At 35.6% G+C, this 72,089-nt stretch overlaps 2 protein-coding genes, 3 long non-coding RNA genes and 1 pseudogene across 8 annotated transcripts in view; 4 read left to right on the forward strand and 2 right to left on the reverse strand.

Annotated features, from left to right (window-relative positions):
* The first annotated feature begins 4,851 nt into the window (after positions 1-4,851).
* Ptp61F (Protein tyrosine phosphatase 61F) lies at positions 4,852-41,994 on the forward strand. Of its 4 annotated transcripts, XM_075308080.1 has the most exons (9): positions 4,852-5,164; positions 5,617-5,837; positions 24,815-24,988; positions 25,067-25,329; positions 25,386-25,611; positions 25,683-25,829; positions 25,887-26,476; positions 26,556-26,681; positions 41,639-41,994. In XM_075308080.1, the coding sequence occupies exons 2-9, from the start codon at positions 5,658-5,660 to the stop codon at positions 41,652-41,654; spliced, it is 1,722 nt and encodes a 573-aa protein (XP_075164195.1). In that variant the 5' UTR covers positions 4,852-5,164; positions 5,617-5,657; the 3' UTR covers positions 41,655-41,994. The 4 variants fall into 4 exon arrangements, with proteins under 4 accessions (XP_075164195.1, XP_075164192.1, XP_075164193.1 ...); XM_075308077.1 differs by lacking the exon at positions 41,639-41,994 and having other exon boundaries at positions 26,556-31,131; XM_075308078.1 differs by lacking the exon at positions 41,639-41,994 and having other exon boundaries at positions 4,856-4,977; positions 26,556-31,131.
* Positions 41,995-56,045: 14,051 nt separating this feature from the next.
* LOC142233939 (uncharacterized) lies at positions 56,046-56,462 on the forward strand. Its single transcript, XR_012721516.1, has 2 exons — positions 56,046-56,211; positions 56,268-56,462. It is a non-coding gene; the product is annotated as an uncharacterized LOC142233939 (long non-coding RNA).
* A 6,594-nt stretch (positions 56,463-63,056) lies between these two features.
* On the reverse strand, positions 63,057-63,524 carry LOC142236318 (uncharacterized). The gene is made up of 2 exons (XR_012721983.1): positions 63,283-63,524; positions 63,057-63,223 (listed from the first exon to the last, which is right to left on the reverse strand). It is a non-coding gene; the product is annotated as an uncharacterized LOC142236318 (long non-coding RNA).
* Positions 63,525-63,632: 108 nt separating this feature from the next.
* LOC142235648 (cathepsin F-like) lies at positions 63,633-64,638 on the forward strand (annotated as a pseudogene).
* A 4,124-nt stretch (positions 64,639-68,762) lies between these two features.
* On the reverse strand, positions 68,763-69,165 carry LOC142236615 (uncharacterized). Its single transcript, XR_012722116.1, has 2 exons — positions 69,054-69,165; positions 68,763-68,986 (listed from the first exon to the last, which is right to left on the reverse strand). It is a non-coding gene; the product is annotated as an uncharacterized LOC142236615 (long non-coding RNA).
* Positions 69,166-72,070: 2,905 nt separating this feature from the next.
* Positions 72,071-72,089, forward strand: part of TSG101 (tumor susceptibility gene 101) — a 3,299-nt gene continuing 3,280 nt past the window's right edge. The window contains exon 1 of the mRNA XM_075304344.1: positions 72,071-72,089. This exon is cut by the window's right edge and continues 180 nt beyond it. The gene's annotated coding sequence lies outside the window, so the exon portion shown is untranslated.

The following is a 72,089-nucleotide window of genomic DNA, read 5'->3' on the forward strand; positions in this document are numbered from 1 at the left end:
ATTCTGTTTCGTGGTCTATGTACATTTTCTTAATTTCGTTGGTATTTGGCAGTGCTTGTAGGATTTTTTCTACTTTCTCTAGTTTCTTGGGACATCCTGTTCAGAATTATAGTCTGTCGTACTGAAACAATCAGTCTCAAAGAATGATTGTACAACTTTTTTGAACTCTCAGGTCTCAGGGGATCCCTAATCAATTATTTCTTGCGGTCGCACTACAAACCGATATTTAACACCACAATAAATTTTACATATTCAAATTACGCTTTACCAGCCTAATTGAATCGTAACCGTTCACGTATAATACGAATTAATGGACTATAGCTGTTTATCGTTGGTGCACAATATTCAATTTTTTGGATAACAACATCCCAGTAAAAAAGGGTCGCCAAAAAAGTATTGAAAATGTTCTTTTTGGACCCGGAAGTGGTGCCAAATTGACGCAGAAGCAATGAATTTAACACGGGCTTGTTATAGGACGGATGTCCACCATTTCAACAGCCGCCGCACTGAATTTGCATCACTTCTTAAGGTGTGAGGCGAATTCCATGTTTTAAGGACGGTACTATGTTCATTCTTGCGAAAAAATTTTATGGAAACCATTATTTCGCACATAGAAAGCGGCGTTTTTTTAGGTAGCTTGGAGCGCTATTCTACAGGGAGCGATATTGGATTAAGTTCGTGGTGTTGCTTGTTTTTACAAAATAACATTTTATTTTTCCTTGGGCAATTGATCTGCTATTCCTTTGATCCTTTGTATAGTTTCGGAACAAAAATATGGTCCGTGTTTGATTTATAAACCCGCACAAATAGTTTTTAATAAATAAATTATTTCTTAATTCACATTGCAAATGGCGCCGTGCTATAAACGTCAGTTTTTCAACACGAAAAAACAAAGTATCACAAATGGAAAAAATTTCGCAAATTTTTCGCATTTTTTGGTTTTGTATGGAGTTTCAACGCGAAAACCGAACAGAGTACCGGCCTTTAGATGTGAATTAAGAAACTTAGTGATATTTTGACAAATAAATAATTTTTAAAATTTTTTATGATTTTTAATGCATTACAACGCTTGTCTGGAACTTTTGTGATCAAATATTTTCAAAAATTCGAAATTTTTCTATAAAAGATTTAGCATTTTTTTCGGCTAAATTTAAATAATTTGAACCATTTTATTAATTCTTAATCTGTTTTTAACCTATTTTAAACACACAAAAATTCCCATTAAAAATATGAAAAAAGCGAGTTATAAAGAAATTGACTCAAATTAACTTCCTGTGCGTTTAAAATAAAGAACATCTTTGGGATAGCATTTTTGGAAGTTCTTTTAAAGTTGTGCCTTGAGAAGAACTTTTTGCTGGGATATCACTTTATGGTGTTAACTTCCCATAAAATGTAAACTTTTGAAAAAATGGCACACGTTATAGGAAAAGTATCACATTTAGTGGCACCGGGCAGAAAAAGTGGCAAATTTGCCACTAAAGTGGCACAACAGTAACGCAGCATAACCCACTCAGCCGCAAACGCCATTGAATACGAAACATCAATTAGAATGTTTGTAATATGATATCAATATATAACATTCTAACTACTTATCGAGATTTTCTTTATTATGAACAAAAAATTAAAGAACGCTGGTTCAAATCTCGCCATTTTCTTTATAAAATTGATTTTGAAAATATTGTTTCTTAAATGTTTCATATCGTTTTTATTCCGAAATTCCGGGATTTCGGGACAGGGTGACAGTCCTAATATCTACTAATTATGGACTTAATTCATTTGTCATCCCACCATCAGCTTAATTGGTTATTTTGTAAAGTCCTATTGCTGAAAATATGTTTCCGGTTCCTAAATTGCTCGTAAAGTAATGAATTTTGATACATTTTGTAACACCAATATTCTGGAGAATACATTCGAGAAACTATTGGAATTTACTGTTAAGTGTAATGTCTGTTTTTTGTTGAGCACGCGAACAATTTCTCAACATAAACATTCCGTAATTGTTTGAAAAATAGTTGAATTTAAGCATTTTTCAAACGATTGTGTTTATTCCCAATAAACACAAGCATCCCAATAAACACAGGTTGAGTGTTTTTCAAATGCAACAACTTTTCAGTTTGGGGGTAAATGTAATTTTCAAAATAAATTCAACTTGAAACAGCTCATCTTCAATACACCTTCAAATTGGTTGCGAATTACATTCAATTTGCTAAAATGTTGACGAAATCATTGAAAAGGCGTTGAAGATAATATGAGAAAACTTTGACAAAACACTACCCTAAAAATGCAACGGAAAAACCCGTGTAGTTTTTAATACTTCTTTGTACAACGAAGTTCGTGGTCAATTGGAAGGAATAAAAAAAAATGGAAAATTTTATACAAATAACTGAATTTGCTCCAAATAGTTTATAATAATAGGTAAGTGAAAATAAAAAATGAAATAAAATTTTAAGGAAGTCACTAAATGTATTCTCTTTGCCGAAAACTAAAATTATGGATTCTACGTTCTTGAAAACATTAAAAAGCTGACCGAAGAAAAAATGTTGGACAATTAACTGGAACTGTTTCAAATAGTTTATAATAATCGGTAAGTCAATATGAAAAATTAAATCAACATTTTAGTGAAGTCACTAAATTTAAATATTTTTGCAGAAAACTAAAATCTTTGGATGCTACATTCTTGCAAACATTATGAAGCTGGCTGATGAAAAATGAATTATGAAGCTGGCTGATGAAAAATGAAATGTTTAAGATATTTAAAGTTTTGTTGTTTTGTTCTTATTTGTTGATATGTTTAATAGTCTTGTGTCGTTCCGGAACGAACTAGTTCCAATGAACGGTTCACTAAAAGGAACGACTGTCACTAGTTCCATCTCTTTCGTTCTCATCGTTCCTTTTGTCATTTAGATTTATTTTCAATTTACCCTCCATCGTTCTTCGGATCGTAGTTTGATTTTTTTACTTCTGGTATGTATTTAAACCATTGACTGATATGCTGCTATTTAATATAATCTCTAATTCCATCTCAGGCTCTTCACAAACGACAAAAAATCGTAATTTCTTGCAATGAATAATTTTGCACAGAGTATAGTATTATTCAATCCAAAAATCTATCCAACGAGTTTGGCTTCCTGAATTTAGTTATTTCCTTAAATTTTCCATTCCTTTAATTTTTTTATATTGCTATAAACTATTTGAAGTAATTTCACTCAATTTTCCATATTTTTGTATCTTTCAATTGACCACGAACTTCGTTACACAAAGTAAACAAACAATGTAATGTCTGTCTTTAGTAGATGACAGTGATGACAAATATACAAATCCGGAACGAAAATGAACGATTTGAAGGAACTAGTTCCTTTGTACAAAAGGAACGATGAGTCCGAATCACTACGGTGAACGATTTTGCCCAATACTAATGTTTAATAAGATATTTATTTTTCAATTAGTATTGTAGTGTAGTGTAGTGTATTATATATTTTATTTTGACGAAAATTAATAAATTATACAAAATTCATAGAATTTTGGCTTTGACTTTCAATTAGAAGTGGCGATATCATTTATACAAATTTTGGTTGAAAAGTATTTGCAACAATGTTTATTTTTAATTTGACTCGCATCGAAAATTGTTTGAGAAATTGTTGAGTAGCGATGCATTTCAATTTGCAAACTTCGTTGTATTTTAAATTTAAAGCAAAGTCCAAATTTTGTGAGTATGAGGATAACACTTGAGAAATTATTGCTATTTATTGAATATGTTTAAAAACTCAATTAAGACTAATTGGAAAAATATTCAAGTCCAAATTTTGTGAGTATGAGGATAACACTTGAGAAATTATTGCTATTGTACTCTTGAGGGTAACGTCTGTTTTTTTGTTGAGAACGCGATTTTCTCAACAATTTCTCAACTTGAATATTACCCTAATCCCTTGAAAAAATGTTTGAAAATTTGTTGAATTTAGCAGTTTTCAAACATTTGTGTTTATTGGGCAGTGCTCGTGTCGAACATATCCCATATATTGTGCACATTATAAGTTAAGTCCGAAGGCATAATCGATACTGCTGCATGTTTATGGGATCGATAACACATTTACCGATTATTTAGTCATCGCCGACAAGTCGTATCGATCCTACACACTGTAATATTCTTTACAAACATAGTCTGTAAAGCGCATCCCTGCCAACATTTGGGTGATAGTTTTATCGTCTTTCGCTAAGATGTCACTATTTCGGATCGCCAGGAAGTTTTCTGGTAGTAAAATCTCAAGCACAGCAACAATAAAAACAACTATCGCGTGGGGTGTTTCCGTTTCGAAACAAATTCGACTCTAACAGCGATCAAAAATCTAAATATAGACTCCATACATCGACATAGCTAATTTTTCAATAACAACTCTCTGAGAGTACATGTGTGTAAAAAGCCACTATCAACCAACGAGCGTGGGTGGCACAGAGGGAGAGCCTCTGACTTGAAAACGAAAGGTTCCGAGTTCAATGCTCGGTGCATCCGATCATCATTTTTATTTTTTAAAAAATAACTATCGCTTTTCTAACTACTTTTAGTCACTGGTTCGATTCCCCGAGAACACTATCGGGTAGTGGGACATTTGTTCCCGAACGGGGACCCTAATTCGATAAGAAGATGATATCGCCTGCGAAAGTTTTATCTTCCGCGGCGAAACTACTTCGATACACTTTCGATAGAAAATGTTTGCAGGGATTACCTATGAAAAATGCTCATCCTTGTGTTTGTTGGGTTGGGATTGTATTGAAGATATTGAGTACTCATTTAATTGTATCGAGTACTCAAAAAATTACTCAGTAACGAGTACTTGTAATCAAATACTCGTTACTTTCCCAACACTACTATTGTGTTATATTAAAACTTTTAGTATTTTTTTCTTTTTTCGCATTAAATTAACGCTACATTCAACAAGAATTACATTTAGAAACAAATGTTCCATCAAATGCAATAAAAAAGTACGTTGGAAGCTTCCAACCATAACTAAACGAAGAGTGTCGGGAATTTACAGAAAAAAATGCAAGCAGAAATTTAACTCACGGTGTTTATCGTTAACTCCTACGTCTTCGAGTGGTAATTTCCTCCAAATAGAGGAACATCATCTAGTGTGCACAACGAAAGAAATAGACATATAATAAAAAACATGTAAGCATTACTGTGAGATACTCGGCCAGACTATGTATCTTCAGCCATTAAGGTGTTCCCCGCTACCCGGTTATTTTATAATTGTCATATGTGAGACTTCCAAAATCAATGTACAGGAATTAACCTTCTATAGATCAATCACAAATAAGGTGTATATATGAAAATCTTAAAAATCGTTTGTCAAAAATATTTTACGAAACTTGATGCCAAATTGGATGCCCTGAACTCTTACATGGTATTTTACTTTGTGGATTGTTTTAAATAAAAGGAATCTACAAAATAGTGGACCCCAGATTTCATCTAGATCTTCCAATTTGTATATGGACATACCTACGTTCCCGGACAACAATTTTGTTTCCAGATTTATAGGCTATCTAATTAGGCATTAGAGAAAATTACGAGAAAACTAATCAAAGAGTTGTTACTCTTTTTTTCTACTTCCCCTCCCATAGAAATCGGTATAGGAATCAAGTGCATAGTCAAATTTGAGACAATGACTTCCACAACAAATTCTACAGCATCGTCATCAGGTGGCAGTGAATCAAGTAATGAGAATATGGATTCATCGTCATCTTCATCCTCGTCTTCATCATCTTCATCCACTCCAAATAATATTGAAATGGAGTACAATAAAATATCGGGCGATCATAATGGCTGGCAACGTCTGTACCAGGTAAGTAATTTAGAACGTCTGGCCTATGGACAATATGTCCATTCAAAGTTGGGAAATATTTATCTGTATGTATTTACTTGAATCTGGATAAAGTTTTCATGAGCAACCCACGAACAAACATGAACTGTTCATATATATATATAGAACAGTGACATTTCTAACTAAAATGGAAAAGTAAAGACTGGCCTCCATAAAAGCATTCGTTTTTGCGTGTGCTGTGTTTAGTGCTGGACATGGTCAGCTACTTTTGCCTGTTTTAATTATTTTACGCTTCTTTGGATGTTTTTCGCTGTAATGGGTGGTAGGTTTCAATGGGTGTGAGCATTTGTTAATGTCTGTTTGTTTGAATTTGTCCTTTCGTTTTAAAACTAAATTTCTACGAAATAATGATGACTTCTAAGGAACACAACAGACAAGTATAGCTTGTTATTTTATTAAATATATAAAAATATAAATGTAAAGACTAACCTTCAAAATAATCCGAATGATTCACAAGAACATTTTCTAGGGCAGTGATTTGTGAATTCTAGCTGCCTGTTTTTGAGCTCGCATCCACAATAAGTCCATTGAAGAACCGCAGATGGTGAACATCTATGTATCCAATGAATGCTACCCGATTCTGTTGTTAGGTCCTCCTTTTTATTGCCGAATCACACTATGAGTGAAAGCACTTTAAGAGTTTATCACACTACTGGTGAAAGCACCCCCCTTTTCTGAAAGTAGATAAGAAATCTTTTGGTTTTAGTCCAAAACTGCGTTTGAAGCATGTCCCTTTGCATTCAAAGCGGACAGGATAACCATTACAAACCAAAGGCGGGATTGCTAACCATTGCGCCATGGTGTCTCATAAGATTAATGCGGTGCAATTGGTTAGGTGGAAAGTAAAAGATGCCGAAGACTATTATGCGGTTAAACCTATAAATAAGTTGTTTAATGTTTATTTCAAAGTTTTTCAAATTTGAAATAAATAATTAAAATAAATATAATGAGTTATTGGTTGCCGGCTACTAAAGAAGCAAAAAAAGCAGACTTCGAAAAAACTGTTCAACAAATGAACCTTTTGTGTATTTCAGATGCCTTTAGTAGCACGTGTACACACAAAAAATATTTTTGTCTTCAATCACGAAAATAATTGATCCAATTAATTTTTAATTGAAATGGTTTCAATCATTGAAATCATAGTACCAATTAAAAATTAATTGAAAGTCAGTTAAAAAATTAATTGATACTATTAATTTTTCTGATTGATTTTTGTTTCAATTAAAACATTTGTTGAATCAATAAAAATTTTTATTGAATATGTTTCAAAACTCAATTAAGACTAATTGGAAAAATATTCGTGCAATTTTTTCTGTGTATATATAGTGCATTGTAATTGCGTATCAAAATAGTACACGATTTCTCATTATGGCGAAACAAGTTTTTGATTCATATTCATTGTTGTTTTAAAAGGATATTGTATCCAGCAGTGTTGATCCATCGAGATCTTTTAATCTGCAACCAGATAGAGGAACTAGGTAAATAAGATTGGTGTGTGTCTAGAGTGATGAGTGTGACAGCAAGCAAGAGAAGGCTGTGACGGAATCCAAGAAAAAATAATCCGACTTTTGTGCCCACCTTGCCCTCCAATGGTGTATTTTTCCCGATAATATTTTGAACACACGGTCAATGAATACAAGAGGGGAGCGACCATCTGCCGTTAAGGCGGCCCACACGATTACAATCCCACGGCGGCGGGTACTCTGCATCGGATTGACCCGATGGGTCCGACTCATCGGCCAGCGGCTGCCACATCAGTGTTCGTGTTGTTTTGTCCGTCTTTTTGTGTTGGAAGGGGTGCATCCCGGGGAACCTTCTCCGTTTGCTTTTGGTCCGAGCCGGGATAGAGGAGAACCCCGGACCATGGTACTGTTCGGTCTGCCGAAACCAAATTCACCATCGTTCTGTTTCGGTGAGGTGTATCCCGAGAGTGATAGAGCGAAAAGTAGAGCCACTCGTCGTATACGAGGTCTCCGATCCGATCACACACCACAATTTATCACAGCCGAATTACCAATGTCATCCCGACGGGATTTCAATGCTAATGCTGAAGCATCTGGGAATACTGGTAGTTGAGTACATGACCAGACTCCTCAATCTGTTCTTGGAATCACTAATTATACCCGATGTCTGGAAGATGGGTAGGCAAAGATTCGAGTTAAGGTGAATCGTACAGACTGATATCCCTTCTCTCGCCAGTAGCCAAGACACTTGAGGCACTACTCTCCCTAGCCTTGTGTGCCCTTAGAACTGCAACAGGATGTTTCCGCAGTACACCCCTGGATCACCTTTATCCGGAGACCAAGATCATCCCGGTGCGTAGACACAATTACATGTTGTCAAAGCAGTGCCTCTTGGGTTGCTATCGAAGTTGTCATCCAAATCACCATCTTGTGGATAGGCAACCTCATCCCAGGAATATAAGGGTTGATCTTCACCTTCTAGAGCGCGAGATCCAGGTGAGAAGCTACAAGGTTAATCCTGTTCTCGGAGTCCGACCACCGCCCATAGCACCGGAGGAAAGAGAACTCTCACGGCAGAGCACGGTGGTTTTAGCGCAGTTAAGATCAGGCAAGTGCAGCCGCCTCAATTCCTACTTATCAGTGATTGATAGCAGCGTAACTGACGTGTGTCCCATCTGTAACCAAGGGCCACATGACACTCGTCACCATTTCGCTTGTCCAGCTAAACCTACCCGACTCACTACCAGATCACTCTGGACCCACCCTACCCTTGTCGCAGAGTTCCTAGATTTGGACACCAGTTAAGTACCAAAGCATAGAACAAAATGGATGAAATTACATTAAAAACTGTTACAACAATAACAACAACAACCATCGGCGCCTGGACCATCTTTATAATGGAGACCAAGATCATACATGTGCGTTGTCACAATTACATGTTTACCAAGCAGCAAACAATTGCTTCTTATATATTCTTTCTCAAAATAAGATAATACTACGATAAATTTTGATATGAAGGGGACGTGACACGCGCCAGTATGGAATGTGTCAACGTACAGAATCCTCAATTTGTGATCACAGGCCAGTAAACCTTCTGCCGTTGCTTTTCTCGCCCTTTCTTCAATATTAAGCTTAAAGTTCAGCTTCCTGTCCAAAATAGCGCCAAGGTATGTTGCACACTCACCAAAGGGAATTTCAATACCCCCTAAGGAAATGGGCCTAACCGTGGGAGTTTTGCGATCTTTGCAGTACATGATTAGTTCTGTCTTTGCAGGATTTACCCCAAGACCATTGTCTTTCGCCCATTTCTCAGTCATCCGGAGGGCCCTCTGTATAATATCTCTGATTGTGATTGTGAATTTTCCCCTGACTGCCAAAGCCACATCATCTGCGTATGCTACCACTTTTATCCTTTCTTTTTCTAGAGTAACCAGAAGGCTATTTATAGCAACATTCCAAAGAAGAGGTGATAGAACTCCTCCTTGGGGAGTGCCTCTGTTCACATTCCTTTGTATGTTTGCTTGTCCTAGTGTGGCTGAAATACGTCTCTTCATTAGAAGTTCGTCTAACAGCCTAAGTATACATGGATCAATATTCAGAGTTGTCAGTCCATTTAATATCGAGCTCGGATGGACATTATTGAACGCCCCATCGATGTCTAGAAACGCCACGATTGTGTATTCTTTGACTGATAGTGAGCTTTCAATAACGCTGACTAGTTCATGTAATGCGGTCTCAGTAGACCTGTCCTTCGAGTATGGATGCTGTCGTTTCGAGAACAAACATGAATCGATGCTAGTTCTAAGATAAATATCTATCATCCTCCAGAATTGCAAGTGCTGTAACGACACCAAGCAAATATGGCCCCATTTATACTTAAACCGCAAACTAGATATGCTAGTGTTCTCGAGATGTCTGATATCTGTTATAACGGGTCGCTGCCTGATAGGCGGTTTTGCAAAAACTATAGGTGCGAAGTATAATGACTATTGTATGAGCTGTCATGATGCGGAGGAAAAGGAATCAATTAAACACCTCTTTTGTGAGTGTCCTGCATTTTGTGTAAAGCGCAAGCAACTTTTAGCATATAGCTTAAGATTACTGTCGGACCTGGAAAACGTTAACTTAAGCAGTCTGCTATTGTTTTTGGAACAATCTGGTTGCTTCAACAAAGAAAAATAATCAAGAAGGTTCAGCGGTTAAAACTAGGACTGAATAGTCTAAGTGAGCCTGAATCTTAATCGGGCTGCCACTTTAACCTAACCTAAACCTTCTGCCAGGTTCGGGCAACTCAAGTGTGTTAAAGGCATCACTTTCTCCTTGCAATTCTTTCAAGATTGTTGTTAAGCTTCAGCTATTGCTATAAACTCAACCTCAAGTTTTAAATTTCAATTTAATTTTGGTTAAACTTAAATAATTGCGTTACTGGAAATAACTTCTCCCTTGTTATTCCATTTCTTTACAAATAGTTTTTTTTTTGATTCAATCACGTTCCAAGTAAACTGAAATTGCTCCACCCATGATGGTTAGGTTATGTTAGGTTAAAGTGGCAGCCCGATTAAGATTCAGGCTCACTTAGACTATTCAGTCCATTGTGATACCACATTAACTAAAAGTACCTATTACATATGGGCCCTTCTAGTTATAACCGCTGAACCTTCTTGATTATTTTTCTTTGCTGAACCAACCAGATTGTTCCAAAAACATTAACAGACTGCTTAAGTTAACGTTTTCCAAATCCGCCAGTAATCTGAAGCTATATGCTCCTAAAAGTTGCTTGCGCTTTACACAAAATGCAGGACACTCACACAAGAGGTGTTTAATTGATTCTTTTTTCTCCGCATCATGACAGTTCATACAATAGTCATTATACTTCGCGCCAATAGTTTTTGCAAAATCGCCTATCAGGCAGCGACCCGTTATAGCAGATATCTGACGTCTCGAGAACATTAGCATATCTAGTGTGCGGTTTAAGTTGAAATGGGGCCATATTTGCTTGGTGTCGTTACAACCCTTGCAATTCTCTCATCGAACATTTGCCATCATAACAGCCTTCTCACGCAGCATGAGCTTGCAGGTAGCTAGGGGCATACCAACAAATTCTAGTTCCCCTGGAATATGTAAGGTAGTCCCTAGCCTTGCCAACTCATCCGCTTCGCAGTTCCCCGGTATGTTCCTATGGCCAGGCACCCATATTAGGTGAATATTGTACTGCTCAGCCATCTCATTGAGAGATTTGCGGCAGTCGATGGCCGTTTTCGAGTTGAGGAACACAGAGTCCAAGGATTTATTGCAGGTTGACTGTCTGAGTATATATTAATGCCCACATTTTTTGGAACATTACTTCTCAGCCAATTCGCCACCTCTCTTATTGCTAATATTTCAGCCTGAAAAACACTACAGTGATTAGGTAATCTTTTCGCTATTCGAAGTTCCAGATCTTTAGAATATACTCCAAACCCCACTTGTCCATCCAATTTGGAGCCATCAGTGTAGAAATCTATATATTCTTTATTCCCCGGGGTCTGTGTGCACCACGCCTCACTTTTGGGGATTAGAGTCTCAAACTTTTTGTCGAAAAGTGGACTCGCCAAAGTGTAATCCACTACGTTAGGCACATCTGGCATTATTTTGAGGACAGAACTGTGACCGTAACCTTTTTCCGACCACAGCGATAGTTCGCGCAACCGCACAGCCGTTGTTGCAGCTGACTGTTTGGCCAAAATGTCTAAAGGCAATAGATGCAGCATGACATTAAGGGAATTTGTTCCTGTCTTGCTGAATGCGCCTGAAATACACAAACACGCCATACGCTGCACTTTATCTAAACAAGTCGGTTTCTGAAGTGCCGGCCACCAGACTACAACACCATATAGCATTATAGGTCTAACCACTGCCGTGAATAGCCAATGCACAATTTTTGGTTTTAGTCCCCACTTTTTTCCTATTGCCTTTTTGCACGAGTACAAAGCTACAGTTGCCTTTCTCGCCCTTTCTTCAATATTAAGCCTAAAATTCAGCTTCCTGTCCAAAATAACGCCAAGGTATTTTGCACAATCACCAAAGGGAATTTCAATACCCCCTAAGGAAATAGGCCTAACCGTGGGAGTTTTGCTATCTTTGCAGTACATGACTAATTCTGTCTTTGCAGGATTTACCCCAAGACCATTGTCTTTCGCCCATTTCTCAGTCATCCGGAGGGCCCTCTGTATAATATATCTGATTGTGATTTTTCCCCTGACTGCCAAAGCCACATCATCTGCGTATGCTACCACTTTTATCCTTTCTTTTTCTAGAGTAACCAGAAGGCTATTTATAGCAACATTCCAAAGAAGAGGTGATAGAACTCCTCCTTGGGGAGTGCCTCTGTTCACATACCTTTGTATGTTTGCTTGTCCTAGTGTGGCTGAAATACGTCTCTTCATTAGCAGTTCGTCTAACAGCCTGAGTATACATGGATCAACATTCAGAGTTGTCAGTCCATTTAATATCGAGCTCGGATGGACATTATTGAACGCCCCTTCGATGTCTAGAAACACCACGATTGTGTACTCTTTGACAGATAGTGAGCTTTCAATAAAGCTGACTAGTTCATGTAGTGCGGTCTCAGTAGACCTGCCCTTCGAGTATGCATGCTGTCGTTTCGAGAACAAACTTGAATCGATGCTAGTTCTAAGATAAATATCTATCATCCTCTCCAGAGTGTTAAGTAGGAATGAGGATAAGCTGATTGGTCGGAAATCCTTCACCCTCGAGTGAGAGGCTTTTCCCGCTTTAGGTATGAAAACGACTTTTGTTTCCCTCCACTTTCCTGGGATATATGATAAGTTGATACATCCTTTATATATCACCGACAACCAGGGGATAATTTTGTCAGTTGCAGCTTGTAACTCCGCCGGAGTAATTCCATCAGGTCCGGGGGATTTGAATGGTCCAAAGCTATTTAGCGCCCATCTTATTCTAGTTTCCGATACAATTTCCTCGACAGGAAACGACCGCTGAGCAACTGTGGCACCGCCAGTACATGGTTCAACCGTCTGATTTCCAGGAAAATGTGTGTCCAATAGTACCTCCAGCGTCTCCTCACTGGACGTTGTCCAATTGCCCTCCGATGTTTTAATGAAACCTGAAGCGGAGTTGGTGGATGCTAGAACCTTCCGTAGTCTGGAAGCCTCGGACGTATTCTCAATACTGCTGCAGTAATCATTCCAAGAGTTATGCTGAGCCTTACTCAGTTCTCGCTTGTATCCTCTCAGATTCTTCTTGTAAGCGTTCCAGTCCTCAGGGGCTCTGGTGGACTTTGCCTTGATAAAGAGCTTCCTGCAGGATTTCCTCATATTACTTAATTCCGTAGACCACCATGGTGGTCGATGTTTCCCCCTTGGCTTTCCTCTAGGGCATGCAGCTTTCAGTGAGATGTTGAAGGCCTTAGTAATCCGCTCCACTGCGTGTTCGATATCTTGCACATTTCTCATATTTGTCTCTGTTATTTCCGGTATCATCATATTGAACGATTCCCTATACCTATTCCAGTCAGCTTTCCTAACATTTGGCGGAAATATGGTCTTGGTGATATGAACATCAAATTTGAAACTGATGTAGCGATGATCTGAGAAGCTGTGTTCACTTAAAACCTGCCACTCAGATATCATTTCATTCAGTTCTTGTGAAGCCAAGGTGATGTCCAAAACCTCTTGCCTGTTTTTAGTGACAAAGGTTGGGGCATCTCCCTTGTTGCAAACTACCAGATTAGTACGCAAAATAAACTCTATTAGCGACTCTCCCCTTGCATTAGTATCACTACTTCCCCAAATACTATGGTGTGCATTCGCATCGCATCCCATAATGAGTTTCGTCTTTGTTTTCAGTGACTCCTCCACTAATGTCTTAACGGCATACGGAGGCATCTCCCTGTCATGTCCCATGTAGACCGAAGATACCCAATATTTGCATTTGGCTATTTCTAAACTGGCAACGACAGTGTCTGTATTGCACATTGAAGGAAGCAGAAACAAGTTGAGCTCGTTTTTAGCAATTATACAGGCTCGATTTACATCATTACCAGTATACTGCAATAGTTTGAACCCCGGAGTACTTAATTCACATATTTTGTTTCTATAAACATATGGTTCTTGAATAAGAACTATATCTATGTCCCCTTTTATCAGGAGAACTTTTAAGGCAGCACATGCAGCCTTACAATGATGAAGATTTATCTGGAGGATCCGTAGGACCATCGAGATTTTCAACAACCGTCACATCAGCCGATTCAATCGAGTCATCAAGAATGTTCTCTTCAGAGATCTCGGTGACTCTCGCAATAACCATAGGTTCAACTTTGGTGAGTTCTGAGGCAATAGAAACCTCCTCTCGCATACGGTGTCTATCCATTTCTTCAACTTTGGTATCTCCCTCGACTTCGCAAGAGGATCCGCTTACTTCTGATTCAGACAGAGGCTTGTCCATTTCTGAATCATTTAGCTGATCGTTTTTATATACCTTCATTTGGATATAATGAAAGCCATAACATACACGGCCCTGGGACTTTGCTAGATGTGGCAAAGACTGAGTGTTCAATATAAACACTGCATGCCGTCTTGGTCCATCCACTTCATCCAAACGGCCAACCTTCCAATCAGCTGTTGGAAGATCTGGATTGCATCGTTTCAGTCTATTTAGAATGGATTCAGGGTCAGAAGAGTTTGCAGGTATCCACGCATGTGCTCTAGGTCTAGCCGGTATGTCTTTATTCTTGATTAACTCTAGAGCAGCTCCTTCCCAAACTTCACCAATTAGTATCAGAGCAGATTTAAAACATTCTATAGACCTCTGGTCCTCAAATGCGACTAGCTTAAATCGTCCTTGATACCAACCAGCCTCTTGGTGTCGAGGATCTGGGCCGGGAAACTTTTCCAGCACCTGTGAATAGACGCCAGACAAAGCATTCTCAATTTCCCCCCATTTTTGCTTTGGAACCAATGTCCAATGCTCCTTTATTTATGATAGCCATCACAAGGCTGTCTTTAGCAACTGAGGCAAACGATCGTTGATCCCTTTTTGAGGATGGCAGCTCATCCGGTGATCGTTCCCTTTTTCCAGCCTCAAGGATTCCTTGAGTCCATTTTAAGGAATCGCTTTGTTTAGCCGACAACGTGCTTGGGTCGACTGATCCTAATTTCTTTAGGATAAACAAAGCATTTCTTCGTTCCTTGAATCTCTTTCGTGAGGGATTACCTCCTTTTGATGCCGTTACCTTGGAAAAGGTTCGACTTGTCAAATTGTCGCCACCTGTCGACCCGTCTACAGGTCGACTAATTGGGCCTAACTCTTGGTCATTGCCCAAATTTATAACTCCAGTCGATACCCGTCCACTGGGCCCTGAAGTTAGCAACCCAGTGGATGTCTTTGAATTTCTCTGCATGGTGGCCTAATATCCCACCACACTTGAAATTCGTAGTGGGTACTTATTACGATGATTTTCATTTCATTTTATTTAACAATACAGTAAGCCTTCGTGGCCAATAAATCGTATTGTTCTTAAAAAAATACATTAATAGTAATTGTAAAGTTATCAATCCTAATCATTAATACTTAAATTACCCTACTATGCCTACCACTCCACCATCCTCACTTTGGCCAAAGTCACATAGAAACTAATATTAATAAAGGTAAACTAACACCTACCATTGGTAAATAACAGTCAACATTAAATATATTCATTCAAACTAGTCAGTAGCAAGTTCCTAAATTGATTCTCAGGAAACCCAAAATCCCTTACTGCTACAGGAAGATTGTTCCAAACCCTAGCAGTAGTAACAATAAACCCCCTCTCAAAAAGGGAACAATTTATTCGTGGTATAATTATCTGCGGATTTCTCGCCGATCTGGAAAAAACAAATCCCTGAAGAAGTTCATGTAACAACCCATTTCTTTTCATCCTATAGAAAAACATTAATCTCCGCGACAAAACGTAAGGTTCAAATAAAGAACCAAGAAAATCAATTACCTTATCTGTCACGTGTTCAAAAATACGCAACCCAAAAACATAACGCACTACCCTGTTCAGAATCAGAGCAATCTTTGACCTATTATATTGAAACGTACAAGATACCACCTCGATACAATAGTTAATCTGAGACATCAGCAAAGCATGGGCCACTATACGCTTGACACGCTCAGTCAAGTATATACCACAATTGTATAATTTCCTTAGTCGCAAAGTCACTCTCGCTGAGAGGGAAGATATATGTTGTCCAAAATCCAAATTCGCATCAATTGTAATACCCAAGCATTTGACCGTCTGAACAAACTGAATAACTTCACCACACATTCTGATCTGCGGATAGGTCACATTGTGATACCCCGCCTGAAACATAATCGCAGTCGTCTTACCTGCATTAATAACCAACCTATTGTCAACCATCCAGGAATAAACAATATCAAGAGCAGAATTCATGCGCCTCTCCAAACTATCCAGACCTTCCATCCCACCTGTAAATACAATTTGAATGTCATCCGCATACATATATACTCTAACAAAATTAGGTTCAAAGCATCCAACAAAATCATTCAAGAACATGATAAACAGGAGCGGTCCAAGTACAGAACCTTGGGGTACTCCACAACTCAAGAATGCAGTACCCGAACTCCGCCCATTCAACTCCACGAACTGCGATCTTCCATGCAAGTATGACAGAATCAGTCTACACGCAACTCCTGAAAATCCATAGTTCGCCCTAAGCTTGTTAATTAATAATGTATGATTTAGACGATCAAAAGCCTTAGACAGGTCAAGCGACACCATAGCACAGTTCTCCCCTCGATTTAGACTACATCTCACATGTTCAGTCAAACACAAAAGCAAAGCCGTCGTACTATAACCCCTCCTATATGCATACTGATTACTATTCAATAAATTCCTATATGTGATATACCCCACTATCTTACACTTAAGAATATGCTCCATAACTTTAGAAAGAGCAGGAAGTATACTTATAGGACGAAGGTTTTCACATTCATAAGAGTTACCCTTTTTCGGAACCGGCACAACACGAGCAAATTTCCAACCCACCGGGTAGATAGACGTGGTTATGATCATATTGAAAAGATTAAGAATGTATACAGAAATATATGGAAATATTATTTTCAAAAATCTAATAGGAATGCCGTCAGTGCCAATAGCATTCGACTTAACCCTATCTAAAGCTTGACATAAGTCAACCATGTCAATATTCCCGAAAGAAAATCCAGCCCCATCAAGTTCCTCAATGGTATCACCATTGGAAGTACTATTCAAAACAAAAAAATTATTCACAGCATCCACATCTATATCGTCTAGACACGCAGGGTTCCCATCAAAACAGTCCCTATTCAATATATTCCATATCTTTCCCTGATCTGCTCCAGCAAACAACCTATTATAGTGAAGTCTACGATATTTCCTTATGAGTGATTTCAGTTTGTTCCTATGTCTGCAATAATTACTCCTATTCAATGGACATGGATCAATTCGAAACTCTCTATACGACAGGTTTCTAAGCCGCCTAGCTTCAACCACCTCAGTCCTATTCATCCACGGATCCTTCTTCCGACCCGTTCTGAACCTTACTATCGGGACATATTCAAACAACGTGGATACTAAAGTGTTCAAAACCTCAACCTTCTCATTCACATCGTCCGTAAAATAAAAATAGGAAAAGTCAAAATTTCCAATATAAGAAACAATTCCATCCATATCAATTCTGTCATAATTCCTGTATTCAATATACATATCCTGTCTATGAACGATAAATGAAAAAGATGCATAGATTAACGCATGATGCGATAAAGAAGGTGCCGACAATTGGCCTGAAAATTTCACTTGATTAATTACGTGCAGTGAAGTGGAATTATGAAAACTATCCCAATGCGTGGGAAGCGAATTGTGCAACGGAGAAAGTCCCAAACTGTGGCATGTATCCCTTACCAAGGCCGAATTACGACAATTGAAGAGATTCACATTAAAATCACCTAACAATACCACATGCCTATATCTCACAATAACATCGCCTAGTTGCTGCTGTACCATCTCCCAATCTCCATGTGGAAGATATACCACTCCAACTAGTACTGAAATTCGCCCACAAAATATCTCCACAAACAAAGACTCGCATGTACCATATGCAGTCGTCTGAAAAACTTTCCTAAACTTAATACCACGTGAAATCAAAAGGCCAACACCACCTCCTCGCATGGATGGCCTGTCATTCCTACAAAAAGTGTAATTCGGTACAGAAACACTATTATCTGAAATGTATGGCTTAAGCCATGTTTCCGAAAGTCCCATTACGTGCACATTCGAATCCAATAGCATATCCCTTAACTCATCTATCTTGTACGTCCCAACCGAGGGACAAATACTTTGACAATTTGCATGTGCTATATTCAATGTCGAACTATTACCTGTAAAAATGTCTCTCACACTAATATCATCTCCAATGGTAGGGCCCATGTTGATCCTACGGGACATCATAAGAATAGTATCCTATAAAACACTTTGGCCAATTTAAAGATAATGAAGAGCTAGGCGAAAAATTCTAAATAATTTAAAAAGAAACATATTCAATGTACAAGTATCAAATTGAGCATATGGATTACTAAATTTCTTAGAATAAGTTTATAAACAATGGATATATTAATATTCAAGCCTACAACAATTGAATGTTATCTAATCGCCAATAAACACATTCCATTGAGATCAATAAGCAAATATATCCTTTGGCATTCATTGAGCTAACCAACCGTTAGCTACAAGAAAACCAATTATCTATTTGGTTATATTATTTACATTATCATTAATTCCACTTAGAAAAAGAGAGAAAGAATTAAATCCAAATAGAAACTAGGATAAGAAGAAAAAATACGATCTAAGAATCTCTTCAGTAGAAAGAGCTTCTCAGACGACAGAATAAGAAAAGAAAATGTTAAAGAAGAAAAACTGGAAAAAAGAAACATCTGGAAAAAAGAAACATACTCATAAGCATAAACATTAGCATACATTTCATACATAGTCTAGTGAATTTCATCAGTATTACTAGTATCAATATCTCTATCCATACCGACATTGGCTTGTGCTACAGCATTCATGTCAGTAGAGCTAGTAGTAATATCCAAAAGTTCACCACCATTCACTACAGATCTTGTTAAGTGAACGTCACCACGGCTCCCCAAAGCTCCAGTAATCAATTCAGCAGAAAGTTGATCCTTACTCAGCACATGACCAAACCGAGTAAAACAATCCTCATACTCATAGATCTTCTCAGTGTTGTCTTCAAAATGTATTTTGACTCTTGGAACGTCAGAGTTAAGCATTCTAAATTTAGAGATCATTTTACTCTTCCTCAACAACCGGCATAGCTTGTTTAACTTTCCTCCTTTCTCTGTCAAGTGATCATTTAGATATACAGTACCCATATCATTGTTATCAAGTATATCTGTGACTTTAATATTCTTCTTCTTCTTGAAATATTTCTGCATAATCGTATTCCTCATTAGGACAGAGTTAAATTTAACAAGCACGCTTCTCCTATTATTTATGAAGGAACACACGTTTAAGTCAGTGTCATTTACTGTAACCCCAAGTATGAGGAAAATCTTCAAAACAGCTTTTTTAAGATTAATTTGGGACCGTGGCAGGCCATTAACAATTATGTCCGCTCTGTTATATCGACTCTGAAGAATTTCATTCTTGTCTTCCAAAAGTTTAATTTTGTTCTTGGTACCATGATCAATTTCAATAATTTTTTGATTGCAAACATCCAGCTCCGCCTTAAGAGATTTCATTTCTGAGTCAAAGATGTCCATCTTTCCCAATAAGCTGTCCAATTTTTTGTTGACTCCTTGCATCTGCCGTCTAATCTCACCAAGCTCAGCTAATCCAGATGAATGTTCACTCGAATCATCCATGCAATTGTTGCAATGAACACCGTACTTGCCTTTCATTTTTATAAATAAGGTTATGTGTTCAGCTGGCACATCTAAGCAGCTGGCATGAAACCACTTTTTGCAATGGGAACATTGTATTGAAGATTGCGTCTTTGCAATGTTCTTACCACAAGTAGACAAAGCACATAAGGTATTCGGAGACATTTAGAAAGATTTTTAAACTCAGGTTGAGATGTTATTAATCAGGTTGAGATGTTATAAATTGCCATCGCTGATTGCAGAACAAAATATTCTTAAAGGTTAGGTGAATCCACAACAATCAGCCTTTTGAAGTGATATATTATGATGCGAAACGTAAAGACCAATTATAGCAAAAACTCAGCAAAAATTCTTCTTTCGTCTTCAAAATTAACGCAGGAATGGCAAATAAAATATCCAATTTACAAACTTCTAAGAAAATTTAGTAAGCAGCCAAAAAAAAATCAACTTGACATCGCGACCAGAGTTGCCAAGAAAATTTTATCCGCTATTAAAAAAACACGTCCGTTCCGTTCGACGGTTGAATATCCACCCTTGATAATTCTAATTTCTTGGACATTTTCAATCAATTTCTTATTTATTTTAATTAAAAATTTAAATGAATTTGAAGAAATTTTTTAATTTTACTTTTTTAACTGAGATATGCAATTAATTTGTCATTATTTCACAATTAAAAAAAAAACTTTCTTAAATATTTTCCGATTATAATTATAGTTGGATTTTTCTTTGAATTTGAATTCTATGTCTATAAAAAATATTTATTTCCGACCAACATTTTCAAATCAAATCGAATGAAACAATTAATATTTTAATTAAATTTGTAAAAGCTTTCTATAATTTTCTTAACTGAATTATTTTTTAATTTGATTTATTACCCCCATTTTCATGAAGCTCCGTTAGTGCTACGTTAGCTAACGAACTTTTAAACCGTGATATCTACATATCTGTCATCTTGCGTATATATTCCATATGCCAGTTAGAAACTTAACTGCTGAAAATTTTTCAGTTAAAGTTAACCGGAGAAAAGATGTTTACATTTTTCTTTCTGTTAACTGCCAGTTAAAGCCTAACGGAGCTACATGAAAATGGCCGTTATTAATCAGTTAATATTTAAGAAAAATTTAATTCCCGGAAATAATTGTATTGCAATAGAAATATATACAATTAAACTGATTATAAAAAAATTTGACAAAAAATCGCGTAGTTGAAAAGTCAGCTTTACACTTGTTTTCCCTATCGTATCCATGAGCCACTTTGTGGTTAGGTTGTAACAACTTTGATCTGGTCCAACACGGCACACATTAAAGAGCGGTCGACATAGAATTGTCTGTTGGAATCGATTTAGCAATGGATGAATGTCTATATATCTACAACATCTGGTATTTCAAAATTTTGTCTTGGTACAAGACAGATGCGAATAATGCGCACATGCACATTAAATGTAGTCCAGTTATAAAAAGTCGACATTATAGCTTCACTTCCATAAAAATAGCGGGAAAAAATATCTTATAATTCAAAGTTGATTTTAGATATCACGAGATTCATTTGGAACCATTTTGAAATCCTCTAAAAGTAAATAATTCTTTTAGAATTCTTACAATATTGTTAAATAAATTAAAAGAATTAAAATATTACAGAGTACTGACTTCGACCTTGTTACGTAAAGTCGAAAATATTTTCTGTATTTACGTTGAAACCACTTGGAGAAGCTTTCTAACACTCAGAAATGTCACGAGCAATACTGTGAGGTGACAATTCACTTGGCATTTGGTCGAAACTTGAATTGAACCCGCGACCATCTGTATGCAAGGCTGGCAGGCCAACCATTGCACTGCGGTCTCCCATCACAAATACTCATAAAACTTTTAATAAATTACTTGTATTATGAATTCTTCAAATCTACCAGATTTTCTAGTATACCATCTATGGTAAAAGGTACCTAAGCTTCAGCTCAAACGATTACAATACGGCTGTATTTATTTATTTGCTGATACAAATTAATTAATAAATATTTTTGACTGTTCCAAAAATTTGTGGATTATTCATAAAACGCACCTATTATTTGTTAGTAATATAAAAATTGTGAAAATAAAATAACAGTTGATCTACATGGTGGAAGTAGAAACCATGTCGCAGCTCAGCCTATAAAATCATTCAAGTGCAATACAATAATAAATAAATAACACGCAAGGTCTAGAGAAATTGTAATGTTCAACAGCTACAACATCAGCATTCTTATGCATCTACTACTATGTTGATGCCTCTACATGATGGAATATTGCTTCTGTAGCACATGCATTTTAATAACTAACATGAATAAAATAGCATTATTATTTATTGCAGCAATTTATTTGCATGTAACATCTCCATCGCAATTAAACAAAATTAAGGGAGCTCTGAATGCAGTTTTTCACTGCATAAAGCCCTATTTATTTTTAGTTTGTAATTTATTTTATCTATTTAGCTCATGGTCATATATGGCGATTCATTTTTTAGTATGACCTACACCAATTCGGCGACATTTTAAAGACACGAAATGTAGAAGCATATAAAAAACTTTACAAATTTTTTACAAGATCCAAGATACAAATATAATATTATATGTATCCTTTATATAGCTATATAGATATATATGTATTATAATAGTTATAGAACTAGACGCAGCAAAACAAAAATAACGATTAGATTAAGTGTCTCATGTTATTTTTTACTTAAATCTGACATTGCATCGGAAATGTCAGCAATAAAGAAGAAGACCTACACCAATAAACATCCCGACCTGTACACTGAATTTTATGCAATCAAGTTTTTCATTGAAATTGCTTCAATCCATCTACAAACAACCCCAAGATTCTGGGGGGGTTACATTCGACAGCCTTTTCACCTCAAACAATCGACACACACAAAAAAAAATCTGATTCAATCACGAAATTAATTTATCCAATTATTTTTTTTAATTGAAATGTCTTCAATCACAGTTTTAATGGAGCATCAAAAAATACTTGATGAAAAAGTAAATCGAATCAATTAATTTTTTAACAAAAACGTAAATATTTTCAATCACTTTCTCCACTTAGTGATTTTAGTTTGAATGTTTAAAAAAATTAATTTTAAATTAATTAATTAAAAAATTTTAATTAAATTGATCTCCCCAGTTTGATTAAAAAGTTATTTGTGTCAATTAATTTTTTAATTCAAAATTAAAAAATTTCTTTGATTGACTTAATTGATTTATTTGTGCCTAGTTTGATTAAAAAGGTAATTCTGCTTTAATCAACTTTTTAATTGGAAATATTTGGGTGAAATTCTTTTTTTCTGTGCAAGCAACATACAGATCGCCCCCTTAGAACTGCGGCAGGAAGTCTCCGCAATACACTATGAATCACCTTTATGTGAAGACCAAGATCGTTCTTGTGCGTCCTGGATCCTGGATTTTTATCGCAGTAACCATCCAAATTAGAAATGTGCGCGTGACACGAAATTTTGTGACAAGTGTGATCTCATGAGTCGTGAATAAAATTAAAACTAAATTTCGTGAAATCGTGTGAATAACGAGAAATATCGTGAACCATGCGAATTGTTGTGTCACATTTTCGTGAACTACGAATATTGCGTGAGTCACGAGAATTTTCGTGAATAACGAGAGTTATCGTGTCCCGAAAATTTTCGTGAATCTCGAGAATTGAATTGATCCGTGAGTGAATCCCTACCCATATGTCGTGAGTGAGAACAAATATTTCTTCGTGAATGTGCGCGAGCATAGTAACATTTTACTCACGCGCACACCTGTCATCCAAATCACGATATTCTGCATAGATAATCACCACCAAGGAACCGCACTTGGGGGGCGCACAAAAGAACCTTGTTGACTACCTATAGGACAATTGGCCGGTCAGTGGTAAACTATGTAGCGCCAGTGTGGACACCTCAGACAAGCGACACGCAGTGTAATAACATCCTGACCTGTCAGAACGCTGCCCTTACAACAGGATGACTTCGCAGTACACCCCTGGATCACCTTTATGCGGAGACCAAGATCATCCCGGTGCGTCGACACAACTACATGTTGACAAAGCGGTTGCTGGGTTGCTATCGAAGTTGTCATCCAAATCACCATCTTGTAGATAGGCAACCTCCACCCAGGAATGTAAGTATTGATCTTCACCTTCTAGAGCCCGAGATACCGCGTTACAAAAGTGAGCCTCTAGATCAGGCAGCATATCAGACAGGTCTGAACAGGATTCATGAGGATACTGTAGCTGAAGCGGTGAGAAGCTACAAGGTTAATCCTGCTCTCGGAGTCCGACCACCGCCCATAGCACCGGAGGAGAGAGACCTACCACGGCAGACCACGGTGGTTTTAGCCCAATTAAGATCAGGCAAGTGCAGCCGCCTCAATTCCTACCTATCAGTGATTGATAGCAGCGTAGATGACGTGTGTCCCGTCTACAACCAAGAGCCACATGAGTAGCGTCACATTTTCGCTTCCCATCTACCTACCCGACTCACCAAGAAATCAAATCACATCCTAGTAGCAGCGTTCCTTGATCTGGATACAAGCTGATGTACCAAAGCGCAAAACAAAAATAAATCAAATCACAAACATTTTAACAACATCAGCCACAGAATCAATTAACGTAATAAATTACTCGACTACACCTTTTTTGTGCTTATTTCAGTCATTTTTTTATTAGGTTCAATTATAAATGTAATTGTTATTTCACACGTTCAATCATTACTTTTGTTTGGATATTCTCGTCATTCATTTTTAACAGACTTTATAATGTAAATACAAGATAATATTCAGTAATTAACATAGTTTGGCGATATTTTGTTTTCTAACGAACTTCCGGTTACAATTTTTGTGCAACGATATTTCTTGAATTCTTTCAATTAAACATCCACGGTGTTTCTATTATTCAGATCTAATGCAAAATGAAATTATACTATACAATACAAATATTTTTTTAGTTTTAACGAACAACATTTTATTATTTAAATCTATATTTTTAGGAAATTAGAGAAACATGCGAACGAGAGGCCAATGAGAAGCATTTCTGTACCAGCGAATCGGAGAAATCGCAAAATCGTTGCTTGAACCGATATAGAGATGTTAATCCATACGATCATTCAAGAATCATTTTGCACAGAGGCAGTGTAGACTACATCAACGCAAATTTAGTAAAGGTAAAAATATCGCATTTTTTTAATAGTAGTGGAAAAAATATTAACAAATGCTCGATGTCTTCTTGGCGGTGGTTTAAGATGGCACGCGCCGAACGAAAATACATTTTAACACAAGGACCCTTGATTGATACAGTTGGACATTTTTGGTTAATGGTTTGGGAGCAAAAAACAAGAGCAATCCTTATGTTAAACAAGTTGATGGAAAAGAAGCAACCTAAATGTCATTTATACTGGCCGGAGCGTAAAGGTCCTGAAAATGCGATGAAATTGAGTGAAGTGAAACTAACAGTAGAATTTTTACGTTGGACGGAATACAAAAATTTCTGTGTCCGATGGTTCAAGTGAGTTCCATCATATCTGGGATAAGTACAAAACACATTAATCTTGCATTTTTTAGATTAACTGATTTGCAATCGAATCAAAGCCGTACTATTATACAATTCCACTATACTACCTGGCCAGATTTTGGAGTGCCCAGTTCACCAGTTGCGTTTCTATATTTCCTTAAAGAAGTCCGGGCATCGGGAGCATTAGATCCAAGCGAGGGACCCGCTGTAGTACATTGTAGTGCTGGTATTGGACGTTCTGGTACCTTCTGTTTAGTAGACTGCTGTTTGGTTCTGGTATGACTCGAACTCTTTGGAGTAATTGATCGCTTAGGATTCGAATCGTTACACTATTTTGATTCTTGTAGGTTGACAAGGAAGGTGTAAATAATGTATCGGTCCAGGATGTGTTATTCGAATTAAGAAGATATCGCATGGGCTTAATTCAAACCGCCGATCAACTTTACTTTTCATATCAAGCCGTAATAGAAGGCATAAAACTACTTAAAGATCAGGTTTGTTGTTTTTCTTAGTTTCAAAAAAAATTAAATGCATATGTTATTTAATTGTAGAAATTCATGAACTATAATGAAGTGGTTTACAATTCTGTCGAAGATCATTGCCAACAAAGTGATGAATATAATTTGGACGAAACACCACCGCCTTTACCACCACGTACTCATTCGCTTTTACCCATGGCTGGCAGTGGAGCCGACGGATCTTTAAGACTGAACTTACCCGGTAATAATTCACAGGGCAAGCCTTTGCCAAAAATACCAGCCAGTGCTAGTTTTAATGATGATTTGTATGCACCCGACAATGACAACACCAACAAAGATGCTTTGAACAACTTCATCAACAATGAAAGAAGTTCCGATGCTAATATGACCCATAGACCGTTACCCCCACTGCCAACCCAGAACTCATTAGATCGTGTACATGAGTCGGATAGTGATGAAAATGAATACTCTGAAGAAGACAGTGATTATCATGATGATGAAGATGATGATGACGATGAATCACTAAATGAAGTCAATGACAATGAGGCTGAAAGAGGGTTTAAACACAAACTTCAGCAAAACAGTATAAGAGCAAATGAAAACACAGATGAAGATGCAAAGAAATCAAATGGCATTGAAATGGGCAACAGTGAAACTACAAGGTAATAAGATGGAACTCCTTCATATTTGACATATCCGCTCAATTTGTTGGTTTGGCTGTTTTTTCTTTTTATTCCACAGTCCTGATAATGAATTGAGACGTCGAAAAAGGGCAGAACGCCAAGCGAATATCGAGAAAAAAGTGAATGATATCAAGAGGAAACAACGAGAAAGCGAAGAGAACAAACAATCGGCGAAAAAACGAAGGTCATTAATAACTTATTTAACAGCAGGTGTTGTTGTGGGTGTTATCTGTGTTTATGTCTATTCAAAATGGACCTAAATCATATCGTAATATCTCTCTCCGACTCTCCCCCTATCTCTCTCTCCCTCTCAACCACAATTTACTCTTCCTAACGCGCCCCACCCCCACCCATGCCACAGAGAATAGTTTCTCTGTTAGGTGTTTATGAACAGGAGGCGATCAATGAGCATAAAAAATCACTATTGGGAATATGGAGTGAGAATATGGTAAAAAAACAACAAAAGAGCGTTTCAATTTTTTTGTTTTAGCCACATCCTTGCATAACATCGACTATATGAATTTTCGTTTTTTTTTTTTAACAATTAACATTAATTATGAAGAGCAAACAAAACATATAATCTAATATTACATGTGAAAACCAAGTTTTTGCAATTAGAGATCTTTATTATCATAACTTAGATGAGCGCACATACACTAATTATTTAAAATAAATCAGACTAGACATGAATATATATACGAACATACACACACACACACATACAGTGAATGAAGACAGAAGCGCTGAATAACACTTATAAGACGATGTTACACTTTTCCACTTGCCATAATTCTCTATCGAAAGAAAATGAATTGCAATTTGGTGATTCCCATACCAGTTTTTTGTTGTTTACATTTTCTAGATTTTATTCAAAACGAAATATTTATTTTTTTTTATTAAATTTGTCCACCGGAGAAACATTCAAAATTCATGAAGCACATCGGGTTTGAAAATCATTCTTCTTGATTTGATTTTTACATTGTTGATATGCGACCATAGAGTTTGCATTCTATTACAACCTTCCAAAAATGGCCTGAATTTTGATACTAAGTAGAATTATACGCCATTGATATTATTGAAGATAGAGGAATTTATAGGATAATTTCTACAAAAAAAAACTTATCCAAGTTTTTGGTAGATCCTATTTTTTATATGCTATAAAAATATTCAATTTCTCCACTAGTTTTTTTTTTTTTTTTTGTTTATTGTGGATGTTTGTAGCCATCTACATATTTCATCACTAATACGAATGTATGACATAGTGTTTCTCGAAATTCTTTACACATATTGGTTGATTAAGTTCAATTACATTTTTAACAGAAATGTAAAAAGTGTTAACAAGAATTATGCATGTTATCGCGATTTCGATTCTTGTTCTCCACATGTTCAACTTTAAAATAATGAGTGAAATAAGCGAACACATTATGTTGCCCCCAAACACCGATTTCTAGATAATTCTTGCCAAGGCCTGTTTTCTTTTAATACTAGATGCTCTATTTGGATTGTTTCGCACTGGCACAGATAAAATCTCGCCTGTATTGACATGTTGAATTTTGATAAATTAACATTATATATTCTGAAGATAAAGTGTTATAAATAACCACATCAACAAAGGTTTAATAATATTTGAACAATTTACACATTGAAAACGTAAGTTTTCGCTTTCTGCATGTGTGCATACGGCTGAAGTCAATTATGTCGGGGCTCTAGGGGCAAATGGTGGCGAAACTCAACAAAGGCATAAAATCCTTTAATCAATTAACAGTAATTTAATACATAAAGCCATAAAAGGCACAGTATGTGACATTTTGGGGTTTGTTAGACCGATCTCCCGACTTTACTTCCTAGAGTCATAAAGTTTTCTAGAATCTAGAGTTATTTTGGGACCATAAGGATTTATGCTAAATATTCTTGCTATAGCTTAAAATAGTTCATATACTGTGAAACCTCTGGGAAGTGAATTCGCACGATCGCCTAAATTTTGTCCACATTTTGGAGATGTCCAGTTATCTGAGGTTAATTCTAATATGTTAATATAGCAAACGACCCCAGACAACTGTCCACATTTGGGAGGTGTCCGGTTTTCAGAGTGAGCAAGTTTTAGAGGTTTTACTGTACATCCATATTCTGATATAGCTCCAATATATTTTTGTGTGCCATCCATGGGTATATGATTTCGGCCCCGTCAAAAGTTCGGTTGTTTTTCTATTTTTTAATTAACTCATTTGAAAACCATACCCAAGCGATCATATATGGTTACAGACATACTCATCATAGCGTAAATACATTAAATTTGTATTAAAAAAAGAATTAGAGTGTAACAATTGGCATAAAACTTATTACAAACTACATAGCTGTTTAGTTTAAATTTCATGAAGATTGCTGCATTAAACGGAACAATCTTCCAAAAGGAATGCAAACATATTATACCACTATGATGTTCGTAACAAGGACTTCACAAAACAGAAAGGCCAGACTTCCGACTTCTTTAGGTGTTTTTTGATACCAGTTTTTTAGTGCAAAAATCTTGACAGCATTTTCATTTATTGGAATTGTAAGAATATATCCGTTCATTTTTTTCTTTTTTTATTCGAAAATTGTGGTGGAATTGTGGTTTTATATTAACGGATCTCCAATATACCAAGTTAGATTAGGGTATGGTGCAGCCCGATTTATTACAGGCTCACACAAAATGCAGAACACTCACAAAAGTGGTGCTTAATCGAAGCATTTTCTTCCGTATCATGACAACACATGCGTTATTATAGATATCAGGGGTGATATCTGACGTCTTCGAAACACTATCATATCGACCCAACAAATCCTTTAATTTCCAAATAATCTTGAAGAGAACCTAGTACATAATTGGCTAGTAATTACTATTAAATGTAAATCTTTATTCCTTTCGCAAGGACATGTCCAATGAGGAAGGTACTACTCTGCAGCATTATCAAAAGCTTGGACGAGATATCAGTACAAAAGTAGTTCCCCTGGAAAATGTTAAGTAGTTCATAGTCTTGCTAAATCATCCGCTACACCTGTGGCCAGGTGTACAAATGGATAATAAAAATATAACCACAGATATATTTGCGTTTAGTAAACATTTTTGTGGGTATGGTGGAACATAAGTTGCCCTAAGTTTATGCTAAATAGAAGTCTACAATTGTGAATATTAAAAGAAAACAAGTATTTTATTATCGTGCTCTTACCAGCTACAGACATGATGTCTGTAGTTTGTTCTAAATTGTTGTTGCTAAAATTCATTTTTAGCAATAACCATTGTATTGAAATCGTTTAAAGGAAAGGCTACATACTAATTTAATTACTTCTCCAAACATTGAATGGATGTTAGCGAAATAAAACCTTTTCGTTTAAATGGTTGAAAAGCTTGATGAAATGTGAACATTAAACGATATTTCGAACCCTTGTTTTGTGTTAGTGGCGTAAAATAATTTGAATTATACGCTCAACAAAAATGTATACTTCGAATGGAAAGCTCAGATTTCCGACTTCTTTAGGTGTTTTTTGATTCCAGTTTTTTTAGCGTTAGTGACGTAAAATAATTTAGTACAATTTCTCAATGGCTAAAAACTATGTAACTCCAATAAGTTTTGTGGAAAGTTAAGACCGGCAAGTTCGTGATTCACTGTAATCATAGAAATCTCAAAAATAAGTGATTTAATCAAACCTATTTAAAAACGTGACTACTTTCCCTTTTTCAGCAAACAAAAACTGCTGAAATAACTATTTGCTATCATTAATGATTTTTTTTTTATTATTGAGTACATAATAATCTCATCAAAATGTAGAAAATTCACCTTTGCAAATATCGGAAAGTCTTCATTTCTTTCAATATGACACATGGCATGGTCTACAAGCCGCACCTGGAATTAACACAGAAAATAACCTTTAAAAATATTTTCTCACCTCCATGCTAAAAAAAAAAACTAAAAGAGGGTTAGCCATAACACCGTGGTTCGCGTTGGTTTTTTTATTCCACTATATTTCTACCGACAATTAATCCAATTGAGTTGTACCTACATAATTTAGTTTTAAATTAACTTTGAAAGTGCCAACATTAATTTGATTGCTTATTTTTATCTTGTATAACTGTAATGAACATGGTTCAACATTAAGTGCGGTTCGACGTTAGTTATTGATTGGTTTTTGGTGAAGGAGGACAAGAAGAGTTAACGCTTTCAATGCTGGCAGGCCGATTTCATATGTGTGATTGAAATGATTTTCCAATTTTCATTTTATTCGATAATGAATATCATAAGTTTTGGTTGAACACTACCAACTAGTAAAACATCAAGAGGCATTTAGGGAAATATATGTACCACATAAAAAACACCGGCTTAAAATTGATATGAAATACTTAAAAAATATATATATATATGAAGTGAATATGACACAGTTACACACATACACAGATGGAAAAACAAATAGTAAGAACATTTGACACATATTAAATGTCATGTACACATAATTATATAGCAAATAATGAATATACAACAAAAATCTAAAAAAAGAGAATCGATTTATTTTTATAAATGTATCCTTATAAATCTAAAGAAAACCCAAACAATAATAATAAACAAAGAAAACTTTAATACAATAATAACGAAAGAAAATGTTCTCTTCCTATTTTATTACTAAGGTATGTGAGATATAGCAGAGTTAAAAAATCTAGTGATAAATGGTAATATAAAAAAATAGTTTGGAACTATTTCTAATCTTAAAGTATTGCATTAGGGATCCGAATCCAAAAATCGATTTTTTGCCCAAAAAAAAGTGCAGTGGAATTTTTTCTACCATTGATGTTTGTTGACACAAAATCCGACTTTTCTCAATTTCGATAGGTCGAGAAGTCACACTTTGCATAAGTCGACTTTTCCAAATTTTAAAGAAGTCGACGTAGTCGCCTAATGCAAACGTCATAAAATAACCTTTGGAAAATTGTAAAACGAAAAATTGGTATTGAATTTTTGCAAAAAGTTTATGATCTCTATTTGAACCTGAACCATAGGATATCATTGACCATTTAATCCAAACCAATGGCAACTATTAACATTTATCGTTAAAAGTTGCAAAAACTTTAATTATTTTTAAATATATATAATAATTAAATATTTTTAATATTAGTTGCAAATATTTTGGACAGGTGAAAACTCATACTTTTAAATAATTTTATAAATTATCAAAAAGTCTTTGTCGTTAGTTCCCTTATTCCCTTAAATCTATAAAACTGACCTAATAAGCAACAACAACATTAATATTTTTATTTTCATTATAATTTCGGTTTCTTTCCAACAGACAGTGTGATTATTATTATTATTATTATTTGTTTAAAATCATAATAAGATATGAAAATAAATACAAATGCAAACGTTTTGTGCAGCACTGTATTTTGATCTGCTGAATTCGAAAGTGAAGGTTAAAATTTTTTTATGGGACAGTTTTTGAGATATCCCGTTATTTTTAGTTTTTTTTTTTTGAGATATCCCGTTATTTTTGGTTTTTTAATGAAGAAAAACCGAAAAAGTAAAAATAACGGGATATCTCAAAAAAATTTAACCTTAATTTTCGAATTCAGCAGATTAAAATACATAAGTCGTCATCTCTCATCAAATGTACATGAAAACAATTTTGTTTTGTAAACTAGTGTAATTACGAACCGATGTGAATAATTTTCCGCATGGTAATCGGATGGCCAAATTTCAACCGGATCGGATGAAATTTACATCTTCAGGCACACACAAAAAAATAAGTTTTGGATTCTATCACGAAATCAATTGATCCAATTATTTTTTAATTGAAATGTCTTCACCGAAGGCAATTAAAAATTGATTGATCCAATTAAAAAAATAGTATCAATTCTATTCATTTTTGTGATTGAATTAATCAAATCATCAATTAAATTTTTAATAGAACATTTTTGAAAATTCAATTAAAATTTTAATTGGAAACGTTTTGATGAAATTTTTTCTTTGTACCTCCACTCCGGAGGTACATCTGGGGATCGGTTCATATGGTGGCTATATATATAACTATGGACCGATATGGACCAATTTTTGCATGGTTGTTAGAGGCTATGTACGAACACCACGTGGCACATATCATATTACTAGCCATAGCTATATACTAACACTATATAACAAATGTTAATCGGATAAATTTACTCCTCTAAAGGCTCCGCAAGTCAAATCTGGGGGTTGGTTTATATGGGGGTTATACGGTTCCAAAAAAACGCATACCAATAAACGGTTCCAAAAAGACGCATACCAAAAAAAAAACGGTTCCAAAAAAACGCATACCAAAAACACGGTTCCAAAAAAACGCATACCAAAAAACGGTTCAAAAAAACGCATACCAAAAAAATGGTTCCAAAAAACGCATACCAAAGAAACGGTTCCAAAAAAACGCATACAAAAAAAACTGTTCCAAACAAGCGCATACCAAAAACGATCAATCTGATACGACAAAAATAGAGTTGAAAATTTTGATTTTTGCAATTGATAGAAAGCATTCCACATAACTCGTCTCTGAAGGTAAAATGAAGTCCTTCCTAAGCCATTACTTTTACTGTACATCCAAAAATGCTCTTCTAGAGATGGCCTTATTTTCACTTCACAAGAATTTCTTTTGAAGCTATATATAATAATACCCTGTTTTACACAGTTGCAATAAATTAACCCTCTGTAGCTTAGTCGTAGTCTGAAAGACACCGCAAAATGAATTTTCGTGCGTATCTTCCTAAAGTGCGAAGCATCGATCTCTCCGCTGTTAGTACCGTTTGCTTTTATTTACAATTTGTTAGATCTGTTTGCTTAATACCCATATGTTTTTTATGTTTAAAATTAGACCACCTCAGCTACAGAGGGTTAATGACAATAAAATATTCAAAATTTTATTATGTATAAAACACAGTCAGGATAAGTTATATAATGGAAATTTCCAAAAAAAATATGTGAAAAGTGTACCGATCCATTTCTCGGTAGACGTGGAATTTGCTAGTATTAGTCAAAACGTCTCTATGTAAAGACAAAAGTCCAGAAAATTAAAAAAAAATATCTTTCCGTGTTTTTCCTTATCTATGTAAAGACAAAAGTCCAGAAAATTAAAAAAATATCTTTCCGTGTTTTTCCTTATTTTTTTTTTAAGAAATCCGAAATTCTATTTCAGTATCACATCTGAAGAACTAATGCGAAAGCAATGCAGTGGATGCTTGAAAAGATGACTTCCACCCTATGACAAATCCATGTAAAATTCATTGCTTATGAGCCAAATTTCGACTACTTCATGCTTTTTTGTTTGCTGAGATACTATTAAAAGATTTACTAAATTCGTATTTCCCACAAAAGAATTCAGAATCTCTTAAAATTTGTAAATTTTACCCCAAATGCGCTTACCTTGAACATCGTATACAAACATGTCTGTGTAAAAATAACATTATGCTCTTGAACAAGTTTGGTGGGACCATACTCCTTCTCTCAGTATATACTAAGTCTTTGAGTGGTATTTATTTCTCTCGTATAATATTTTTTAACGAGTTGTATTTTTTCATGTAAGGAGTATCCAATTCAATAGCGTTGGCCTACATACTGAAAACATTTAACACAAATAACTGAATCGTATAGTAAATATTTTTATTTATTTATTATACAGTACAAAACTTGATCAAAATTTTTCTTTTACATATGAAATGAGCGTGTTTTTAAAGGAACGTATGTTACTTTCAGTTTTTAATTCAATTGGAATTTCATTAACCCCCATTTTCATGAAGCTCCGTTAGTTCGTTAGCTAACGAACTTTTAAATGTTGAAAAATGTTCAGTTAAAGTTAACCGACGAGAAGATATTTGAAAATTACTTTCTGTTAACTGGCAGTTAAAGCCTAACGGAGCTGCATGAAAATGGCCGTTAGTAATTTAAACCCATTATATATTAGTTTCGATAAAAATGTGTTCTACTTAAATTTAATCAAAAATCTTGAATATTTCGCAAATTGTACGGTTGAACGTCTGCTACATATGTTATAAAACTATGCATATACTTTGGAACTAATTCATGTTTTATTTTAAATATAAATATCAATGCGTTCATTGTAAGTCTTTGGTTAACGGACATCCATTTTAGTTTATTCAACATGCTGATTGTATGTGTTAAATGATGACATTTTAGAACAGTACTCAAAGTGAGGTTTAATAATCGCATTAAATATATTGATTGCTGTTGGAAATGAAACTTTGTTTCGTATTCCTTTTAAGAAAGCATCATTTTTTGAGATAGTTGTAATGTGCATCAAACTTCAATTTTTTGTCAATTACAATACCTAAGTACTTTATTTCCTCGACTTGATTCACTTCTTGTCCATCGATTAGAATATTTCCTTCAATGACTCCATTGATACCCATTACGTCCCTGCGGTACACCAATTCCTACTGCACTCTCTGATGAAACATAATGTCCGCATTTTGTTCTTTGTGTTCTCTCCTCTAGGTAGCTTTTAAACCATTTACTTTCAACTCTTTACTCCATATTTTTCAATTTTCTGTACCAATATTTCTCTATCGACTGTTTCAAATGCACGTTTTAAGTCCAAAAAGATGGCTACGATGCAATTTTTATTCGTGACTTCAGATTTCCATTGAGTAATAACGAGATTCAAAAGGGACTCAGTGATTATGCCTGAATCTTGATTGCGTTTCGATTAATACATTATTTGATTCAAAGTAGCTGTCTAGTTTCCTGTATATAGCTTTTTCCAATATTTTACTAAGAATCGGAAGCATATTTACTGGTCTTATTTCATTGCGGTTATTCGTATTTTTTATTTTCGGTATGGTTATTACCGAAATTTAAGCCTAGTACTAAGATCACGTTTTCGCACGAAAAATTGTTATACTCCATATAAAAAATGTTAAGCCTAGTACTAAGATCACGTTTTCGCACGAAAAACTGTTATACTTCATTAAAAAAACGTTAGCGCGGAATAAATGAGAAATCTTTGTTTTGAGCCTTTTCAGACACATATTTATACAACCGTGGATTTTTCGCACGAAAAAATAGGCAGGCATATTATTTCGCATTAATAAGTTAACATCCCTGGATTTGAGACCCTACGTACGAAGATAGATGTAGATATTCGATTTTCGCAGAAGCGAACTTAGTACTAAGCATTACGCGGAATATATGCGAAATCTTTGTTTTGAGTATTTTCAGATACATATTTATACAACCCTGGATTTTTCGCACGAAAAAATAGGCAGGCATATTATTTCGCATAAATAAGTTAACATCTCTGGGTTTGAGACCCTATTTACGAAGATATTCGAACTGAACTGAACTGATTTTCGCAGAAACGAACTCAGTACTAAGGGAAAATTCCCCATCGCATAGATTCATTTATTAAACGTTTTATTGCTTCACCAAGCAAGTCAATGTTATTTAATAGAATTTTTACTGAAAGAAAATTTTGATCTTTTTTTGTATTCATTCCTTTTAATAAAATTTTCAAATCATTGGTATTTATAAATTTGAATTTGAAGTTCTCTTTTGGAACGTGTGAAATATTATTTTCATACTTGATCGGAGGTATACTTCTGACTACTTCTTCTACACTCTCTATAAAGAATTTGTTCATTTCTTCAGCTATGCGTTTGTTATCAGAAATTTCCTTAGCAATACGAAGTTGTGATTAGTATTGATTTCTGAAATGCCTATAATTTTCCCAACTAGTATTATCGTTTATCCATACAGCTCTATGATGTAATTGTTGTTTGTGAGCTTTCATTCTCTTTAAGTTGCTATTAAACCAATAGTTTAGTGAAGTTTTTGATTTTGTTTCTTTCGTGCGCATCATTGGATGCAAAGTCCTATTAATACTTTCAAACAGACGTTCGGCGTAATCATCAACAGAATTTACAGGATGGTAGTAATATATGTTATCATTAACTGTGGTTCTTCGGAAAAGGTCGTCGTTATAACGCAATATTTGGATATTCTTAGTTGTGGTAACTGTCTCTCTTTTTGATGTAAACTTAATTTCAATTGACTCGTGGTCGCTTATTTTGAGGTTTGTACATGTTTTTGCAGTACATAGGTCATTATTGGTTACTACATAATCAATTAAGGTTGAAGTAGTATTAGTAATTCTGGTAGGTTGGTTTACAATTTGGTTAAAAAAAAATTATCATTTATTATTTCCTCAATTTTTTGTCGCTTTGTAGAATTTTCATTCCAATTTATGTTGAAATCGCCAACAATTATACCAATGCCATTTCCACTAATTTTGTTCATTTGGTTCCCAAAAAAGTTACAGAATGTTTCTTCTGAGCTGTTTTGGCTATTTGGCGATCTGTAAACACCAGCAATAAAAAATTTTATATAACCTTTCCAGATTTCCACTGTAAGCCACCAAATCGTTTTATCGATCGCTATACACTCAATAACTCTCGATTACCATGAATCTTTTATATATAGAGCCACACCACCCGTATGCCTAGAATCACCATCACATCTGAAAATACTGTAGTTTTGAATAGAGAATTCTCTATCCTCCAAGTCTGTAGTTAGGAGTATTTCACTTAAGCAAATAAAGTCAAAATCGTTTTCACCAAGTATGACTTTTAGATCCTCAAATTTAAGTACAACCCACTTATATTCTTTGGTTGCTAGTATTGCACCCTTTCTGCTTCTCGTCTTTCTCTACGTTTCAGAACACGGAACCCAGTATCTCGGCAATCATAATTGATGTCTATATCCGATAAATGGAACCTCTCTTTTGCCTTTAAACAATTTATGCACTTGCATATGTTATTATTACGCTCTCTATACGAATGGCCAATCTCACTGCATTTAGAACATACCTGATTTTCATTTCTGTAATGTTTCGACGTGTGAGCGAATCTCCAACATTTAAAGCATCTTAAAACGTTCAAACTTTCATATACAGGACATCTATCCCACTCTATATTAATTTTCAGTCTCAATTATGGCATTAAATGTGTTTCTATTTTTATATGACCTGTATATCTTGACGCATTCCAAATAATTGCATTGTATATTGTTTTATTTTCTTATAGCTGCAACGACTGAACTTTTATCCCACTCCTCGCTTAAACCGGCAATTAACAGTTTAGGTTTTCTCGTTGATGGTGATTGTACCTCGTAATTTTCTCCCATTTTTTCCTTAATATGTTCTCTTAAAACGTTACGTGCACTCTCTCCAATATTCGTGTCTGTTCTGGTACACACATGTACAATTTTCGTGTGGTGTCACACTTAAAAGGTGTTCTGGCCAACACTATACACCGTCATAGACCTGAAAAATGTACACGAACATTTCTTTTGTGTAGGCTTAGTGTACAGCCATCGTATGCAAAGTTAGAAGTTTTTATAACAAATAAATAAAAGATTCTGAAACTTTAATATGTTTTTTTATAAATATTTACAAATTTTATTGGGAAAGTCACTTATATATGGCAGAAACCACGGTTTTAAAAATCCATATAAAATTTGAACCGAAATTTCCTCTGATTGGTGTATAAATTTTGGGGTTGTTTTAATCAGCTGATTTTCAGTGTGTTCGAAAGTATAATGTTGCCACAATTTTTAAAAGTTTTAAGCAAAATTATCTTTGATTTTTGTGAATAATATCCGCTTTCCTAAACAAATCAAAGGTCTTTTTGAAAATATAAGGTAATTAAATTATAACTTTTACAAAATCAATGGGCTAAGAAAAGTGAATTTTACCAAATTTATTGCATGAAAAATATGGCATCTTCAATTCTGCAAAGTGTTCTTGGTGCACAAATCACTGAGCAAATTAAAAAAAAAACGCCGCCAATATCTTTCTGCACATGGAGGCCGCCACGATAGAAAATTTGTTTGCAATATTATTGTAAATATTTAAGCAATACAAATGAGAAAAACCTTAACAGAATAGTTAATTATGTCCACTATAATTAAATTTCCTTTAATGTATGGATGTTGAAAACTGTTTGATCAAAACCAAAATAAAAACTTCTCCGCCGTCAAAAACAAAAAAGAGAACGACACGGCGATCGTTTGTTCATGAGTAACATTGAGGAGGGATAGAAAAAAACATCAAAACAGATTTGAAGCATCACGCAATTGTCGCCTTCTTATTTGTTCTTGATAAATTCCTCTTGTCCTTACATTATTCACTGCTAACAAAAATCTGGCAGGCATTTTATGGCTTTGAATAACACACTTACATTTAATTTTTTATGTTTAAATATGTTTTGTTTATAATTTCTGTCTGTAAAAAATATGGCTTGCAGAAAAAATCAGCTGTCACATTTTTCGATTAAAAGTCCGAAAAAAGTGTTCACACGTGTGACTCAGAACAACTAACTTTGTGTGTGGTGTGTAGAAAGTGTATAGTGTGGTGCACAATGCGGTGTGACCCAGAACAGGCATGATTATAGCTATCATACCCATAGACCTTATAATACATAGATGATCCACTATTCTCTTTAAAAAAAATGTGTCAGTTCCAAAAATTAATTTTCTCTTCGTTATTTCTTTTACTTGCTCATTGAGTGATGAAGGTTTAATCCTCTCTTTTACCTCTCTCTCTCTCTCAGTTGTCTCAGTGTTCTGTTCATTTTTTGGTTTCAAAATAACGGGTACATTGTGGGTAGATTTAAGCTTGTCTGCACATGTTTGTACTCCTGGATTAGTTTTGTTGTTATTTTTCAGCTCGCTCATAATTTCTATCGTTGCCTCTTTAAAGGTGGGTATTAAGTTCAAGTTTAGCCGCTAAAATCGCTATTTTTCACGATTACTTTTCTTAATTAATCCACCTTAAGGAATACAAACTTTGTGAAAATTTGCTTTGGGGTATTCCCCATCAAGTTATAATAAAATTTGCAACAAATATGTATAATTTTATGGCGTTTTTTTAATGATTTAGTTTTCACTTTAGCGATTTTAGCGGCTAAACTCGAACTTAATACCCACCTTAACTCGTTTCTCCACATACTTGTTGTTTTTGTTAATTTAGCTAGTTGTTTGTAATTTTCATTTGTGACCAGCATAAAGTTAATACAAGAACCACACAAAAATTTAATATTCTGGTGTTTAAAAATTGCATCGCACTCGTACTTTGATAAGCCAACACATTTCATATGAAAAATGTTTCCGCAAAAACTGCTGCACCTTACTTCCGTGTCTCGGCAAGTGGTTTTACATTTTCCACAATTTAAACTCATGTTTTCTCGTGAATTTAATACCATTTAAGTGAAATCAAATCTCACTCAAATGGTTTGATAAGTGTTAATGTTTTAGATGTTGTTTATGAAAAAAATATCCAATTTATACAAGAGCTTTCGCGTCTGGTTGCAACGAATGATCGAACGAAATATAAAATAGCAGATTTTCCTGCAGATCAAACCCATGACCCTGTCCACATAGTGGCGTAGGTTTAAATGTTGCTTTGCAGTTAATCGAGGCAAGAACAGAATACATTAGCATCTGTATATTAGTCCGTTTTCCTAATGGTAAAAGATGGTTACTATGTTTGAGTTTTTCCACGAAAACACCAAATTAGAAGTGCACAAATATGTATAACTGACAAAAGAAATAATTTCACAAACCGTTCAAAAAATGTTAACGCCATTTGTATGCAAAATCAATCGTTTCTTTTCGGTCAAATCAATATTTTAAAGTTTTCAGATGAATATCTAAATTGTCACAGAATATACCAGTGTCCCAAATCGTCGTATGCATCGATATATAAGGGATTTACCATGGCTGCACAAGAAGGTTGAATCATGGGACCATATGATTACAATTTTTTATTTTGACAAAATTTTAAGATGTCAAAATCATATGTTTATGGTGGTTGTAGCTCTGCAAATGACACTACATAGCAAATGCATCTAAAACCAACTCACGCATTCATTGCTGGAGAATTGTTCGAATATGACTTTAGTATCTTAATAACATATTCCAGTCCCAAAATACCACGCACATCAATTTTTAAACTGCATCATGAACTGATGGCTCTTGCGAAGAGCCTTTTGACTGACTTACATTCTTAACTTTGGTGGGTATTATAGTCTTATTTGTCTCATATTGGCATTCCTCGGATGAATTATCCACTTCACAATCACTCATAGGTGACGCAATAAATTTGAACCTTTACTTTTCTCTGGATTTGAATTATTTTTTTCAGGAGAATTGAAAGAATAAATAATTGCCACTTTTACCAATGCCATACGATTCTTTTATCAGCTGATTTTGACTTCTTAAAATTGTAAACAACATATTGAATTTTTTTTTTTGTAATCGTGGTTCAACCTCTTTATACAGCCATGGGATTTACCATGATGCTGTCGAATGAGTTGTATCTCAAACGGCGAACTAAAAACGTAGTTAAGGTGAGTATTAAGTTCGAGTTTAGCCGCTAAAATCGCCATTTTTTCACGATTACTTTTCTCTAATAATCCATTACAAAGAATATAAACTTTGTGAAAAGTTGCTTTGGGTCATTCTCCATCAAGTTTTAATAAAATTTGCATCAAAGAGATACAATTTTATACCGTTTTTACTGATTTAATTTCGGAAAATGACAATTTTAGCTGCTAATCTCGAACTTAATACTCACCTTTAGAGAGAACAGGCTGTAATGTGGAATGTAAATAAATTGTAGATTATCGCTATTGATAATAACTGTTTTAATTATCGGGTAACTAAAAATGCCTTAAAGTAAGAACCTAACAGGGAATTTAGGGAAAGGTCAAGGGACTTTGTAAATTAAGTAAATGTGTAGAACTCATTAACCATTTTAAAAGTACATAGAGAAAGATTTACAAAGTGAACTTAGATATTTTATACAGAACATGTGGTGAAATTCGTTACTGAATCTAATAGGGTTTGTATAGCAATTTCGATCATCGTAAGGCAAAATGCCAACACAATCGTATTCTTCTAATATTGGGCGAAATTATGATATTTCTTTATCTCTGTACTATCAACAGTATTACTAACATGAAATCGTAGTAGTTTTATAACAATTTTTTAGCTATAGCATCGGTGAAAGAAAATTTAAATTTTTCTAACTATGTCTAATGTGAAAAGTAATTCTTGTATTTTTTTTATATTTTTACAGACATCAAAAAATGTAAAGAATCACATGAATGAGCGATAATCATGAATGTGACCGAGGTCATGTTGATACATTTCATAATTTCTCACATTATTAATCAAAACCACCCAAACAATTTCAAATCAGCCCTAGCGTAGTCAATCCCCGCCAATTGCATTGACTTCCATTGTACATTTAACCTTAGTATCCCCTTGCTAGCCTATAGCAGACGCAGTTACAATTTGTTCAACATTTACATGAAATTTAAAAATATATAATTTTTATTTTTTTCACATTTATTTAAATTTGTATAGCTGAAACACAGTTACTTAATAAAACTTTATAAAAACTTGTGGTACATGAATTAATTGGAAGTATAATAGACCTGTTTTATTTTAGTGATATATGCAAATTTCGTATAAGCTATCCAGAATATCGTTGCACTGGTTGTTCTTCCCGTCTGATGTTCTAGATGGAACACCAGCTGTTGTAAAGGGTGGCATGAGACACTAAGAATATGTCGTCGGCTTGTCCATTGGGAGTATTTTCTTCCTCTCTCATAACATTTGTATTTTGATTAGCAAGACTGTTTGTATTTACCCCAATGGTGTTTCATTTCCTTTCAATATATGTACACTTTATTCGCCTTTTGTCGTCATAAGTGTTGTGGCTATTTTCGTGTGAGAGGTAAAGACAAAAGTTTTATCCGAAAGTCAAGTTTGAATTATATACAGAAATAAGCTCCAGAGAGAAATATTTGTATAATATAAATACTTCTATGTTCTTGGTACGGAAGATTGCATCTATGTTACATCAAAGCGAGCAGGGTCGATGGTTTGAGAGAAACCAATTTCAAGTTTCTATCATTTCTAAACCTCTTGCCTGTCAGCTGACAGATTTGTTCCAGCACCATTCATTTCATTTGATTGTTTACAAGTTATTTTGAACTATTATTCAGAAATGAAGTTATTCGTGGTGGAATTCGATTGTAACAGCTCTGCCAACATTTTTTGAATCTGAGAATCCCCACCACGTAGAAAACAGTCGTATACGTGTTCCAAAACTCGTAGAAAGAGGTATAACCTTTATACGAATAAAAACACATTGATCATAATGCCTTAAAAAGAAATTATGTTGATTAATAAGTTGCAATTCTGCTATATAAAGGGTGATTCTTTTGAGGTTAGGATTTTCATGCATTAGTATTTGACAGATCACGTGGGATTTCAGACATGGTGTCAAAGAGAAAGATGCTCAGTATGCTTTGACATTTCATCATGAATAGACTTACTAACGAGCAACGCTTGCAAATCATTGAATTTTATTACCAAAATCAGTGGCAGAAAATCCGCTTTTTTATCGACAAATTTTGTTCAGCGATGAGGCTCATTTCTGGTTGAATGGCTACGTAAATAAGCAAAATTGCCGCATTTGGAGTGAAGAGCAACCAGAAGCCGTTCAAGAACTGCCCATGCATCCCGAAAAATGCACTGTTTGGTGTGGTTTGTACGCTGGTGGAATCATTGGACCGTATTTTTTCAAAGATGCTGTTGGACGCAACGTTACGGTGAATGGCGATCGCTATCGTTCGATGCTAACAAACTTTTTGTTGCCAAAAATGGAAGAACTGAACTTGGTTGACATGTGGTTTCAACAAGATGGCGCTACATGCCACACAGCTCGCGATTCTATGGCCATTTTGAGGGAAAACTTCGGAGAACAATTCATCTCAAGAAATGGACCGGTAAGTTGGCCACCAAGATCATGCGATTTGACGCCTTTAGACTATTTTTTGTGGGGCTACGTCAAGTCTAAAGTCTACAGAAATAAGCCAGCAACTATTCCAGCTTTGGAAGACAACATTTCCGAAGAAATTCGGGCTATTCCGGCCGAAATGCTCGAAAAAGTTGCCCAAAATTGGACTTTCCGAATGGACCACCTAAGACGCAGCCGCGGTCAACATTTAAATGAAATTATCTTCAAAAAGTAAATGTCATGGACCAATCTAACGTTTCAAATAAAGAACCGATGAGATTTTGCAAATTTTATGCGTTTTTTAAAAAAAAAAGTTATCAAGCTCTTAACAAATCACCCTTTATAACTTTGAAATTCTCCCTGGGAATATTTCAAAGTTCCATTTCATGCTCATCGCTACCAAGGGACTGCACAAGCCTATTCGAAGTAATCGATGTTCTAGTGAAGGCAATACACTCCACGAATACTTCGATTAATGAATAAAACAAAACCACTGTAAAGCGATTACAGTGTCAAGGATTGCAGAGCCATCACATTCAAAAGTAATCGTTTTACAGTTCTTTTCAATATTTTGGTTTTGAAGTAATCGTCACGATACCAGTAAATCAAAACATTTTTAGATAGAATACTTTGCTTTAGCAACGACGAAACTTCGTATGAGACACGAAGTAACTATCAAACAAAAGACAAACATAATCGTCGGTCAGCTGATTGGCAGAAGTCTATGAATGCAGGCTGTGAGCGGGTCTGTGCCTTTTATTGTATGTGCCAACAATAAACAAAATAGGAATGGTGTGTAGCATACTCTTATAGTTGAGAAAACGAAATAACTTCATCTACACAGAAATGGAAATTATAAAACGAATGGATTTGGAATTCCGATTACATTCGAATACTTCAAAACATTGTTTGGTGCTTGCTTTACTGGGTATTTGTTTTGGTTCACAATGAGCAAGGTTTATATTTCACTCGTTTGAGAAATGGACAATGGAGTTACTACTCGAATTGGGTGGCGTGTGCTTGAAGTATTCGCTTGTTTATTCGTTGCAGAGGTTTGATCACTACCACAGACTCGTAAGAGACACTACAACAATCGCCAACTGTAATGAGGGAAGCGTATCAAAAAGTACGAAATGTACATGAAAGTATTTTGTTACAAGAGCCATTTTAAATTTTGTGAAACAACAAGCACAACTAGCCTATTATAATTTATTTTAATAAAAACAATAATGAAGTGCTGAAAACATAGTTATTTCGCTTAAAATTGTGAAATGTATATTGGTGAATAATTTTTGACATTCCAAAAGGAATAAAGTGATATTTTTTCAGATATTTTTCCAGGCACGCTGCCTCCATCGAGAATAAAAATCCTGGCTGATAGACACTGCAACATGTAACTTGCTACTTGTAACTTAACACCATTATTTTATGCGCTTTACAGACTATCAGTTATTCCGGACGACAGTGCTCGTGTCGAACATATCCCATATATGGTGCACATTATAAGTTAAGTCCGAAGGCATAATCGATACTGCTGCATGTTTATGGGATCGATAACACATTTACCGATTATTTAGTCATCGCCGACAAGTCGTATCGATCCGACACACTGTAAGATTCTTTACAAACACCGACATTCCGTCCGGAATAACTGATAGTCTGTAAAGCGACACGAGTACTGTCGTCCGGAATAACTGATAGTCTGTAAAGCGCATTACGAAGAGTTTTGGATATCGTATACGACTGTCTTCGACGTGGTTGGAATTCTCAGAAGCACTGCCAAATTCAAAAAATGTTGGCAGGGACAAGCTAGTTCTTATTGGTTAGTTTGCTTATGAGTGTGCTTGGCCGTAATTCTTCCTGACAAGTTCCGTTGCTCTTATATGATGGTTTGTCTATGAATGTGTGTGTGTGAGATACAATAAAAAAATGGAATCAGGGGCTAATCACGGCATTCGATATCGAGAACTTTTGATCGAAATCTAAATTTTTCGGATCACGGGAGTCGATATCGAGTTTTTTGGATCGACAATTTTTTCGATTGGTAAATTGCAATCGTAAAACATTTTCACTTGTTTTGTGAATATTTAGGACTAATGCAACTCCAAGAAAAGATAATTTTGGTCATAGTCGAGTTCGGGAGCGAGCATCCTAGCTTGGCAAAGAACCATATATATAAAGTGCACATGCTAGATCGATATCCAAGAGATTGTGATCAACCAAATGCCGTACCATTCCGTGACAACATAACGCTTCTGGGCCACCTTGTAAGAATAGTGAATTATGAAGGCTTCCACTCACAAAAATATTTAAGACGGCAGACGATTGTAAAGTGATAGAATTGACGTTGACATGCCACCAAAACGCTTCCTTCGTCAGACGAAATCGTCCATTGAGCTTGCAAAAGGTGACTTTCTAACAGTGCACACCATTTCAAACCCATGTACTTACACCAATGACAATGTGCACTTTTATTCCTTATTTGTCGCCGAATTATTATATATACATCTCATCCCCCAATTAGGAAGGAATTCGAAGGAATGTAAAAAGAGATATGGGTCCATAAGATATAATGCAATACAATTTACTTTTTAGTTTGAAACCTCCAAAAAAATGTTTTTTTTTCTACATTCTATTTTGTGACGCTTAACTTAATTTTGTAATTTCATTTTGTTCTGAAATTGCATCAAATTTCGATCGAATCCCGTGATCCAAACTTTTAATCGTATCGACAATTTTTTCGATACGATTATGAATTCGATATCGAATGCCGTGATTAGCCCCCAGCTGACTTATGATTCTACCTTAATGCTTAGAACCATAGATAACTAAGTAATAGATGACCCATCGCTCTCCGACCAGAAAATGTTGAAGAAGCTCTAATGAATTTTCTGACATTTCGTATTGTGTTTTTCGTAAAGAGAAAATTTGCTCAAAATTAAATTTTATACTTTCGCGGTTTTATTCGTAATTTTTTGTTCAACTATAAACTCTTGAATATTTAATTTGATTTTAAATCATCTGGTGTATCAAAAATGTTCAAATTGTGAATATAATAGGAAAAATGTATGAACGAATCTCAGAGAGAATTTGTAATTGCCCCTATTTTCTTCGTTTATTCCTCATTTTGGGAACTGTCAGACTGCGTTTGACACCGATGGGTCATCTATTACTTAGTTATCTATGCTTAGTACTAAGTTCGTTTCTGCGAAAAACGAATATTTTCATCTATATCCGTAAATAGGGTCTCAAACGCAGGGATGTTGACTTATTTATAGTTTTTCTTGCGAAAACGTGATCTTAGTACTAGGTTTAATGTAGGCTTAAGCCTAGTACTAAGATCACGTTTTCGCACGAAAAACTGTTATACTCCATATACAGTGACTCACACGTCTAACCAGACACTACCAACGTTAGGTTTAATTTTATCAAATCTCTGTGAAAAATATAGATTTATGGGTAAAATGATGTACCAAACTAAAGGAAATTTTGTTTATTTTTCTATTACAAAGCAAAAAGGCACAAAACGGCCACTCTTAATATTGTTACGTTTTTATATTTAGGCGTTTTTAGTTACCTGTCAATTAAAATACTGTTCGTTTCAATAACGTTAATCTACAGTTTATTTACTATGACTTTACACTAATTCACTTTACAATTCGTTCACACTGATGTTATTCGTTTGACAGACTCGTTATTTTTCTCGTTATTATTCTGGCAACGCCAGAACATTCTTTGACAACGCTAGAAGAATCTACGACCATTAAGTTATTCATCTGGTGCCTGCGAAACACATATACACTCATATAGATATATGCTCGCATTACTACAACAACAATAACAATGACATAGACAATGAGATGAAATGATAATGCAAAATAACAAAAGAACATAAAAGAAATTTAGGAAAGTACCAGAAAATGAATAGATGATTCCAACAAGTGATAACGAAATTTTATCGTCACAATTTGAAATTTTAAATTAACGGAAACTAATTTAAATAAACTTAAGTCTATAATTATCAAATTCGTAACACTGCCTCCCGCTTAAGCCTGTTCGTCCCGAACAGGCACAGAACCTGTTCCGTAAGGAGCCAAACGTTCCAGGTGAACGACTTTCATCTTTGACATTGGGCTGTCGTCTTTTTGAATGCGGTATACAACATCATTGATCTTCTTGATGTCTTTATATGGGCCTTCCCACTGTGTTCGTAGTTTAGGACATAATCCTTTCCTTCGTTGCGGGTTGAATAGCAGAACCAGTTGTCCTTCTTTAAAGCCCTCAGTATTTACAGCACGATCGTATCTCGCCTTCATTCTATTGCTGACCATTTTTATTTTGTTGCGCACTGATTCGTGAACTTCACCGAAAGTGTTTGGGATGTCGTTTCTGTTTTCTTCCATGGCGAGCTCATTAGGTTTAACGCCGAATATCAGATCTCCAGGCAACTTCAACTCAGGTCCGAATAGAACATTGGCCGGTGTTCGAGAGGTGGAATCATGAATGGCAGATCTATAGGACAGCAAAAACTTTGGTATATGCTCGTCCCAGTCCCTCTGGCCGTTGTCCACCACTTTTCGAAGATGTTCCTCCAGAGTGCGATTAAACCTTTCTACCATGCCATCGGATTGTGGATGTAATGGCGTAGTCCTCGTTTTCTTGATACCAAGGGATTCACACATCTCTTTGAATATGGCCGATTCAAAATTTCTTCCCTGGTCTGAGTGAATCTCGGACGGCACACCGTAGCGACATATCCAGTTTTTGTTGACCACATCCACAATCGGTTTTGCCTCTTGGTTTGGAATTGCATACACCTCCGGCCATTTGCTGAAGTAATCCATGACCACAAGTACATAACGGTTTCCAGAATCACTTACTGAGAAAGGGCCTACCACGTCCATTGCTATTCTTTCAAACGGAGCTCCTGGTCTATACTCTTGCATAGGACCTCGACTTTGCCTTGTTGGACCTTTCGCCTTCATGCACTTCTCGCAATTGGCTACCCATTCAGCAATTGGTTTCTGGCATCCAACCCAGTAGAATCGTTGCTTCACTTTCTCGGCTGTTTTGGTTATTCCCAATGACCTCCACTGGGACCATTATGGAACTTCTCCAAAACGTCTCTTATTTTGGAATCCGGTACGATGATCAAATTTCGGCTGCTATTGCCATCTTCGCTTTCCCATTTACGTTGCAGAGATCCATTGACTAGAACTAAACTATCCCATTGAGCCCAATATGATTTCATAAGTGGACTTTCGGCTGCGACGTCTTTCTTGCTGAGTCTCTTATTTTCTTCTTTTGCCGAAATAATTTTTCTCAGAATGGGATCTTTACGTTGCTCTATTGACCAGTCTATGCCAGATTCGATATGTAACTGCCTGACATTTACAACTGTCTCCTTTGGTTCAGCTTTCGAGAAGTGTGTGCTTTCTAGATTGCAATGCCTTCGTGTCAAGCAGTGCTGCCTCTAGTGACAAATTGAGTGAAGTAGATTTTGGAAAAAAGTGGAGTAGATTGAATACAATTGAAGTAGCATACATTTTTGAAAACAAACAATAGAATTCATTTTATTATACCCTCCACCATAGGATGGGGGGTATATTAACTTTGTCATTCCGTTTGTAACACATCGAAATATTGCTCTAAGACCCCATAAGGTACATATATTCTGGGTCGTGGTGAAATTCTGAGTCGATCTGAGCATGTCCGTCCGTCTGTTGAAAAACGCTAACTTCCGAACGAAAGAAGCTATCGACTTGAAACTTGGCACAAGTAGTTGTTATTGATGTAGGTCGGATGGTATTGCAAATGGGCTATATCGGTCCACTTTTACGTATAGCTCCCATATAAACGGACCCCCAAATTTGGCTTGCGGGGACTCTAAGAGAAGCAAATTTCATCCGATCCAGCTGAAATTTGGTACATGGCTTCAGCATATGATCTCTAACAACCATGCAAAAATTGGTCCACATCGGTCCATAATTATATATAGCCCCCATATTAACTGATCCCCCGATTTGGCTTGCGGAGGCTCTAAGAGAACCAACTATGCAAAAATTGGTCCACATCGGTTAATAATTCAATGATTAAAACCGCTATGTTCATCGTAATTAAAGGAATAGGAAAAACAATTAGGTAATATGGGGAAAAATTTAAAAATTTGAAGCAGAACAAAAAGTGAAGCAGATTTTTGAAAGAAGGAGTGACGAAGTAAATTTTGTGAAAATGAAGCAAAATACTTCGATTGAAGTAGTAGCGGCAGCACTGGTGTCAAGGCTTGGTCAATAACTTGTTTGCCACCTTTTCTATTATTCGCAAAATTTAAATTTGAGTCGCTTGGTTTTGTGGTCGCCTTCTTATGATTATTGTTTAATGGAGATGGCGAGATTGACCCCGACGTTTTACGCCACACTTTACATTCCCGGGAAAGATGTCCAGCCTTATCACAGTTATAGCATTTTATTCTAGATTTATTTGCCTGCTGTTTCATTTCTTGCATTATTTGCCTTAGAGCCTCTTTTACCAATTCAATGACTGATTTCGATTCTTCACACTCGGTCTCTACTCTGCGTACTTTGTGAATTTGAGGCTGTGCCTCAAATTCACAAATGCACTTGTGCAAGTGCAAATGTTACTGTTTCTGCGAATGTAGCCTTTTGTGACACATATGTTGCACATTTTATATCTGGGTCTCGAATGCCATTCACAAAGGTCTCAATTTTGATGCGGCCCACAAGTGGTTGACTCTCTCCTGGGTATGCCAATAGCACCAACCGCTCAACTTCTGTTGCAAAATCTTGTAGGGTTTCATTCGATTTCTGGATTCTTTCTCGCAATTCCATTCTGAAGATGTCGTGCTTGTGCTCTCCACCATACTTTCGTTGAAGTGCCGCTATTACTTCATTATAGTTATTTCTAGAAGCATCGGGAATGCTTTGTATCACATCAGCAGCATTGCCCTTTAATAAGTACTTATTACGAATTTCACGTGTGATGGAAATAATAAACCACCATGCAGCGAAATTCAAAGTCATCCACTGGGTTCTAACTTCAGGGCCCAGTGGACGGGTAACGACTGAAGTTATACATTTGGGCAGCGACCAAGAGTCAAGCCCAATTAGTCGACCTGTAGACGGGTCGACTGGCGGTGACACTTTGGCAAGTCGAACCTTTTCTAAGGTGACGACATCAAAAGGAGGCAATCCCTCTCGAAAGAGATTCAAGGAACGAAGAAATGCTTTGTTTATCCTAAAGAAATTAGGATCAGTCGACCCAAGCACGTTGTCGGCTAAGCAAAGCGATTCCTTAAAATGGGCTCAAGGAATTCTTGAAGCTGGAAAAAGGGAACGATCACCGGATGAGCTGCCATCCTCTAAACGGGATCAAAGATCGTTTGCCTCAGTTGCAAGAGACAGCCTTGTGACGGCTATTATTAATAAAGGAGCATTGGACGGTATGATTCCAAGGCAAAAATGGGGGGAAATTGAGAACGCGATGTCTGGTGTCTACTCAGAGGTGCGAAAAAAGTTTCCCGGACCAAGTCCTCGACGGCAAGATGCTGGATGGTATCAAGGACGATATAAGTTAATAGCTTTTGCGGACCAGAGGTCTATGGATTGCTTTAAAGCTGCATTGATGCTAATTGGTGAAGCTTGGGAAGGAGCCGCTTTGGAGTTAGTCGATAAAAAAGACATACCGGCTAAACCTAGAGCACATGCATGGATACCGGCAAACCCTCCTGATCCTGAGTCAATACTAGAGAGACTAAAAGAATGTAACCCAGATATTCCAACCGCCGATTGGAAGGTTGGTCGATCGGATGAGGTGGATGGACCAAGACGACATGCGGTGTTTATATTAAATATAGAGTCGCTGCCACATCTAGCCCAGTCCCAAGGACGTGTAAGTTATGGCTTTCATGATATCCATATGAAGGTATACAAAAGCGATCAGCCAAAGGATTCCGAAACGGACAAGCCTCCGGTAGAGTCAGCAGTGAAAACATCTCCTAGCGAAGCCGAAGGAGACATAAAACCTGCAGACTATGGCGAAAATCATATGCGGGAAGTTTCTACAGGCTCAAGCCTCACCAAAGCTGAACCGCGGATTGTTGCGAGAGTCACCGAGATCTGTGAAGAGGAAGCCCTTGATGACTCAATTGAAGCGGCTGATGTGACGGTGGTTGAAAATTTGGATGGTTCTACGGTTCCTCCAGATAAATCTTCACCATTGTAAGGTCGCTTGTGCTGCCTTAAACGTTCTCCTGATGAAAGGAGACATAGATATAGTTCTTATTCAAGAACCATACATATATAAGAACAAGATCTGTGAATTAAGCACTCCGGGTTTCAAACTTTTGCATAATACCGGTAACGATATAAATCGAGCCTGTATAATTGCTAAAAACGAACTAAACTTGTTTCTGCTTCCCTCATTGAGCAATGCAGACACTGTCGTAGCCAGTCTAGAGATATCCACATGCAAATATTGGTTATCTTCGGTCTACATGGGACATGATAGGGAGATGCCACCCTTTGCCGTTAAGACCTTAGTTGAGGAGTCACTAAAAACAAAGACAAAATTCATTATGGGATGCGATGCAAATGCACATCATAGTATTTGGGGAAGTAGTGATACTAATGCAAGAGGAGAGTCGCTAATAGAGTTTATTTTGCGTACTAACCTGGTAGTTTGCAATAAGGGAGATGCACCAACCTTCGTCACCAGGAACAGACAAGAGGTTTTGGACGTAACGTTGACCTCTCCGGAACTGAATGATAAGATATCTGAGTGGCAAGTTTTGAGGGAACATAGCTTCTCAGATCATCGCTACATCAGTTTCAGATTGGCTGTTCGTACTTCAAAGACCATATTTCCGCCAAATGTTAGGAAAGCTGATTGGAATAGGTGTAGGGAATCGTTCAATTTGATGATACCGGAAATGCCGGAGACAAATATGAGCACTGTGCAAGATATCGAACACGCAGTGGAGCGGATTACTAAGGCCTTCAACATTTCACTGAAAGCTGCTTGCCCTAGAGGAAAGCCAAGGGGAAAAATCGGCCGCCATGGTGGACTACGGAGTTAAGTAATATGAGGAAATCCTGCAGGAAGCTCTTTAACAAAGCAAAGTCCACAAGAGCTCCGGAGGATTGGGACACTTACAAGATGAATCTGAGAGCATATAAACGAGAACTGAGAAGGTCTCAACAAAACTCTTGGGATGATTACTGTAGCAGTATTGAGAATACGTCAGAGGCTTCCAGACTACGGAAGGTACTAGCATCCACTAACACCGCTCCAGGTTTCATTAAAACATCGGAGGGAAATTGGACAACGTCCAGTGAGGAGACGTTGGTGGTACTTTTGGACACATACTTCCCTGAAAATCAGACGGTTGAACCATGTTCCGGCGGTGTAACAGAGGCTCAGCGATCATTTCCTATCGAGGAAATTGTGTCGGAATCTAAAATAAAATGGGCTTTAAATAGCTTTGGACCATTCAAATCCCCTGGACCTGATGGAATTACTCCGGCGGAGTTACAGGCAGTGGCTGAAAGAATTATCCCCTGGTTGACGGTGATATATAAACGATGTGTAAACTTAGCATATATTCCAGAAAAGTGGAGGGAAACAAAAGTCGTTTTCATACCTAAAGCAGGAAAAGCCTCTCACTGTAGTGCGAAGGATTTCCGACCAATCAGCTTATCCTCATTCCTACTTAAGACCCTGGAGAGGATGATAGACATATATCTTATAACTAGCGTGGATTCAAATTTGCTCTCGAAACGACAGCATGCATACTCGAAGGGCAGGTTTACTGAGACCGCATTGCATGAACTAGTCAGATTTATTGAAAGCTCACTATCTGTCAAAGAATACACAATCGTGGCGTTTCTAGACATCGAAGGGGCGTTCAATAATGTCTATCCGAGCTCGATATTAAATGGACTGACAACTCTGAATGTTGATCCAGGTATACTTAGGCTGTTAGACGAACTTCTAATGAAGAGACGTATTTCAGCCACACTAGGGCAAGCAAACATACAAAGGTATGTGAACAGAGGCACTCCCCAAGGAGGAGTTCTATCACCTCTTCTTTGGAATGTTGCTATAAACAACCTTCTGGTTTCTCTAGAAAAAGAAAGGATAAAAGTGGTGGCAGATGATGTGGCGCTAGCAGTCAGGGGAAAATTCCCATCCACAATCAGAGATATTATACAGAGAGCTCTCCGGATGACTGAGAAATGGGCGAAAGATAATGGTCTTGGTGTAAATCCAGCAAAGACAGAAATAGTCATGTACTGCAAAGATCGCAAAACTCCCACGGTTAGGCCCATTTCCTTAGGGGGTACTGAAATTCCCTTTGGTGAGTGTGCAAAATACCTTGGCGTTATTTTGGACAGGAAGCTGAATTTTAGGCTTAATATTGAAGAGAGGGCGAGAAAAGCCACGGTAGCTTCGTACTCGTGCAAAAAGGCAATAGGGAAAAAGTGGGGACTAAGACCAAAAATTGTGCATTGGCTATACACGGCAGTAGTTAGACCTATAATGCTATATGGTGTTGTAGTCTGGTGGCCGGCACTTCAGAAACCGACTTGTTTAGATAAAGTTCAGCGTATGGCGAGCTTATGTATCTCAGGCGCATTTAGTAAGACAGGAACAGACTCCCTTAATGTCATGCTACATCTATTGCCTTTAGACATTTTGGCCAAACAGTCAGCTGCAACAACGGCTGTGCGGTTGCGCGAGCTATCGCTGTGGTCGGAAAAAAGTTACGGTCATAGTTCGGTCCTCAAAGTAATGCCAGATGTGCCTAACGTAGTGGATTACACCCTGGCAAAACCACTTTTCGACAAAAAGTTTGAGACTCTAATCCCCAACAGTGAGGCGTGGTGTACACAGAACCTGGGGAATAAAAGATATATAGATTTCTATACTGATGGCTCCAAATTGAATGGACAAGTGGGGTTCGGAGTATATTCTAAAGATCTGGAAATTCGAATAGCGAAAAGATTACCTAATCACTGTAGTGTTTTTCAGGCTGAAATATTGGCAATAAGAGAGGTGGCGAATTTGCTGAGAAGTAATGTTCCAACAAATATTGGCATTAATATATACTCAGACAGTCAACCTGCAATAAAATCCTTGGACTCTGTGTTCCTTAACTCGAAAACGGCCATAGACTGCCGCAAATCTCTCAACGAGATGGCTGAGCAGTACAATATTCACCTAATATGGGTGCCTGGCTATATATACCGGGGAACTGCGAAGCAGATGTGTTAGCAAAGCTAGGAACTACCTTACATATTCCAGGGGAACTAGAATCTGTTGGTATGCCTCTGGCCACCTGCAAGCTCTTACTGCGTGAGAAGACTGTTATGATGGCCAATATTCGATGGGAAAATTGCAAGGGTTGTAACGACACCAAGCAAATATGGCCCCATTTTAATTTAAACCGCACACTAGATATGCTAGTGTTCTCAAGACTCCTGATATCTGCTATAACGGGTCGCTGCCTGATAGGCGAATTTGCAAAAACTATAGGTGCGAAGTATAATGACTATTGTATAAGCTGTCATGATGTGGAGGAAAAGGAATCAATTAAACACCTCTTGTGTGAGTGTCCTGCTTTTTGTGTAAAGCGCAAGCAACTTTTAGCATATAGCTTAAGATTACTGTCGGACCTGGAAAACGTTAACGTTCGTTAATGTTTTTGGAGCAATCTGGTTGGTTCCACAAAAGTAAATAACAGAGAAGGTTCAGTGGTTAAGACTAGAAGTGCTCATATGTAATAGGTACTTTTAGTTAAATGTGGTATCACAATGGACTGAATAGTCTAAGTGAGCCTGAAATTTAATCGGGATGCCACTTTAACCTAACCTAATCTAACCTATTGCCCTTTAATGCCAATAGAAGTTCAATTGCTTTATCATCGTCATTCCACAAATTTCTACAAGTAACCATTTCGAATTGGAATTTTAAGACATCAAATGACGTTGAGCCATCGAAAACAGGAGTTTTGATTTTTGAGCCCTCGATGACGCGCACTGGACCACCTTTAATTTACAACTCAGACATTTTTTTCTCGATGTGTAGAAACTTCTCATCATGAACCATAATTTTCTCATCCACGGAAAGAACTTGCTTATCCAATTCCACAATTTGATTTTCTATATGGTCCACACGTTTCTCCATGTCTTCAGAAATTTGTTGTAGTTTTTCATTGAGAATTCTAGAATTTTCGTCGAATTTTTCTTCCAATTTTCTTCTTGCTTCCATTTGTAGGGCATTTTCTTTTAGCAATTTTCTAGAATTTTCTTCCATTTTTCTAGAATTCTCATCCATTTTTCTAGAATTCTCATCCATGATTTTTCTAGAGTTTTCCTCCATCATTTTGCTCGAAACACTGAGCATTGATGTGTAATCCACAATACTCGAAGCCACATACGGGATTTCTAACAGTTGGCTGATAAGTCCCCGGTCTGGCACAAAGATGGCGTCGCTAGCATTAAATGCATATTATTTTTATATAGTACCAACCTTCAAACGATTCGTGTCAAAATTTGACGTATGTAAGTCAATTAGTTTGTGAGATAGAGCGTCTTTTGTAAAGCAACTTTTGTTATTATGAAAAAAATGGGAAAAAAGGAATTTCGTGTTTTGATAAAATACTGTTTTCTGAAGGGGAAAAATACGGTGGAAGCAAAAACTTGGCTTGATAATGAGTTTCCAGACTCTGCCTTAAGGAAATCAACAATAATTGATTGGTATGCAAAATTCAAGCGTGGTGAAATGAGCACGGAGGAAGGCGCTGGCAACCCAGCAAAAACTGGGTAAGCACTAGTGATTATTTCAGTAATACCGGTAATCAAAAAGTTACTACTTGCAGTATTACCTGGGATTTATAAATAATAACTTACCTGTGTAGGCAAAAAGTGATTCTTTCTATTAATACCGGTAATCAAAATCATATCTTGAGGACCGGGTTCGGCTCTACAGTGGGCACCGTTAATAGTAGCGATAAGTAATGCCAAATTACATTTCAGAAAAAAATTGCCAATAAAATATACCTTTGTTTTCTAAAGTTGTATGGTACATAATTTATATTACAAAATAACATCATTGAATAGATCCATGTCGTGGAGTGGCGTGGTATAGTGTGTTGGATTACAATACAACAGGGGTGAGTTCGCACTTTTTGGGTATCTTTATGGTAAAGATATTATTTTTGGAGAGCTGGTATGCATGCGAAGAAGTACTTATTTTTCAACTGCTGGTATGCTTGCACGGAAGTACTTTCCTCCAATGTCATGCCCATGTAAAAGTATTGCTACTGATATATGTACGAGGAAGTTGTTACCAATTTTGCGCAGGCATACTTGTACTCATACCTGGTAATAGGAGTTTTTGCTGGGAAAGTAGTGGCCTCTGGTTTTGGAATGCGCATGGAATAATTTTTATCGATTATCTTGAGAAGGGAAAAACCATCAACAGTGACTATTATATGGCGTTATTGGAGCGTTTGAAGGTCGAAATCGCGGCAAAACGGCCCATATGAAGAAGAAAAAGTGTTGTTCCACCAAGACAACGCACCGTGCCACAAGTCATTGAGAACAATGGCAAAAATTCATGAATTGGGCTTCGAATTGCTTCCCCACCCACCGTATTCTCCAAATCTGGCCCCCAGCGACTTTTTCTTGTTCTCAGACCTCAAAAGGAAGCTCGCAGGGAAAAAAATGGCTGCAATGAAGAGGTGATCGCCGAAACTGAGGCCTATTTTGAGGCAAACCCGAAGGAGTACTACCAAAATGGTAGCAAAAAATTGGAAGGTCGTTATAATCGTTGTATCGCTCTTGAAGGGAACTATATTGAATAATAAAAACGAATTTTGACAAAAAAATGTGTTTTTCTTTGTTAGACCGGGGACTTATCAGCCAACCTGTTACACTGCTGGTATTGACGAATATTGATTCATCAATGTCTTCCTTATAATCAAACTCATGCGTCGCAATGTCCATATTACGCCGTTAAAACTCTTCCAGTAGACGCTTTTGAAGCTGGGCCTTATTGCCTGTTGTCGGCAGCTCCAGTTTGCTCAATTCCTTTTTTAGGTCTGCCACACGAAGCTCATTAAAATTCATTGTTGATTTTTTTTCCGTTATTTCACTTCCAACACCGATTTTACGTTTTTATATTTAGGCGTTTTTAATTACCCGTGAATTAAAATACTGTTCTGTTAATCTACAATTTATTTCAATGACTTTACTCTAATTCACTTTACAATTCGTTCACACTCATGGCTGAGTAAGGAGGTTGAATCACGAAACAAAAACAACAAATTTCAATATGTTGTTTACAATTTTAAGAAGTCAAAATCAGCTGATAAAAGAATCGTATGGCATTGGTAAAAGTGACAATTATTTATTCTTTCAATTCCCTGAAAATATAATTCAAATCCAGAGAAAAATAAAGGTTCAAATTTAATTGCGTCACCTATGAGTGATTGTGAAGTGGATAATTCATCCGAGGAACGCTGATATGAGACAAATAAGACTATAATACCCACCAAAGTTAAGAATGAAAGTCAGTCAAATGGATCTTCGCCATCTATTAACAAAACCAGTTTATGATGCAGTTTAAAAACTGATGTGCTTGGTATTTTGGGTCTGGAATATGTTATCAAGATACTCAAGTCATCTTTGAATAATTCTCCAGCTATGAATGCGCGAGTTTGTTTGAGATGCATTTGCTATGCATTGTCATTTGAAGAGCTGCAATCACCATAAACATATGATTTTGACATCTTAAAATTTTGTCGAAATAAAAAAATTGTAATCATATGGGCCCATGATTTAACCTTCGTGTTCAGCCATGTTCACAGTGATGTTATTCGTTTGACGCTTTAATTAAGACTGTCTTGTTAGCAGCATGCGAGCGCTTTTATATATGACGGTTTGGCAATGCGAGAATATTCTGGCAGCACTACAATATTCTGGCAACGCCAGAACATTCTTTGACAACGCTAGAAGAATCTACGACCATTAAGTTATTCATTTCATAGATAACCTAACTAATAGATGGCCCGTCGCTCTCCGATTAGAAAATATTGAAGAAGCCCAAATGAATTTTCTGACATTTTGCTTTGTGTTTTTCGCAAAGAAAAAATTTGCTCAGAATTAAATTTTGTATTTTCGCTGTTTTAGTCGCAATTTTTTGTTCAAATATGAACTTTTGTAATTTTTATAATTTCATTATAAATCATCTAGTGTATCAAAAATGTTCAAATTGTGGATAAAATAGGAAAATTGTAAAAACGAATCTAAGAGAGAATTTGTAATTCCCCCTATTTTCTTCGTTTATTCCTCATTTTGGGAACTGTCAGACTGCGTTTGACACCGATGGGTCATCTATTACTTAATTATCTATGATTCATCTGGTGGCTGCCATATACACTCACATAGATATATGCTCGCATATGAGAGAGTAAGAACTAACATTTCGATATGAAAATAAGCAGGCAAGTACCAGAAAATGAATATACCCAATAAACACAAGCATTGGAGAAATGTTTATATTCAATACGCTTTCAAACATTTTTTCAAAGAATTAGATTAGAATTCAATTTCAGAAATTATTCAGAAAATCGCGTTCTCAACAAAAAAACAGGCATTACCCTCAACAGTAGAATACAACACGTTAGCAACAATTTCTCAACATATTAGCAACAACTTTTCAAACTAAATTTCATTTTAATGCTTCAAACCTATTGGAAAATTTGTTGAAAGCAAGCAATTTGCAAGGCTTTTTGAATTAATGTTGAAGATGGGATTCGCTATCAAATTTATATGGCGTTACCTATGAAAAATGCTCATCCTTGTGTTTGTTGGGTATGATTCCAACAAGTGATAACGAAATTTTATTGTTACAATTTGAAATTTTAAATTAACGGAAACTAATTTAAATAAACTTAAATCTATAATTATCAAATTCGTAACAATATTGTTACGTAACAATGTTGTTAACAATTTAAGATTTAAGATTAACAATAGATTTAAGTTTATTTAAATTATTTTCCGTTAATTTAAAATTTCAAATTGTAACAATAAAATTTCGTTATCACTTGTTGGAATCATCTATTCATTTCCTGGTACTTTCCTGAATTTCTTTTATGTTCTTTTGTTTGCTTATTTTCATATCGAAATGTAAGTTCTTACTCTCTCATAGTATAACAACCCCTTTGCTTTGTTATTTTGAATTCTCATTTCATCTTATTGTCTATTGTCATTGGTGTTGTAGTAATGCGAGCATATATCTATGTGAGTGTATATGTGTTTGCAGACACCAGATGAATAACTTAATGGTCGTAGATTCTTCTAGCGTTGTCAAAGAATGTTCTGGCGTTGCCAGAATATTGTAGTGCTGCCAGAATATTCTCGCATTGCCATATCGTCATATATAAAAGCGCTCGCATGTTGCTAACGAGTCAGTCTTAATTAAAGCGTCAAACGAATAACATCAGTGTGAACGAATTGTAAAGTGAATTAGTCATAGTAAATAAATTGTAGATTATCGTTATTGAAACTAACAGTATTTTAATTGACGGGTAATTAAAAACGCCTAACTATAAAAACGTAACACTATATACATTTAAAAAATGTAACAGAACATTTGAAATTCATTCCACACATGGTTTTCACTGCTAGTGTACACTGGCGAGAGTCGACTTTTCTTAAGTATTTTGATCTGCTGAATTCGAAAAAAAATGTAAAATTTGTATGGAACAGTTTTTGAGATATCCCGTTCTTTTTAGTTTTATCTCGAGTTATCGTTGTTGGTACTTAAATGAAAGGTATTAAGATGGCGAATAATCGTGTATAGTTGGGTTTGTCATAAGTTAAGTGGTTCAAATAACGATGCGAAAAAGCCAAATCATAAGCCAGCTGATTCCATTTTGTCTATTGTATCTCTCACACACACATGCATAGACAAACCAAACTATAAGAGCAACGGAACTTGGCAGGAAAAAATACTGCCAAGCACACTCACAAGCAAACTAGCTTATCCCTACCAACATTTTTCGAATTTGGCAGTGCTTCTGAGAATTCCAACAGTCATATACGATATCCAAAATTCTTCGTAAAAGTGCCGTCATTATTGAGAATTTGTACCACACCAAGTTACAACAAAAAAGTATCGCATGAGTGCAATTATTTGGTGCCTTTTATGATAAATTTAGAATGCCGCCAATACCCTGCCAGCATTTTTTGAATTTTGGGGTGCTTCTGAGAATCCCCACTACGTCGAAAACAGTCGTATACGATATCCAAAACACCTCGGAAAAGCGCCGTCACTATTGAGAAATTGTACCACGCCAAGTTACTACAAAGAAGTATCGCATGAGTGCATTTATCAGGTGCCCTTCTGGATACATTTATAAGGACGCCAATAAGAGCCCCTTAAAGCAATCAGAGAAAGTGCATTTTAAGATAGTTGTAAAAGAATCATTGTGGTCAAGTAAAACACGATTGTTTATTAATTTTATTAAACATTTATAAATTCTCATAAATATAACATTTATACGACCATCACATCACATTTAACATATTTTTATGCATTAATAAAAGATTGAAGTTGAGTTACAAGTTGCAATTTACATGTTGTAGCGTCTATCAGCCAGTGCTTTTATTCCCAATGGAGGCAGCGTGTCTGGAAAAATATTTGAAAAACTATTACTTTATTCCATTTGGAAAGCCAAAAATTGTTCACCAATATACCTTTCACAATTTTAAGCGAAAAACTGTGTTTTCAGCACTTCATTATCGTATTATTTAAATAAATTATAAGAAGCTAGTTGTGCTTGGTGTTTCACAAAATATAAAATGGCTCTTGTAAAAATAATGATGGCAAAATACTTCCATGCGAATAGTGATGGCAAAATACTATCACAGTTGGCGATTGTTGCAGTGTCACTTACGAGTCTGTGGTAGCGATGAGGATGAAATGGAATTTTGAAATGCTGGCAGGGTAAGAGCCCCTTGAAACTATCAGAATAAATGCGAAATCTTTGTTTTGAGCATTTTCAAACACATAGTTACACAACCCTGGATTTTTCGCACGAAACAATATATTATTTCGCATAAATAAATTAACATCCCTGGGTTTGAGACCCAGAAAAGAACTTAGTACTAAGCATTATAAGTGTACATTGGATAAGATTTTCTGGATAGATTACTAAATAGCTCATGCAAATGTTTCATCGAGTACAAAAAGAATATTTGATTCGATGGATTTGTACATTGTTTTTGCAATTACCCTCCATCCCATAAATAAGACGACTCCATTGAATCAATTGACCAGCCATATAGCAAAATTTTTTATCTAAAGGCCGGTACTCTGTTTGTTGGTGCGAAAAAAGTTCCACTCAATCATTGTTTCGCGTTGAAAAATGATAGTGTTGACAATATATTTTGAGGGGAAAAAACAGCCATTTTGGGACTTTTTTGCGTTTATTTCGTCGAAATGTATTGACAACATCACAGACTGTCACGAAATGATTACATATACATACGCAACTACCCTGCCAGCATTTCAAAGTTCCATTTCATCCTCATCGCTACCACAGACTCGTAAATGTCACCACAACCATCGCGAACTGTGATGGGGGAAGCATATCAAAAAGTACAAAAAGTACATGAAAGTATTTTGCCATCACTACTGTTAGAAGAGCCATTTTATTTTTTGTGAAACGCCAAGCGCAACCAGCTTGTTATATTTTATTTAAATAAAAACGAAAATAAAGTTCTGAAAACATAGATATTACGCTTAAAATTGTGAAAGGTATATGGTGAACAATTTTCGACTTTCCAAATAGAATAAAGTGATCGTTTTTCAAATATTTTTCCAGGCACGCTGTCTCCATCGAAAATAAACAAACTGGCTGATAGACGCTGCAATATGTAACTTGCTACTTAAAACTCAACATCATTCTTTTATTAATGCAAAAAATTATGTTAAATGTGATGAGATAAACCGAAAAATGTTATATTTATAAGAAATTATAAATGTTTAATCAAATCAATAAACATCTACACAATCGTGTTTTACTTGACCACAATGATTCTTCTACAATTACCTTAAAATTCACTTTTTCTGATAGTTTGCAGGGGTTCTTATTGGTGTCCTTCGAAATTGATCTAAATAGGCACCTAATAATTGCACTGATGAGAAACTTTTTCGTAGTAACTTGGCGTGGTACAACTTCTCAATAGTGACGGCGCTTTTTCGACGAGTTTTTGATGTCGTGTATGATTGTTTTCGACGTAGTGGGGATTCTCAGAAGCGCCCCCAAATTCAAAAAATGTTGGCAGGGTAGGCTTAAACTCGAACTTAATACCCACCTTTAGCGGCTAAACTCGAACATAGAAAAATTATTACCATACGGGCTCAAATCGATACCGTACGTTATTGATAGTTAGCCAACCCCGTATGGTACAATATCAATACCGAATGGTACAGGCGCTACGCAAAGCATGAAAGTACCAATATGGTGTTGAAAATAATACCTAAGCGGTACTATTATTTATACCATAAAGGTAATGATGTATAAACAGTGCGGTATTACCAAATACCCGAATGGTATTCGTTTAATAATATTTAGTTTAATAAAACACACGTAAAATGTCTTTGTTACGTACTTCATTTAATACATAACATACATACAAAAACCTAATCATTTCTCCATACAAAGTTTTTCTCCCAATTCAGCTCCATGTCGCAATTCAGGCACTGCATCCCTCAAGTCGTCTGTTGTTGTATTTGGAAGGTTTTTGTATGTCAGTTGCGCATCTAATTAAAGGATGATCGAATTAGAAAACATAAATAATGCTAACAAATATTATACTTACCTATACTTCGCTATATTCACTGAATTCATTTAATTTTCGTCATCTTAAGGTGGGTACTATGTTTGTTGGCACGAAAAAAACTTCACTTAACCATTCTTTCGCGTTGAAAAATTAGAGTGTTGACAATAGATTTCGAACGAAGAAAACAGCTATTTTGGAACTATTCTGCGTTTATTTCTCAGCAATTTAATTGACAACATCGCCAAACGTCATAATATTTTTACGTATACATACGCAGCAGCTGATTGTTTACATACACGCATTCATAATAATTTTTTGAAGTGTTTTTCTACCAGTTTTTGAATTGTTTTGAACCAAATCTCACAAAGCACTGGACAATAATAATCCAAATGGATTCCGTGAATTTGTTATGCAAACTTTTACATCCGAAGCAATTGCTGAACGGATTCAGCAACAAAACAATTGGTGAAAAACGCAACTCGTTCATTGGAATATGCCGAAAAGAAGACACATAAGGAACAAAATCACCATAGTTTGAATAAAGTCGAATATCTTAAAATGGTCGTTATCACACCACCATGGAAAGACAAATGCGTATGAGAATTTTCAAGCAAAATTTAAAAATCATACAGGATTTGAATGCAAATGAGCGTGGTAGTGCCAAATATTGTATCACTGAATTTGCTGATTTGACCAGTACCGAATATAAACAACGTACCGGCATGTGGCAACGAGATGAGGGTAATGCTGCTTTAACCCCTAAAACTGAAATTCCAGACATTGAATTGCCCAAAGAATTCGATTGGAGAGAAAAGGTCAATGTGGCTCTTGCTGGGCTTTTAGTGTTACCGGCAATGTCGAAGATTTGCATGATGTCAGGACTGATAAACTGGAACAATATTCCGAGCAGGAATTATTAGATTGTGATACAACAGATTCAGCTTGTAATGGTGGTTTGCCCGATAATGCTTATGATGCCATTGAGAAAATTGGAGGTTTAGGACTTGAACTTGAAATGAATTTCCCTATCATGCACGCAAAGAACAATGCCGCTTCAATACATCGAAAATCCATGTTAAAATAAAAGGTCATGTTGATTTACCCAAAAACTCATACATGTGGTGGCTGTCTGTACAACTCTTTGAAAGGTTTTTGTGCAGCCATCATGGAAATACAAACCATACCATTTCTCATACTTAATACCACCACTCCATACCCAATAAATTTTCATCTAGTTTTTTTTCTCACATATATATTTTTTTCTTCGTCTTACGATATTGTTACTTCCTTATTATTTTTTGTCAAACGAAAGTATAGTGTATAATGTAAAGTTCATATTCAAATTCAATAAACTTAAGCCCATAACTCACGTTCAAGGGTAGTTCCTAAGCCAAAGTCACTGTTCCCGACTTATAATTCGTCACAAAGGAATGTTAGAGTTCTATACCAGAGTCTATCTCAGTCACGTAATAAAATTGAATTGATAAAATGTAAATCTCAGGCGTCTGAGATTTACCCTGATTTCGGAAGAATGATATATGGGAGCTATATCCAAATCTGAACCGATTTCAATAAAATTTGGCACACTAGACTATACTACTAATTGTTCTCCTAGTGCAAAATTTCAACCAAATTGGGGTAAAACTTTGGCTTCTGGCCCCATATAAGTACATATCTGGCGAACGATATATGGGAGCTATATCTAACTCTGAACCGATTTCTTCCAAAATCAATAGGGTTCTATTCTGATCCAAATTTGAAGTCGATTGGGCTTAAATTGCGATCTAGACTTTGATTATAAAAATGTGTTCACAGACAGACGGACATGGCTATATCGACTCAGGAACCCACCCTGAGCATTTTTGCCAAAGACACCATGTGTCTATCTCGTCTCCTTCTGGGTATTGCAAACATATGCACTAAATTATAAAACCCTGTATAGGGTATAACTTTTTATTTATGTGGCATTAACATTTACCATTTATTTTTGGTATAACTTTGTTCATAACAACTAATTTTATTTTTGGAACATAGCAAATTATCTTGTGATTCCATTCGTTGCAACCATAGTACTGCATCATCAATAGCACTGCCTCCTTTATAAAGGGTGATTTGTTAAGAGCTTGATAACTTTTTTTTTTTAAAAAACGCATAAAATTTGCAAAATCTCATCGGTTCTTTATTTGAAACGTTAGATTGGTCCATGACATTTACTTTTTGAAGATAATTTCATTTAAATGTTGACCGCGGCTGCGTCTTAGGTGGTCCATTCGGAAAGTCCAATTTTGGGCAACTTTTTCGAGCATTTCGGCCGGAATAGCCCGAATTTCTTCGGAAATGTTGTCTTCCAAAGCTGGAATAGTTGCTGGCTTATTTCTGTAGACTTTAGACTTGACGTAGCCCCACAAAAAATAGTCTAAAGGCGTCAAATCGCATGATCTTGGTGGCCAACTTACCGGTCCATTTCTTGAGATGAATTGTTCTCCGAAGTTTTCCCTCAAAATGGCCATAGAATCGCGAGCTGTGTGGCATGTAGCGCCATCTTGTTGAAACCACATGTCAACCAAGTTCAGTTCTTCCATTTTTGGCAACAAAAAGTTTGTTAGCATCGAACGATAGCGATCGCCATTCACCGTAACGTTGCGTCCAACAGCATCTTTGAAAAAATACGGTCCAATGATTCCACCAGCGTACAAACCACACCAAACAGTGCATTTTTCGGGATGCATGGGCAGTTCTTGAACGGCTTCTGGTTGCTCTTCACTCCAAATGCGGCAATTTTGCTTATTTACGTAGCCATTCAACCAGAAATGAGCCTCATCGCTGAACAAAATTTGTCGATAAACACATTTCGAACCGAACACTGATTTTGGTAATAAAATTCAATGATTTGCAAGCGTTGCTCGTTAGTAAGTCTATTCATGATGAAATGTCAAAGCATACTGAGCATCTTTCTCTTTGACACCATGTCTGAAATCCCACGTGATCTGTCAAATACTAATGCATGAAAATCCTAACCTCAAAAGAATCACCCTTTATTTACCATGAAATGACAGCATAATTTGTGTTTATTATCCCGATGCCCAGTAAAAAGAAACGATTGTAAAGTGAACTTCGCTAAATAGAGCTTTATTTGTTAACATTTTTCTATAAATTTCATGTTATATACATTATTTCTATTCGATCATGTAGTAGGGGGCGGCTAGATGGTGGTTGCTAGTTTATTACGAAAATACCACTCCAATTTATATTTATTTCGTCAATCGATCGTATAACAATTTTAAATAACAACGCGAACCACTTTTGCATTATAATTTAACACAAATCATTTGAATAAATAAATTATTTCTTAATTCGCATTACAAATGGCGCCATGTTTTGAAACTAACTAATCTCAACATATGAAAGGATTTAACACGATCTAATTAGGGACTGTGCGCTTTACGTCAGTTTTTCAACTCGAAAAAAACAAAGTATCACAAATGAAAAAATATTTCGGTAGTTTTTCGCATTTTTGGTTTTGTATGGGATTTCGCTGCGGAAACCGAACATAGTACCTACCTTTATCCCAAACTATTGTTATTTAAGGCCGGTATGCACCTCTAGCGAAAAATTTCATTCCCATAAGAAATGCATTGCTATTTATGCTAACGAAATTTTCGGTAGCGTTCAATTTCGTAAGCTGGTACGCACCTCTAATGAAAATAACAGGGTTGTCAAAAGCATATTTGGGCAGCAAACATTTAATTTATTACAATTATTGTGTGCGTAAAAGTTTTAAAAGGTCTGTAAATAATAAACAATTTATTTGAGGAATATTTGGAACATATATTAACAATTTTTAAAAGCGATTAGCTGGTTTAAAATTTGTGTACACAGCCCTGTTTTTTTGTTGTAGACTTAAATAAATTTTTGCTACCGAAAATTTCGCTAGAGGTGCATACCGGCCTTTACAAGCCACATGAAAAAAAAACTAAACTACCAAGGCGACCAATTACAATTGGTGGCAACGTCTACATATCATGTGTTACGGCGTTGTGATAGTTAATACCACAATAATACCGGATGTAAATTATTTGATATAAAGTGGTACCAAAATTAAAAGGTAACGTGAATCAATTTATTAATACCAAACCGTAATGGCCACATACCGTACTATGTTCAGTTTTCAAGCTGAAACCCACCTTGTTTTCACGGTTACTGTTTTTAATTAACTAATTTAGAAATATAAAATTATTTGCAATCAATTCCTTGGATCTTTTCCATCCATTATTTGGCAAGACTCGATCAAAATATAATAGTCTTCATAAATATATTTGTACTTTTAATTTAGTGTTTCGGTGAAAAAACCGAACATAGTACTCACCTTTAAGGTGGGTATTGAGTTCGAGTTTAGCCGCTAAAATCGCTAAAATGAAAACTAAATCAGTAGAAAAAAAGGCAAACAAATAAATATTTGTTGCAAATTTTATTATAACTTGATGGGGAATAGCCCAAAGCAAATTTTCACAAAGTTTGTATTCTTTAAAGTGGATTATTAAAGAAAAGTAATAGTGAAAAATGACGATTTTAGCGGCTAAACTCGAACCTTTAGCCGCTACCCTGCCAACATTTTTTGAATTTGGGGGCGCTTCTGAGAATCCCCACTACGTCGAAAACAGTCGTTTTTTTCGAGTTGAAAAACTGACGTAACTCGCGTAGTAGTAACATGGCGCCATTTGCAATGTGAATTAAGAAATAATTTATTTATTAAACTGATTTTTGTGAATTTATAACACAAGAGTGGATCTGATTATTATTTAAAAATGTAATCTGATGATTGATAAAACAAAGTATAACATGGAGTTGTATTTCCATAATAAACTAGCAACAATATCTAGCCGATCCCTACTATATGGTAGAATATAAATAATGTGCATATATAAGATGAAATTTAAACACAAATGTTAACAAAATAAAAGCTTTATTTGGTGAATTATATTTTACAATCGTTTCATTTGTACTGGGCATCGGGATAATAATCACAAAACATAATTTAAACAAAAGGAGGCACAGCAATTGATGTTCCAAAACAAGCATTAGCACTTCAACCAACATGTATAGTACCGAGGTAGCAATGAATGGAATCACAAGAATTAATTGCTATGTTCCAAAAAATAAAATGCAGCACTGTAAAATTAGTTTTTTAATTCCAAAGAAATTTGTAAAATAACTTCGCCTGCTTCTTCTTTTTCAAATTATTTATTTTGTATGCGTGTGTGTGTAAATCGAGCCACTACCCTGCCAACATTTTTTGAATTTGGGGGCGCTTCTGAGAATCCCCACTACGTCGAAAACAATCATATACGACATCAAAAACTCGTCGGAAAAGCGCCGTCACTATTGAGAAGTTGTACCACGCCAAGTTACTACGAAAAAGTTTCTCATCAGTGCAATTATTAGGTGCCTATTTAGATCAATTTCGAAGGACACCAATAAGAACCCCTGCAAACTATCAGAAAAAGTGCATTTTAAAGTAATTGTAGAAGAATCATTGTGGTCAAGTAAAACACGATTGTGTAGATGTTTATTGATTTGATTAAACATTTATAATTTCTTATAAATATAACATTTTTCGGTTTATCTCATCACATTTAACATAATTTTTTGCATTAATAAAAGAATGATGTTGAGTTTTAAGTAGCAAGTTACATATTGCAGCGTCTATCAGCCAGTTTGTTTATTTTCGATGGAGACAGCGTGCCTGGAAAAATATTTGAAAAACGATCACTTTATTCTATTTGGAAAGTCGAAAATTGTTCACCATATACCTTTCACAATTTTAAGCGTAATATCTATGTTTTCAGAACTTTATTTTCGTTTTTATTTAAATAAAATATAACAAGCTGGTTGCGCTTGGCGTTTCACAAAAAATAAAATGGCTCTTCTAACAGTAGTGATGGCAAAATACTTTCATGTACATTTTGTACTTTTTGATATGCTTCCCCCATCACAGTTCGCGATGGTTGTGGTGACATTTACGAGTCTGTGGTAGCGATGAGGATGAAATGGAACTTTAAAATGCTGGCAGGGTACCCTGATTTAGAAATATAAAATGATTATCAATCAATTCATTGGATCTTTTCCATCCATTATTTGATAAGACTTGATAAAAATATAATAGTCTTCATAAATATTTTTGTACTTTTAATTTAGTGTTTTGGTGAAAAAAACGAACATAGTACTCACCTTAATGCTTAGTACTAAGTTCGTTTTTGCGAAAAACGAATATCTTCATTTATCTCCGTAAATAGGGTCTCAAGCCCAGAGATGTTAACTTATTTATGCGAAATAATATACCTGCCTATTTTTTCGCGCGAAAAATCCAGGGTTGTATAAATATGTTTTTGAAAATGCTCAAAACAAAGATTTCGCATTTATTCCGCGCTAACGTTTTTTATATGGAGTATAACAGTTTTTCGTGCGAAAACGATATCTTAGTACTAGGCTTAAACTCGAACTTAATACTCACCTTTACCCTCAAATTGAACAGTTGTTGCATTTGAAAAACGTTCATTTTCCCAATAAACACAGGATGAGCGTTTTTCAAATGCAACAACTTTTCAGTTTGAGGGTAAATATAATTTTCAACATAAATTCAACTTGACTTGAAATAGCTCATCCTCAATACATCCTCAAATTGTTTGCGAATTACTTCCAATTTGCCAAAATGTTGACGAAATCTTTGAAAAGGTATTGAAGATAATATGAGAAAACTTTGACAAAACACTACCCTAAAATGCAACGAAAAAACCATGTGGTTTTCAATACTTATTTGTGCAACGAAGTTCGTGGTCAATTGCAAGAAATAAAAAAAATGGAAAATTTTAGACAAATAACCAAATAGTTTATAAAAATAGGTAAGTGAAAATAATAAATGAAATAAAACTTTAAGGAGGTCACTAAATGTATATCTCTTTGCAGAAAACTAAAATTATGGATTCTACATTTTTGAAAACATTAAAACGCTGACCGATGAAAAAATGGTGGACAATTAACTGGAACTGCTTCAAATCGTCTATAATAATTGGTACGTCAATATGAAACATTAAATCAACACTTTAGAGAGTCACTAAATTTAAATCTCTTTACAGAAAACTAAAATCTTTGGATGCTACATTCTTGCAAACATTAAGAAACTGACCAATGAAAAATGAGTGGCTTATCGACAAGAAAAAGTTTCCAGTTTCCAAGTGCAACCAATTAAAATTGTTAAAAACAATAAATTGTTGAAATCAACAACTTCTGGATGAAAATGTGCATCACATCGTCAGTTTAATTCATATGCTATTATCAGTTTAAAATGGATATTTTGTGAATTCCTTCTGCTGGAAATCAATTCTAACACGCGGTCCAGTACGTTCCTAATTTCAAATTGCCCGCATGCTAATTAATTTTAATGCTGTTTTATGACACCAACAGGAAGGAAATCGAATTATCAATGCAAAAGTGTTTACTAATAATGTTTAAGATATTTAAAGTTTTGTTGTTTGTTTTTTTTTTGTTCTTATTTGTTGATATGTTTAATAAGATTATTATTTATCAATTGGTATTGTAGTGTATTATTTAGTGTATTATTATATATATTATTTTGATGAAAATAAATAAATTATACAAAATTCATAGAATTTTGGCTTTGAATTTCAATTTGAAGTGGGGATATCATTCATACAAATTTAGGTTGAAAAGTATTTGCAACGATGTTAATTTTGAATTTGACTCGCATCGAAAATTGTTTGACAAATTATTGAGTAGCGATGCATTTCAATTTGAGGATAACACTTAAGATATTATTGCTAATGTGTTGAATTTCACTGTTGAGGGTAATGTCTGTTTTTTTTTGAGAACGCGATTTTCTCAACAATTTCTCAACTTGAATATTACCCTAATCCTTTGAAAAAATGTTTGAAAAATTGTTGAAATTTAGCATTTTTCAAACGTTTGTGTTTATTGGGTTGTCTTTATTGGGATGGATCTGAACTGGCCTATTGTATAAGGGTGGGTACTGTGTTCGGGTTTCGAGTTGAAAACCACTTTATTTTCGCGATTACTTTTACTTAAATAATCAAAATTACAAACGATAACAAACATATTCCCGTAAAGTCATGCCAAAATCTAGAGGAACAAGAAACAGCGCATCAATTGAGTTAATTTATCTGATTTATATTGAACTATTTTAATAAAGTAACCGCGAAAATTTCAAGTCGAAAAGCGAACATAGTACTTACCTTAAAGGTGAGTATTAAGTTCGAGTTTAAGGTAAGTACTATGTTCGCTTTTCGCGTTGAAATTTTCGTGGTTACTTTATTAAAACAGTTCCATATAAAACAGACAAATTAACTCAATTGATGCGTAGTTTCTTGTTCCTCTAGATTTCGGCAAGACTTTACAGGAATAAGTTTGTTTTCATTTATAATTTTGATTATTTAAGGAAAAGTAATCGCGAAAATAAAGTGGTTTTCAACTCGAAAACCGAACATAGTACCTACCCTTAGCCGCTAAAATCGCTAAAGTGAAAACTAAATCAGTAAGAAAAATGCATGAAATTATACATATTTGTTGCAAATTTTATTATAACTTGATGGGGAAAAGCCCAAAGCAAATTTTCACAAAGTTTGTATTCCTTAAAATGGATTATTAAAGAAAAGTAATCGTGAAAAAATCATGTTTTTAGCGGCTAAACTCGAACTTAATACCCACCTTAAGAAAGAAGGTGATGTTTCTTATACAACATTCATATTTGATGTTTTGACAACCGCTATCGCCGTAAGTCGTTGTTTAGTTGATGACTGAAAATTACTCATCGA

Source organism: Haematobia irritans, chromosome 4 (assembly GCF_050003625.1).
Source record: "Haematobia irritans isolate KBUSLIRL chromosome 4, ASM5000362v1, whole genome shotgun sequence".
Taxonomy (NCBI): domain Eukaryota; kingdom Metazoa; phylum Arthropoda; class Insecta; order Diptera; family Muscidae; genus Haematobia; species Haematobia irritans.

Excerpts from the sequence above, each read along its gene's own strand:
- Ptp61F (XM_075308077.1), top strand. The coding sequence starts at position 5,658 with ATGACTTCCACAACAAATTCTACAGCATCGTCATCAGGTGGCAGTGAA. Across the intron at positions 24,989-25,066 it reads TCAACGCAAATTTAGTAAAG|ATGGCACGCGCCGAACGAAA; the intron begins GTAAAAATATCG and ends CGGTGGTTTAAG. Across the intron at positions 25,612-25,682 it reads TAGACTGCTGTTTGGTTCTG|GTTGACAAGGAAGGTGTAAA; the intron begins GTATGACTCGAA and ends TGATTCTTGTAG.